The sequence below is a fragment of the Rhinoderma darwinii genome, chromosome 9, assembly GCF_050947455.1.
Source record: "Rhinoderma darwinii isolate aRhiDar2 chromosome 9, aRhiDar2.hap1, whole genome shotgun sequence".
Taxonomy (NCBI): Eukaryota; Metazoa; Chordata; class Amphibia; order Anura; family Rhinodermatidae; genus Rhinoderma; species Rhinoderma darwinii.
Window position 1 is genome coordinate 4,719,154 of NC_134695.1, and position 72,089 is coordinate 4,791,242.

At 42.8% G+C, this 72,089-nt stretch overlaps 1 protein-coding gene across 2 annotated transcripts; it reads left to right on the forward strand.

Moving 5' to 3' along the window:
* The first annotated feature begins 4,704 nt into the window (after positions 1–4,704).
* SYVN1 (synoviolin 1) lies at positions 4,705–49,835 on the forward strand. 2 transcript variants are annotated; one of them, XM_075837183.1, is made up of 16 exons: positions 4,705–4,873; positions 7,131–7,286; positions 9,033–9,125; positions 11,033–11,185; positions 13,116–13,164; positions 14,496–14,599; positions 17,107–17,233; positions 20,868–20,967; positions 23,231–23,296; positions 24,752–24,868; positions 38,109–38,281; positions 38,372–38,503; positions 38,939–39,061; positions 39,153–39,339; positions 47,555–47,709; positions 49,458–49,835. In XM_075837183.1, the coding sequence occupies exons 1-16, from the start codon at positions 4,865–4,867 to the stop codon at positions 49,589–49,591; spliced, it is 1,878 nt and encodes a 625-aa protein (XP_075693298.1). In that variant the 5' UTR covers positions 4,705–4,864; the 3' UTR covers positions 49,592–49,835. The 2 variants fall into 2 exon arrangements, with proteins under 2 accessions (XP_075693298.1, XP_075693300.1); XM_075837185.1 differs by lacking the exon at positions 4,705–4,873 and adding an exon at positions 5,150–5,231.
* The last annotated feature ends 22,254 nt before the right edge of the window (positions 49,836–72,089 follow it).

A 72,089-nucleotide genomic window follows, 5' to 3' on the forward strand; every position in this document is an offset into this window, starting at 1 on the left:
GCAGTTTGCTGCACTACGCTATTGATTCCATCAAAACGACGGAATCCTTGCACAACAGAGACAAACGGGAACCATTGAATCAATGGTGATGGAAACAGAAACCTATGGTTTCCGTTTGTGTATGTCAGGGCTCCGTTCCGACGGAAAGCTCAGACGGAACGTCGGAACGGAGCCTTAGAACAGATGTGAACGAAGCCTTACGTTGCTGTTTCTTGGCTGTTCCACCACTGATGGTTTTCTGGGTCCCATGATGCTCCTTTATTTATAATCTGGGGTCATGTCTGTCATCTATAACAATGTCGCATCACGCTGTGGTAATGTGGGATTGTTATGGACGATACTCAATGGCAGTAGGTTATAAGAAAAGAAGCATCAGGCAACGCAGAAACCATCACTGGTGGAACAGCCAAGAATCAGCAACGGAAGTGTATGACTGACAATGCGTCTTATGTTTTCATGTTCTGTTAATATGAGCTTTAACCCCTTCCCGTCGTAAACAACTTTCAGATTTAAATTTTCGTTTTATCCTCCCCACCTTCCAAAAGCCATAACTTTTTTTATTTTTCCATCTATATAGTCCTATGAGGGCTTAACTTTTGCTGGATGAGTTGTAGTTTTTCGTAGCACCGTAGTAAACATATGTCTTGGGGCTTGTGCCCCTGATCTTTTAAGACCCTAGCAATGCCCCTGGTATCACTTTATGTTAGTGGTAAAATTTGGTCGATACATTCAGTATTTAATTGTAAAGAACACCAAAATGTAACGAAAAATTGCAAAAATTTTTTATACATTTTAATGCATCTGCTTGTAAAAAAGATAGTAAGACCACACAAAATAGTTGCTAATTAACATTTCCCATAAGTCTATTTTAGATTGCCATCGTTTTTTTGAACATTCTTTTATTTTTCTAGGACGTTACAAGGTTAAGAACTTTAGCAGAAATGTCTTACATTTTCAACAAAGTTTTTTTTTAAAAAAGTGTATTTTTTCAGGGACCAGTTCAGTTCTACATGTGGCCCTAGTGTGCTACATGACTGAATTTTTGTTTTGCAGAAATTCATTTTTAATCCATTTTTTTTCTGTAACACAGAAGGTTTTACCAGAGAAATACAACTAAAAATTGTATTACACAGATTCTGCAGTTTTTAGAAGTATCCCACATGTCGCTCTAGTGCGCTAATGGACTGGAGCACCGGCCTCAGAAGCAAAGGAGTGGATTTTGGCGCCTTCTTTTTATTAGATTAGATTTTAGGCACCATATCAGGTTTGAAGAGCTCTTCTGGAACCAAAACAAAAGGAAACACACCAAAAAATACCCAATTTTGGAAACTACACACCACAAGGAATTTATATAGGTGTGCAGTGAGCATTTTGACCCCACGGGTGTTTCATAGATTTTATTAGAATTGGGCTGTGAAAATGAAAAATGTAATTTTTTCCAATAAAACATAGCATTTGTTCATTTCCACGAGGAGTAGAGGAGAAAAAGCACACCTACATTTGTAAAGCATACATGTCGATATAAACTGCTGTTTGGACACACTATAGGTTTCAGAAGGGATGGAGCGCTATTTGGAGCATGGATTTTGTTTGGTGGTAGTTTTGTTTGGGTTTTACTGGTATTCAGTTTATAATGTGGGGGCATATGTAATCTGTGCGGAGAACATCAGGGAATAATAAGAGGGTATAAATAAATGGTGGAGACATATTCCAACTCATCGGTTCTGTGTCCAAATCTGGACTACGCATGCATCCACGTGGCGGCACACGGTAGGGATCAAAGCAGAAAAGGAAGACTTGTTCTAGTGCTGACTTTTAAAAGGAAGTAGTATTCCAACTTTATTCGAATAGTATTAAAATCCAATACATGGAGGGGTGGTTGCATCAACAACGAACCTACGCGTTTCAGACAGATCACCTGTCCTTACTCATGGCGTGTTATATGTGCTACAAAAAACACCCTGCATTTATATCCGGTGAGTTCGTCACCGCATTATCAGTGCAATAACTTTTTATTTTTTCGGTTCATGGAGCAGTGTTGTTTTTTGTTAACTTTATTCTGCAGGTCGATATGATTACGGGGATACCAAATTTATATAGTTTTTCTCATGTATTGCAGCTTTTGCGCAATAAAATCACTTTAACAAAAATTATTTGTTTATGTGTCGTCATATTCTAAGACCCATAACTTTTTTTATTTTTGCGTGGACAAAGCTGAGTCGGGACAGTATGTCATTTTTATTGGTACTATTTTGGGGTAAATGTGACTTTTTGATCACTTTTATTCTATTTTTTGGGAGGAGATGGGATCTAAAAACAGAGATTCTGGCGTTGTTTTTCATAAGTTGTTTTTTTACGTGTTGATCGTGCAAGATAAATTACATAATGGTTTTATAGTTTGGGTCGTTACAGATGCGGCAATACCAATCATTTATAGTTTTTTTTCCAATAATAAAAGACTTATTATGGGAAAAAAGGGCAATTTTGGTTTTTTTAACGTGAAACGTTTATTTATTTTTATTTTTTTTTACTTTTTTTTGTCCCACTAGGAGACTTGAAGGCTTGTAACTCTGATCGCTATACTAATACACTGCACTACATATGTAGGAGGCGGGTCTTCACAGGCTTCCATAGAAGGCAGACACGGGGGCCATTGTTAGGCCTCCAGTTGCCATACCAACCATCTGCACCCCTGCGATTGTGTCGCTTGGGTGCCAGTGGTTAAAAACCCCTCAGATGCTGCGTTCTCTATTGAGCGCAGCACCTGACGGGTTAATCGTCCTGTACCTAGACTAGCTCCGGTCCTGATCATTACAGCAGTGTGCTGTAACATACAGCTGACACCCGGCGGTGATAGTGCGTGCTCAGCTTCTGAGCCCGTGCTATCACCGCAATGTAACTGTACTGAGCTTTGGGGGAACACCTTACCCACAGCGCCGTGTATATACGGCGAATGTCGGGAAGGGATTAAAGGATACGGACACTTTTGAAGTGAATGTTTTGTTTTGTTTTTTAAAAACATGACAGGTCCTTTTTTAAATACAGTTTTAATGCATTCTTCATATATAAAAGCTGTATCATTCCGTCAAAGCCAATTCCATCAAGTCAGCAGTACTGACAGGCTCCATTGAAAGCTGGTCCTGTGTCTCTGACACGCTGCATCCAGCAGATAACAATCACATCTAAGTCGATGAACGTAGATGTGATCGTTATTAGCTGGATCCTGCTTGTCAAAGACGTGCAAGACCGGCTTTCAGCTGAGCGTCAGTACTGCTGACCTCACGGAATCGCCTGTGATTGAGCGATACAACTACTGCACACGGCCGTAGCCGTAATCCCGGTCTGTGATTACAGCCGACCGCAGTCACCTGCACTTGCGGGTCGTGCTCTTATTATAAAGTATGGGAGCACGGTCCGTAAAATGTAAAAATAGGACATGTCCTATTTTTAGCGGCACCTTTCTATGGGAACGTGTCTGTGGGCAATATAAATTAATAGGTACGTACTTTGATCTGCCATTACGGCAGAAAAAAATAAAATTAAAAAATAAAAATAAAGACATTTTCTTCAAAAGTTTACATAGTCTTTAAAGGGTAACTAAACGTTCAAAAAACTTCTGACATGTCATAGTGACCTTTCAGAAGTTTTGATCGGTGGGGGTCCGAGCAAGGAGCTCAATAGCACGGAGCTCATTGTACGGGCTCAATAGAAAGTCTATGAGCCTGTACACCAATTGCTCGGCTTTCAGAGAAAAGATGATCAGAAACAAAGCAGCTAATGAAGGCCCCCAGGGCTGCCTTCACTCTGCCTCTGCTAAGCCTTGCATGTGGCAGGGCTTAACAGATGCCTGTAAAAATGACGATATAATGACGATATACTGCAATACGTTAGTATTGCAGTATATTGTACCAGCGATCTAACGATCACTGGTTCAAGTCCCCTAGGGGGGCTAATAAAAGTGTATTGAAAAAAAAGTAACAAAAAAGGTTTTAGTAGTGAAAAAAAAATAAAAATAAAATGTAAAAAATAAAAGAAGTTAACAAAATTGGTATCTCTGCGTCCGTAAAAGTCTGAACTATTACAATATAGCGTTATTTAACACGCACGGTGAACACCGTAAAAAATAAAAGCGCCAAAATCGCTGTTTTTTGGTCAACTTAGCTTTCAGAAAAAAAATCGTAAAAAGTGATCAAAAAGTTCTATGTACCAAAAAATGGTACCGATAAAAACGATAGCTCGTCCCGCAAAAAAAATAAGCCCTCACATCGCTCAATCGGTGAAAAAATTAAAAAGTTATGGCTCTTGGAATGCGGGGAGTGAAAAACGAAAATCAAAAAATGGCTTCGTCCTGAAGGGGTTAAGATTATTTTGGCTCATTTGTAAACCAAAACCAGGAGTGGTTTTGACTTATAAATACTGACCAAAATACTGTCACGTGAAAGTGGCCTAAATGGGCAGAGCGGACTGAGACTGTGCCAGATTTCTAAAGTAAAATATTGATAAAACTGTGAAGTGTCACAAATCACAATAACTGCTTATAACAGGCTTGTGTAAAATGACAAATTGTATGAACACCTAGTGCCTAATTTGCCTGTCCCACTTGGCAACCAGTGAAATCCTGACCTCTGCTATTGGACCGCGTCAGCTTCTCTAGCCTCTATCTTTTTTTCCATTGGCGTAAATATTCATATGCCAACCAATCACGTGCAGCCACGGTCAAGACTCCTAGGAAAGCTGGCAGGAAAGCAGAGCCAACAAAGTGTTTATCGAAAGCTCCAATCGAAATGACGGCAGCTTCATAACCAAAAGCGTAATTCTATCACAGACTGAACACACGCTCCGGCCTCTGCACTACCATCCGCTGATGTTTCAGGTAAACCCCCTTTACAAACGTTAAATTGGTATGCTCCTTTCAGGTAACTCACTGAATGGACGATACCATTGTAGAAAGAGGTGTAAATGTACTTAAACTATGACAGCATTTTATACTTGTGAAGTCGTATATTTTATGTGTATGTGATACATATTATTATACAAAATATACACCCGCCATGATAGCTAAATGTATTTATGAATTTCAGCATAATAATGTTTACGTTCACCCCTCACTGTCGTGCATATGGATTATTCCTAACGGAAGTGAGGTGTCTATTGACTTAACCTGTTCCTGTTTTGGGGTGTTAGTGACAGCAACAGCTGGGAACAGCGCGGATCATCTGTCACTGGCCGGGGTAATGCTCATTCTATGTGCTTGGTGTGGGGACATAGAGGGCTGTTGGTCACGGTGGATTAGATAGTGGGGGCGTGAGAGTTCACTTTGCAGCAGGCTGTGATACACATGGGATAGCCAATAAAGGAACATGGTGTAATGTTTGGTAATATAATAATCACTTTGGAGAAGATTTCTAGTCGTTATACTAATAAATATAAATAATATGTCAGAGCCCCTTCTACACACTGGCCCAAAAGGGGAGCTGGCACCATCAGAGGGCTATGCCAGGCTACTGGAAATGTGCACCATAGTCCACCCTATAGTGCATATGAATGCGCTGCCCAAAGAAATAATAGATCTGGCGTATGGTTTGAACACATTGGGGAAGATTTATCACAACTAGTTTAAGGGAAATATGGAGCCGTTGCTCGTGGCAACCAATCAGATTCCAGCTCTTATGTTTTAGATTCTCCGTAGCATAAAATCAGTGATCCCCATCCTTGCTATTAGCACTTATTTTGCACTGATCTATCTTGCCCATCGGACGAGGTATAATGTCCCTTTAAAAAGTGCATTGATGATGAGTAATTATTTTTTGCATTTAGATCCACGTTGATTATTGTCTGTTGACTTGCACGCTGTTTATTTTGCTAATCCGCTACACCAGTAATCTGTTTAAGGCTGGGGAGGATTCTTCTCTTTATTAAATAGATTTCACAGTGGATATTTGGATATAGTCGTTATTATATGAATTGTATTGGTTTTGTGATATTATTGCAAGTTTTGCTTTATATGTTTCCCTGTAGTGTAAGGTTTTATATTTCTGATGTTGTAGCTTCACTTGAAATGATTATTTTTTTTGGAACTTTATATATATATATATATATATATATATATATATATATATATATATATCTTCCCTCTCACACTGAGCAATGTGATGGCTTTGATATGAGAACGTTGTATAGAGCGGGGGAGGTTCTAAACATAGGATATCACGCATGATGTGGCGGCGGCAGATGTATCCTGCAGGTGTAAGAACCGCATGCGTTGGTGAAACTAGTGTTGTTAAAATGAACTACGGACTACGCAACCTTTATGGTGCTCTGCGGTCCCTGTACCATCATTGTGTTGATTCTGTGGGGTAGTTTCGATTTAGGATTTCTAACCGGCGGGTTATTTCTGCCTATTTCTTTGTATTTGAGTCGATCTTCCAAATGGACGGGCATTGTGCTGGCATTGGCCATATACAGTATAGAACCCAGTGCTCAATGTGGCTTATTTCATGTAGGGAAAGTTCTTAAAGGGAGTGTCTGGTTTAGAAAAGCCTTTTACAAATTCCCTATTAGGAAATTCAGAGAAGGGGTATTCCCATTTCCGGCATGATCACAAGATATTCCTGATAGGTGAGGGTCCCACTTCTAGGACCCTCACCTACTGGAAGTATGAGGTCTAGTGACCCCCAGTCGCTGCGTTCTCCAGAAACTTTTTTGCTCCGCTCTTTCCGTAGCTCCCTCCAGTCTTGGCAGTAGGGACATCCAGGACATTGTGTTATACAGCTCCTGTGCTGCCCCCTACACTTAACTGCAGTCCGTTCAAAGAATCAGGGCAGGGTGTATATTAGAAAGCTGCACTTTATTCCTGCCCCCTGACGGTACCATTATCACGACAAAGACGTCCTGGCTGGACACATCCTAAGATTCTAGTTACTTCTTACTAGAACTATATGTAAGGTCTATGATGTATGAGTATCACCTGCACTGTACAGAATATCAGCTGGTGACGTGACTTGTTCACATACGAATATCACTTCTATAAATGGTCCATATGGAACGTCTGGTTTGTTTGCCTTTAGGTAAACCTATTATTACTTGTTTCTGGTGAGTACATAAAGCATTACATTTCTCATTCTGTATAGGGTCCCGCCCCGCCCTTGACGGTCAAGATGAGGACAGCTGTGATGACGGGGGCCAGCCTAGCCCTTACAGCGGCAGTGGTGGCCCACGCTTATTACCTCAAGCACCAGTTCTACCCAACAGTTGTGTATCTGACCAAGTCAAGTCCCAGTATGGCTGTAAGTAAATGCAATGGAATAATCGGAGCTTATAGATAACAGTAGAAACCAAGAGAAAGTGAAGATTTATCACTTGTTCCTCTATCCATGGCCAAGACATCTAGTTATTTGTGTTTATTAGGGGTTTTTACAAACCTAGTCCAGCAGATATTTACAGGATTAGTATATAGGCGACACAGTGTAGATCACCAGTGGTCATAAGAGCAAGAATGGCATTAGGCAATTTAACAATATACTTGATCTATTATTTGGCTTGTAGTGTGTGGGACCCCCAGCAGTCAGCTCATCATTGGGGGGGGGGGGGGTACACCTGTTTTTTTTTTTGTCCTCCCAGTCCTCTTAGAGGGGTTGTCTGGGATGTATGTTTTTTTAATTTTATATAGCCCTCTAGTCTTGAAGAATAAGAGGACTTGGCAATAAGATGTACCGTATTTTTTGGACTATAAGACGCACCCAGGTTTTAGACAATCGAAAAGAAGAAAAATTTTCTATTTTACTACTTTTACAAAGAAAAAACTGTTAGAAAAAAATTGTCCTGTTTGACCACATTCTGAGAGCCATAACTTTTATATTTTTTTCATCGATTGAGTGGCGTGAGGGCTTATTTTTTGCAGGACGCGCTTCAGTTTTTATTCGCACCATTTTTTTTGGTACATATGATTTTTTTTTTTTGGTCACTTGTTTTAAAATGTAATTTATTTAGTTTTTAGCGCGAAGGTGACCAAAAAACAACAATTCTAGTGTTTAATTAAAAAATTTTTTTTTTACACCATTAACCATGCGAGTTAAATGGTATATTGTAATAGTTCGGGCTTTTACGGACGCAGCGATACCATTTTTTTTTTCTTTTTTACATTGTGCTCGGGGAAAAATGAGAAAACTGTTTTTTTTTTTTTTTTTACTTTTACACATTTTATTAGTTCCCCCTAGGACTTTATCTTGTAGATGGGGGATACATGTGTTTTGTGGGAAAACACTTTTAAGGATGCAGTGTGTTTTGGCCTGTAGGTACTGGCATTTGTTTTTCATTGTCACCTTCCAAAAACCATGCATTTTAAATTTCCCTGTGTTGTCTGGTATTGCAGCTCAGGTCCATTGAAGTAAATGGGGCTGATGAGCAATACCATATACAATCTGTGGGCAGATGTGGCATGGTTTTTGGAAGTAAGTAGCCCTGTGTTCTAATCCTGTACAACTCCTTTAAATCTGTACATGGGCTCCTGCTCGCTGTCTGTGCGATATACGTTATATTGCAAAGTTATTCTTCAAGAATAGAAACAACATACATCCCACACAACGCCCTTAATTTGATAAAGGACATTGTAAAACGAATCCTCTGGCAAAAACTGAGTGTACAGCTTTTGCTTAGAGATCAGACAATGTGTCAAAAACCTATTTTAGAGGGGTTGCACAATTTAGAGATCTTGGGGGTCTCCCTGACTGCTTCCTCTGGTTCATGGCACATGTATCAGTAGTGTCATGTACCACCTTTCCATCGGTATAAATAATTATCTTCTGTGCCAGACATTGCTGCGGTTTCTTAGAAATACTTCTTGGAAAGCTGAGTGCCAACCAATATGGTCACTTCTACATAATCCATAGCGGATGTCGCCAGCCTTCCTAGACCCCTAAATGTTACATCTACATGAATCGGCTGTGATACCTGCGCTCATGTTTTCATCTAGCTTTGCCATTCAGATAATGGATAGTATTTATATTAATTTTGGTTTTTCTCTGTTCCCTAAGGTTATTTATATTCAAGCGTTTGTCCTAGTCTTCCTTCTTGGAAAGTTCATGGGCAAAGTGTTTTTTGGTCAGCTGAGAGCAGCTGAGATGGAGGTAAGCATTGTGGCTGGCATTATGGGCTTTGTGAGCTCTGTGTAAGGTTGGGTTTGCATGCTAAGATTTTGTGTAGATCCAACTGGAGGTCATGCATTACTGAGGTGACGACTCAAAGCTCCTGTTTATACCCCATTGGGCTTGACTTTTAGCATGTCAGATTGGTTTCGTAGGTGACAATTTGGTGAGACTGCGGTTAGAGTCAAAGAGGCTTTGTCACCATATTATAAAATCCCTATCTCCTATTGAATGTGATCGGCGCTGCAATGTAGATAACAGCAGTTTTTAATTTTTTTTTTAAAAACGATCATTTTTGCCCAAGTTATGAGCAATTTTATTTTTATGCAAATGAGCTTTTCAATGGACAACTGGGCGTGTTTTCTCGTTTTACCAACTGGGCGTGTATTGTGTTTTTACCAACTGGGCGTTCTGAATAGAAGTGTATGACGCTGCCAAATCAGCGTCATACATTTCTCATCGTTCCCACCCAGCTTCTTTCACTGCAGACACACAGCGTGACGTCACCCACAGGTACTTCAACCTTGTCGTCGGACAAAGAAGATACATCGGCTCCAGGCGTCCAAAAGGTTAATATGCTCTTCTCTAGGGAGTTTATTATGCTTACCTGCACATGGTGATGCTGCTGCAGATTCAACTGTACCCTCTGTCGCCTGGAGCTGATGTGTCTTCCCTCGTCCGACGCCAAGGTTGAAGGACCTGTGGGTGACCTCATCGTTCCCACCCAGCTTCTTTCACTGCAGACACACAGCGTGACGTCACCTACAGGTACTTCAACCTTGTCGTCGGACAAAGAAGATACATCGGCTCCAGGCGTCCAAAAGGTTAATATGCTCTTCTCTAGGGAGTTTACTATGCTTACTTGCACATGGTGATGCTGCTGCAGATTCAACTGTACCCTCTGTCGCCTGGAGCTGATGTGTCTTCCCTCGTCCGACGCCAAGGTTGAAGGACCTGTGGGTGACCTCATCGTTCCCACCCAGCTTCTTTCACTGCAGACACACAGCGTGACGTCACCCACAGGTCCTTTATGCTCATTTGCATAAATATTAAATTGCTCATAACTTGGGCAAAAATGATCTTTGCTGTTATCTACATTGCAGCGCCGATCACATTCAATAGGAGATGGGGATTTGATAATCGCACACCCACCTAAGCCCGTTTTCAGAAGAAACTGATCATGTATCACTAAGATATATCCTCCCTTTCTGATCGATGAAGCTCCAACTGCCGGAATTCCTGACGATCCTGAGAATGAAGGGGTCCCAGATCTTTCTGTGATGGGGAAAACCCCTCTAAACAAGACTATTTGTACAATTGCTTAATTTTTTTTAATTTTTTTTTTAGATGAACTAAAGCATTACAAAATTAAAAGGAATTCAGTTCATATACAGGCCTTTGTGTCTCCATAGTTAGACTACAAACAACAAACCCTGTGTATAGTCTGATCTTGCAATTCTACGCCCTTCCATCTTACCCCTACTTCTTGCTGAACTATCACATGTATGTTAAGGAATATAGTATAGGTGGGCGTGAGACTGTCTGATGACATTACCCAGGGTTTGTTTGTGGTTTGTAACCATGGAGATGTGTAAGTCTGTATAAGAGCTGTAGACATAAACAATAGGATATTTTAAATTAAGGCTATTTGCAAAATTGCTTTATTTTATATGCATTGGAGTAATGAAATAGAATAATGGTTGCTAAATTGGGTATAAATAGCATTGGAATTTTCCCGATAAGACACGGTCTTGCAAATTATAATTTTAAGTGAAGAAGCCTTTTAAAGTATGAATTCCACATGGGTCGATGTACCAGCGTCAGGACTGTTAGTAATGCATCCACCTGTCCTGCTTGGTAATATTTTCCCTCTGTTGTCTTGTTCTCAGCACCTTCTGGAGCGCTCATGGTATGCAGTCACAGAGACGTGTCTGGCTTTCACTGTGTTCCGGGATGACTTCAGTCCACGATTTGTGGCCCTCTTCACGCTTTTACTGTTTCTCAAATGTTTCCACTGGTTGGCTGAGGATCGGGTTGATTTTGTAAGACGCACGTTATTTATTTTCCATACTGTGTAAAGTTTAAGGGAAGTTATAAGTTAGCAAAAATTATAATTAGACCCATTGGGCTAATACATTATGGTGACTTATTCAGTCTAACTTTTAAGGGTTGGTCTCCTCATCTTAACAACCTCTTACTCATTTTACGCTTGATAGACATTAATTTATTGTATACCCTATATAGCAAAAAATAACTGTACGATGTACTTCTTACACTATATCTGAAGACCATCAGTCACTTATCCTCTATTTTGTTTAAAAGGTTACTCCCATCGCTTGGATGGTGCATTACTTCCTGATCAGTGGGGGTCCTACCTCTGGGAGACCCACTGATGCTGAAAATGAGGAGGCCACGGCACTGGTTTAGTGCTGAAGCCCCTTCAGTGTTGTCCCGTACGTAGTGGCATTCCTTGCAGTGCGAGTGAGCGCCGCTGTTCAGGGAAAAATTTGGTGGGTACGCAGCACTATACAGAGGTCAGACCCCCCTCAATCAGAAAGTGAGGCCAATAACCCACTACAGGTAATAGGGGAAGCAGGACACATGAGTTTTCCAGACATTTCTCCTATGTCTATGACCTCCTTAAAGATTTATGTTGCCCTATCTGAGAGCAGCATATGATAAAAGGTTAGAAGCCGAGCTCCGTGATCTAAAGGTTTGTGATTTGAAAGGGGATTTCTGAGTGATAAGCCGAGTAACTTCTAACAGGAGTCCTAGGAGACAGTGAGAGTCCTGCTTACTCCGCCCACACAGCCTGATGGAGCTCATTCTCTGTACATGCACTGATACAGGTAGAGCTGTCAATCAGCCCGTGTGGGTGGAGTCAGCAGGACTCTCACTGTCTCTCCTAGGAGTCCTGTTAGGAGTTACTCAGCTTTCCACTAAGAAATCCTGTTTCAAATCACACAAACCTTTTATATCACGGAGCTGGGCTTATAACTTTTTATCATATGCTGCTCTTAGATAGTTTATGTTGCCTTATCTAACATGTTTGCTTTAAAGAGGCTCTGTCACCAGATTTTGCAACCCCTATCTGCTATTGCAGCAGATAGGCGCTGCAATGTAGATTACAGTAACGTTTTTATTTTAAAAAAACGAGCATTTTTGGCCAAGTTATGACCATTTTTGTAATTATGCAAATGAGGCTTGCAAAAGTCCAAGTGGGTGTGTTTAAAAGTAAGTCCAAGTGGGTGTGTATTAGGTGCGTACATCGGGGCGTTTTTAATACTTTCACTAGCTGGGCGCTCTGATGAGAAGTAACATCCTCTTCTCTTCAGAACGCCCAGCTTGTGACAGTGCAGATCTGTGACGTCACTCACAGGTCCTGCATCGTGACGGCCACATCGGCACCAGAGGCTACAGTTGATTCTGCAGCAGCATCAGCGTTTGCAGGTAAGTCGATCTTACCTGCAAACGCTGATGCTGCTGCAGAATCAACTGTAGCCTCTGCTGCCGATGTGGCCGTCACGATGCAGGACCTGTGAGTGACGTCACAGATCTGCACTGTCACAAGCTGGGCGTTCTGAAGAGAAGAGGATGTTACTTCTCTTCACAGCGCCCAGCTAGTAAAAGTATTAAAAACGCCCCGATGTACGCACCTAATACACGCCCACTTGGACTTTTACTTTTAAACACACCCACTTGGACTTTTGCAAGCCTCATTTGCATAATTACAAAAATGGTCATAACTTGGCCAAAAATGCTCGTATTTTTAAAATAAAAACGTTACTGTAATCTACATTGCAGCGCCTATCTGCTGCAATAGCAGATAGGGGTTGCAAAATCTGGTGACAGAGCCTCTTTAAGAGTGCTATAAGCAGTGTATAGCCGTGACTTTATGTAAACATCTGACATATAGCTGCATGAAGATTATTTGTAAGGAATCCATAATTGTTAATATTTGTTTTATCAAAGATGGAGCGCAGTCCAAACATTTCCTGGTTATTCCATTTCCGTATACTTGGTAAGTGTCACCTACACCTCCTAACTTGGCATTCTGCAAGTTTACCATTTGTTAAAGAGAACCTGTCCACTCTCCTTACATGTCTGTTTTAGTTTATACTTTTCTTCCACATAAAATGACCATTCTAGAGCATCTTTCATTAGAACTCTGTGTTGTGTGGTTCTTCTGTTATTCCTCTTGGAAATGTATGAATAGATAGACAACTGGGAATCACCACTCCCATTGTCAAACCCTGACACTATCCCTACACATGCAATGAAAAACTCAAGCACTCCTTCGGTTGAAATATGCAAAATAGGTTTATTTTAAATAAGGCAATAGAAGAGAAAAGGTGTAACGTAAAAAAAAAAAAAATACTTACCCCTGGGCATTGTCATGGCGATGTGTTCCTCTGTGCTGAGTGTCTGAGTGCAGCCTTTGCCTTCTGGCCACAACTTTCCATCCCATGTGATTCCTGCAGCCAATAACTGGCCACAGTGGTCACATGGGCTGCAGCGTCATCCCAGGAGGCCGGGCTGCATGGAGAACAGAGGGATGTTTCGCTATGAAGACGGCTGGGGGTAAGTATTAGTTGTGTTTTTTGTTTTTTTTTAACCACTGGTTTCCGCAGCGAAGATTCCACCTGAAAAGCTGCACCACAATTTGGTGCAGTTTTTCAGGCGGCAGAATTCCCTGCAGGTTCGAAGTCGGATACTCTGCGTAATTTTACGCAGCTCATCCGACCCGTGCAGGCCCAGCCTTACAGTATACAATCATTGCTGACAATGTAAGGGCTGTGTAGGGACACTCCCTATTGACAAGCAGAATGGTAACGCCCAGTTGTCAATTTATTCATACATTTCCAGGAGGAATAACAGAACTATAGCACAGTGCAGAGTTCTCAGCATTGTTGTTTTATGGGAAATGCCAAAATTTACCAATAAAGTGAGGAGAGCTGACAGGCAGTAGCCTTTTCTGTAGAATATTCAAGCTTTGTTTGCCTTCTAGCTGTTCTAGATATTGCATGGCTGAGTGCTGGTGTTCTTTAGCCGGACGTGTAACCTGCCAGTCGTTCAGTATCACTTCCTCTCTTGTATCGGCCGTTGTATCTTTTGCATACAGCTGCCTCTACTATAAACGTGTTTTACAGCTCCATGCCACTGTTGTGCTGTCAGGTGTTATCAATACATGGCTATAACCTCACACTGCCATCATTACATAGTTGTAATTGTTGTCCTGGCTACATCTGCCCTCTGATATCCTTCCCTAGAGTTTTGTATTTGTGGTTTATAGTTTTTTATTTTTTACTGTCTGTACTAAGATTGCTTACCATGTGTGTTAATCCCTCCTAGCTCTGATGCTCCTGCTTAGTGTGCTGGACGTTCTCTTTGTATCTCACGCTTATCACAGTTTGGTCACCCGAGGGGCCTCCGTGCAGCTGGTATTTGGATTTGAGGTAAGTAACTATTCCTTATTATCAGATATACACATGTACCAGCCTGGGATGGCACTTTACATACACTTCAACTCATGCTAGAAGGACTTCCTTTTAAAGGGGTTTTCCCATTTTAGCCATTTATGGCATATCCTGAGAATATGCCATAAATGTCTCATAGATGCGGGTCACCGCTCTGGAACCTTCACCTATCTAAGCTGTTTCCTTTGTAGCACGGCTGTTTCCATAATCCTGGCCACTTTGCCACTGAGTCTACACCTGGATGTGGCGGCGAGCAGCCGCTTCATGAGACAAGAACGGCTTTGGGGAACCCCTGTTCTCGAGAGAGATGTGAAGCCCAGCTCTAGGACATGCACCTGTCAGACATTTTTTGGCATATCCTGTGAATATGCCATAAATGTCTGAGATGGGGAAAACCCCTTTAATTTTAGATTCCAGTCGGAGGACATTTCTCCTGCTTTTATCCTACCTTTTTCTTATCTTTGTTCACCTCTTATTCTCCCTCTGGCTTTTTTTTTTCCTTTTATTTTTTTACTGTCTCCATTGCTGTGAACACCCCTTTATGCAGAGCTCTTGTGTTAAACTATGGTCATTGCACCTCTGTAAATCAAAAAAGTTAATCCTGATTCCATTTGGATCTTTTACACATGGACAATCAATCTATGAAAACCTCTTTAAAAAAAATCCATACAGATTTGGGAGACTGTTGTATGTTTTAAGGTCTACTCTGCTACAGATTTGGTTATGTATTTCATGAACTAAATCTGTTAATACATGCAGATTTACTGACCATCTAAAAAAAAAAAAGTTTATTTAATAGAACAAAAAATGCCTACAAAGGTGTACGGGGCCTTTAAGGGTTAATGAGGAAAAATCCCGATTTAACGGACGGATAGGACATTCTGCTGTTTAAAAAAAGCCATTGTTTGCCCCCACATGGTTTTCAGCCGAACTTTGACTGAAATGACGTAAAACCCATTCACTACAGCGTAACATCTGGTCACTGGGAATTATCACGTGTAATTACCATAATAGAATTATGTGGTCGGCTTTGCTCTAGATTTTATTTTTATTTTTTGACTGTTTGTAATTTTAGATTTTTATTCTGTGGGACAAAATAGTATTTTTAGTTATCAATATATTTAGAGTAACTCGCCTTTCAACCAACATTTCACAATTAATATCTGCAGAAAAAGTTCAATATCTTGGTAAGAATGTTACGTCTTTTACACTGCTTTTGACTGCATGATATTTTCTTCTCCATTTACACCCGAAGGGAAAATTCTCATGGAATCTGTATGCAATTTATCTGCAGAGATTTGTGACTTTACAGCTTTGCTCTAACTGCAATTGCCATCTGTGCTCCCACAATGCACTGCTCTCTAGTAACTGGACGGCAGCAGGATTTTAAATTCGGCGTGCTATTTGAACAGAGAATAACACAGAACACAGAAAAATATAGGCTAAGTAAAGCCAAATATTTGCCGGGCTGTTAAATATTTTATGTAGATTTAACTTGTGGAATGTTGTTCAAAAGTAGGAGTTTTCATTTAAATATTTTCTCTTGTACAGTAAAATTGCAATCTGCTATACTTGAGACTGATGAGATATAATATTATAAGGGTCTGTTCACACCTACGTCGGTGTTTCAGTTGTTCTGCTTCGTCAGAGGAGCAGAACAGCAAAAGTACTTGAAGCGTCGGTTCCGTTGTATTAAGGACATCGTCAGCGCCAGACAGAGCCTATTGACTTTAACGGTTTCCGTCAGGGTGTCTGTGGTTTTACCGGAAACAATAGCGCATGCTGTGCTATTGTTTCCGGGCTTTAGGCCTAATTCACACGAGCGTGTTCGGTCCATGATATACTGTCCGTGTGTCGGCCGCATTTCCCAGACTGAACACTCTGCAGGGAGCCAGGCTCCTAACATCATAGTTATCTATGACGGTAGGTGTCACTGCCTCGCTGCGGGACAACTGTCCCGCACTGAAAACCTAATTACAGCACGGGACAGTTTTCACGCATCGAGGCAGTGACACCTACCGTCATAGATAACTATGATGCTAGGAGCCCCGCTCCCTGCAGTGTGTTTGGTCCGGGAAATGTGGCCGACACACGGACACTATATCACGGACCGAACACTCTTATATGAATTAGGCCTTAGTGTTGCAAATTGTAGTTCTTCTCACAAGACGTCACCAATGTTAGTTAAAATTATCAGATAAAAGTACCTTTTAGATTAAAGTACGGCCAAACCTAAAAATTGTTAGGAATGAGTGTACTCCTTTACGTGTGATCTAATAGGGAATGATTGATAGACACATTATATATATATATATATATATATACCTAAATCCAGTGAAATGCTGCCTTGAGGCTACCAAACTATTGGGGTGTGTGTGTGTGTGTGTGTGTGTGTATATGTGTGTATATATATATATATAAACACTATTTTTGTATAAGGTTCATTTACAATGATAATGACTTTGTTCTGTTCCTTAATTTCCCAGTATGCCATACTCCTGACCATGATCCTCACCGTCTTTATAAAGTATGTCCTTCATTCTGTGGATCTTCAGAGCGAGAATCCATGGGACAATAAAGCTGTGTACATGTTATACACTGAACTTCTGACTGGTAAGCTCTAGTTCTGAGGTACGCTATTTGGCCAAAAGTATGTTGTCATCCCTACTAGTTATTAAGGTCAGGTGTTTTAGCCACACCCATTGCAAACCGGTCTTGATCTGCTAGATCTGTTCCGGTCAACTGTACGTGCTATTGTTGTGAAAGGGATTCTTCTAGGAGTAAGAGCTGAGTAACTGTTTAGTCACAACGTGCTGCCTCGTTTCAGATGTAAATGCTCCTCCTCGCATTTTGCGAGGCTTCTCTGACAGCCGTAAATTTTGAGCTGTGCTTCGAGTTCAATGAAAAGCGGCTCAAATTACGTCTGAAAGAAGTGTCCTGCATATAAGTGTCCTGCACTTCTTTTGACGAGGCTGTATTTTTACGCGTCGTCGTTTGACAGCTGTCAAACGACGACGCGTAAATGGCAGGTTGTCTGCACAGTACGTCGGCAAACCCATTCTAATGAATGGGCAGATGTTTGCCGACGTATTGTAGCCTTATTTTCAGACGTAAAACGAGGCATAATATGCCTCGTTTACGTCTGAAAATAGGTCGTGTGAACCCAGCCTTAAATCACCATGCACAATGCCAAGCGATCGTCTGGAGAGTTGTAAAGCACGCCGCTACTGGTGTCTACAGCAGTGGAAACGTTCTCCTGAATAATAAATGAGGGCTTACTATCTGGCAGTCTGATGAATGAATGTGAGTTTGGCAGATTCCAGGAGAACACTACCGCCTGAAATGCATCGTGTCTACTGTAAAATTTGCTGTACGAGCGATAATGGTCTGGGACTGTTTTTCAGAGTATGGCTCAGGCCCCTTATTTCTAGTGAAGTGTAATGTTAATGCTACAGCATACCAAGACATTTTAGACTGTTTTATGCTTTGAACTTTGTGGCTACAGTTTAAGGAAGGCTCTTTCCTGTTCAAGCAGGACTGTTTCCTTCCGCACACAGCAAGGTCCATAAAGACCAGATTTGATGTGGAGGAGCTCTAGTGGCTGCAGGCCCTGACCTGAACCCCCCCAAAGAAAACCTTGTGAGCCACACCTTCTCATCCAACATCTGTGCCCAACCTCATGAATACTCTTTTGGCTCAATGGGCAAATATTCCCACAGATGCTTAAAAATCTTGTGGGAAGCCTTCCTGGAAGAATGGAGGCTGGTATAGATGCAAAATGGTGCTCCATAATAACGCCCATGGTTTAGGAATGGAGTATCCAACAAGCTCACATAGGTGTGATGATCAGTTGTACACATACTTTTGGCCGTATAGTGTTTATAGCCTGCTCTTCCAATATAGCCAAAAAAGTGGTTTGGGCAGTATCCCTAACAACCAGACTTGCATAGCTCAACGTTCACTATTCTAGGTATTGAAATTGCACCACATCGTACAATTATGTGCCAGCGCCATCAGCATCCCACTTCTATGGCTGGGTTTGGAGTGAACTCCAATCCTGGCCGTTTTAACCCTTTAGATACTGCGGTCAATAGACAGATTAGGAGGGGGCTCTCTCTGTCATTCAATTGGTGCCCCCCAATGCATTTGCGGGTGTGCTTATGGACTGCCATAGCACCCCGGGCCCTAACAAAGACCCCCAGGCCTGCTATCCGCGAGTTACAGTTTCCGTAACTCATCCATGTATTGCATTTATTGTACCAGCGATCTAATGATTGCTGGTTCAAGTCCCGTAGGGGAACCAATAAAATGTGTCAAAAATAAATAAAAAAAATTTCAGGAGTGTAAACATTTTTTTTAAAAGTTAATAAAAACGAAAACCTTTTCCCTTTTTTTTTTTTTTGGGTGCATCTTTTATAGTCTACCTATTCGGTACGTGATAACCTAGTGCCTTCCGAACATAAGACTTAAACTTCTACTTTTATTTAAATATTTTTTTATTTTTAAAAAAGCATTCATATTTTTTCCCCAGAAGTTATTTAAAACGATAAATATGCACGCATATGTTATTGTCACAATAATAACGACCCATATAATAAAGTTGACGTGTTATTTGAAACGCACAGAGAACCACGTATAAAAAAACCTGCATAAAACAGCCGAATAGCTTTTTCTCCCTATTTCCCCTTCGCATGTTAATCAATAATGTATATGTACCCCACAACGGTTTTATATATAATATAATCGGTCCTGCATAAAACCAGCCCACGTTGGGCTACATCGACGGAAGAATAAAAAAATTATGGGTGTTGGAATGAGGCGACACACAACCTAATTAAAATAAGTGTTTTATTGTGCAAAAGTCAGAAAACATATAAAAAATACACATATTTGGTTTTGCCATAGTTGTACCGATCCATAGAATAAAGCTAACATGTTATTTTTGCCACACGGTGAACGCAAGAAAACCATGACTGAATCGCTATTCGGTTTGTTGGTTTTTTTTTTTTTTGTTTTTTTTTTCACTCTTCCCAACCAAAATAAAAGTTCATGAAAAGTTGCTCAATAAGTTATACATTATGTACCCTAAAATAGTGCCAGTGAACAATGCAACCTACAAAAACAAAGCGCAATGTCGACGGAAAAATAAAGTTATGTGTCTCGGATTGTGGGGACGCAAAAAAAATTATTTTGAATAAAAAGTGTGTTTATTGTACAAAAGTAGTAAAGCATGAAAAACAACCTGTGCATATTTGGTGAAGAAATTCATAAATTTGCTGCGTTTTTAAAGCTCAAAATAGGCCACTTCTTTAAAGGGTAACTAAACGTTCAAGAAACTTCTGACATGTCCGAGTGACATGTCAGAAGTTTTGATTGGTGGGGGTCCAAGCACTGAGACCCCCACCGATCGCTAGAACGAAGCAGCAGAAGCGCTCGTGTGAGTGGTGAGCCGCTTCGTTTCTGTTCGGCTTTTTCCGGAAAGCCGATGTAGCGGTGTACAGGTCCATAGACTTTCAATTGAGCCCGTACATCGCTACATCGATTACTGGAAAAAGCCGAACAGAAACTAAGCGGCTCAGCGCTCACACGAGTGCTTCTGCGGTTCAGTTTTAGCGATTGGTGGGAGTCTCTGAAGCCTGTTGAACGCTTAGTTACCCTTTAAGTGGCTAAAGCAACACTGCGGGCAATAACTGGGCTACTCAGTATAGCGTATAACATGCTTCGTATAGAGAGGGGACAGTGCATCACAAAGGGCATCTTCTGCGTTAACCCCTCAGACTCTACTGAGCATTTAACCCAGTGTATAATGCAGGTGTTTAAAAAGCTGTGAATCCCTGTGTCATGCACCCTCCCCTCAGACTCTGCAGTAGGCATAACGCAGTATCCGTTTTGGTACTCATAAAGACATCTAAGAATCGGTTATTTGCGGCAGTCTGGGTCCTGAGACCCTAACTGATTCCTGGGACAAAGGGGTAAAGGAACTCTGCTGAGAAGTGTGCTCCATTTCCCATCATTCTTTTTCTGGTGCATCCCTAATAACCAGTTTGCTTCAGATTACTCAGCTCAAGATGGTATAGTTACTATTCTCAGGTTAGAGATGAGTATTGGAGACTCATATGATGCTTTTTGTTATCTCTTACTGCTATATTATACAGATTTGTGTGAAAATCTATGTTGTCTTTACATTGTTAGTACTTTGTAATTTCTCTAGGAAACTATTTTTATTGACATTTTTTTCTTTTTTCAGGCTTTATAAAAGTTTTGCTGTACATGGCTTTCATGACAATCATGGTTAAAGTCCACACGTTTCCACTATTTGCAATTCGACCAATGTATCTTGCAATGAGGTAAGAGAACTGGAGTTAACATCTAAGAAAAAAACTTGTTTGCAGAGTTTTCGATCTTTAGCCTGCTTATAGTATAATGGAGTGTCAGTCTGAACCCAAAGACAACAATGTAAGGAAGTAAACATGAGACCATAGTCCTTTCTGTTCGATAGTACAATGAATATCCCGTTTGTCATTCATAATAGAACTGCAGTCCCTTCTAGCGACTGGTGGGGTTCTCCATGCCCGGATCCCTAAACAAAGCCATCATAGGGTCACGTGCACATGTATATTAAGTCAAATTTTAGCTTCTGTATTTTGGCCACATCCCCCCCTCCCAGTAGAAGTTTGCAGGTTCTAGGGGTTGCGATCATAATACAGCCGCTAAGATCAATCTATCATAATATGTGAAACTGGTCTTAACCCTAAAAATGCAGTTCTGTCATACAGGCTGCGAAAGTCATGGCAAGTGTTGTTTTTTTTATGTTAATTATACATCAGAATTTATTTTTTTTTTTATAGTAAAACTTCTAGACCAGTGTAGACTAATCCCTGCTTTACATTGGTTTTCTGTTGCATGGGTGTTCCTATAGTTGTAAACTATCGCTGAATAATCCCTGGACATGGACGAGTGGAGGGTAATCCAGCTAAAAGCACAAGTGCAAATGTTAGTTTATTAGCAAGAGGTAAAAAGACATTTGGGGCCAAAGAATCTTGATGCTCGCCTGCTACAACTAAAACGGGACCGTATTTTGAGTGTTCTCAGTATTTTGATCAGTACGTTGGTTCTTCAGAGTTGGGCATTTGCAGACATTTATTAGTTATGTGGAGCCCGGGTGCTGAAGTTGTGTTAAAGCGACCCTCCAGTCCCCACAAGTAATAAACTAGCGATAGTAGTAGAATGATTTTTAACTCGCTTAGTGTCTATCCCGTTGGTTCTTCTCTCTCCGTTGCCTCGTTCTTGGTCCGTGTAGTCTCTCATCCAACATGGCCGCCGCTGTCTCAGACTTGCACAGGGAGCGTAGTCTGCATGTTTGGGACACGCCTGCTTCTTCACTTCCCTCTATAGTGTCAATAACGATGGCGGACCAGCGCTGATGTCATCAGCGCTGGTCCATTAGAGGGCAGAGAAGGGGGCGTGTCCCAGATATGCAGACTACGCTCCCTATGCAAGTCTGAGACCGCGGCGGCCATGTTGGATAAAAGACTACGTGGACCAAGAATGAGGCAACGGAGAGCGAAGAATCAATGGGATGGACACTAGGTAAGTTAAAAATCCTTCTATCGCTATGATAGCAGACTGACTGTTTGCTTATTGGTAGTTGTGTTTTTTTTTTTTTTTTTGTTTTTTTTAAAATGATTAATGGCCAAAAATCCAGAAGAAAAACTGAGGTCGGCCTTTATGGCCAACATTTATTTCACTATGTCTATTGCCAGCTGAAGCAACTGGGAGAAAATATATGGCTGATTTAAGCTTGTTTATCATGTCTTAGAAGTTTCCCAGTTGTAGCATTCATGCCTCCCTGCCAAGACTGTAAATAAATCTATATGTGCAAGCTGGAATACTGTATTGAGGAAAAACATTAATTACAATAGACTTTCACCCAATGTGCAGTTAGTATGGGACTCCCACAATGCACTGTAGTAATGGCAGTCACTGAACATCTAAAAAACGGAATGTTTTCCTCATAAGGATTGTTATCAATTGCTTTAGGCTTTGTTCACATCTGGGTCAGGACTACGTTCGTGGGTTCAGTCGGACCTTTCCATCTGGGTAACCCATGAACCGAATCCAAACGGATACCATAGGTTTCCGTTTGCATAACCTTTTGATTTCAATGGTAACGGATTTGATGCAAATGGTTTCTGTTTGTCACGGTTGTGTAAGGGTTCCGTTGTGTTGATTGAATAAATACTGTAGTTGACTGCGCTATTCATTCCGTCAAAACGATGGAACCCTTAAACAACGGTGACAACCGGAAACCATTTGCATCGGATCCGTTACCATTGAAATCAATGGTGATGGAAACAGAAACTTATGGTTTCAGTTTGGGTTCCGTTTATGGGTTCCCCTGATGGAAAGGTCCGTCGGAGCCCTGATGCCTAATGTGAACGAAGCCTTAGTCATGGATAAATTGTTTCTGGAAATGAATCAGATTGTTTATTTTGTCCTTACTCCCTTCCAGTTATATATTCACATTTATACAGAATTAAATGTGTTCCTGGGAGAAGGGACAATTCCCCTTATGTTCTTTTTTTCCTTTTTATTTTTCTTGCCTTACAGGCAGTTTAAGAAGGCTGTCACTGATGCTATCATGTCAAGAAGAGCAATCCGCAACATGAACACCCTGTGAGTAAATATTTTGTTGCTTCAGAAATAAATGGTTATTGCTGCACAACTGTATGTGAAAATACCTTTTCAACGTTTTGAGTGACTTTGAGCATCATTAAGTTTTCAGTTGCAACTTTGTGTTGACTAGCAAAGTTGTATGATAAAATTCTGGCGGCTTGCAGCTCCAACTATGGAAAGCTTACTAAAAATGGATCAATTTATCTAATTTAAACGATTTCTTCTACACTTAGGATGGGCTATCAATGTATGATCGGTGAAAGGGCAATATCTGGGAGACCCACCAATCGGCACAATGTGCATAGTGTCCCCTTCATGATTTACAAACGAACTGCGGTGCGTCTGTACGAGAGGCTGTGCCTGGTATTGTAGCTTGTTCAATTGTCTTGTAGCAATACCAGGCATTGCCACTCGTGGGTAGTGCCATGTACATTTCAATGTGCTGATCGGCAGGGATCCTGGAAGTTGGACCCGCACTGGTCAACCATTGATCACCTTTCCTAGGGATGGGCCATTAAAACTCCTGGGAACCCCTTTAGAGGTATTATCAGGAGACCTACAATTATTTACCATTCATCTGATTATAAGAAAACAAGTCCCTTACTAAAATACTTTTTGAAATGTTTCCCAAATCGCCCAGCCAGAACCCGGTCACATGGTGCCGGGACTACTGTAGTTTTTTTCCTATTTATTGTCGCCTTGACACCGCACCACATGACGGAGGGTTGCCTTCTTATCCTGTTCATGTTGGCGTGTCCTCAAGCAAAGTGGCTGGCACTGTGACTGCGCCTTTTCCTAATCCAGCGCCCTTAGTTGCTCTCTCGGCAAGAGAACTTCATAGCGCATGCGGTGGCAGAATTGTGCTGAGGAGAGAAACGGAACCTAGGACTTGTAGATTTTCAGTGCGCAGTAAAACATGAATTCCCACTGCTCACTGGAAAACATGATTTAAGATGAGGGAACCTGTTTAAATGTGTTTTTTAGGATTTATTTTTATCTTTTTGAGCCACCGTACAAATGCAGCGTAATGGGTATATTCATTGCTAGCGGTTGCTTGATCCCTCTCAATGACAGATGTATTCTTCACTGAGATCTCATGGGTAGTGCCCAGTTTTAACTATGATCCCGGTCGGCAGTTTAACCCCTTAGATGCCACTGTTAATAGTGACCACACCATCTAAGGTGTTTGACAGGGGGGGCTCTCTCTGTCAACCCATCTATGTCCTGTGATGCAACTGCCAATTGGTTAACATGGCAGCCTGGGGCTTACCATTATAGGTTTCACATTGGATCCACAATAAAAATTAGGGAGTGACATAGCAACACCTTAAAATTATTCCGATGTCTTGCTTTTTATGGGAATGCATCTATAGGTAATAGAAATGTTTATATGATATTACATTAGGGAATCTCACAGCATATTGTGATGTAAACATATTTACTCTGTACCTACAGGTATCCAGATGCCACACCAGAGGAGCTGCAGGCAATGGATAATGTGTGTATCATCTGCAGGGAGGAGATGGTGACAGGAGCGAAGAGACTTCCCTGCAACCACATCTTCCACACCAGGTGAGTTCCATCACCATGTGAAGAATGCTCCGCATGTAATGTCTTCTATTTCATACATATTGTCATGGTGAAGAGAAGCATGTTTCTAACATCAAGAAAATATATCAAATACATAGATGACATTTCCATGCTTATGCGCCATGTCTACACCAGAAAATAGTATTCCTTTGAATACAATGTAATTTCCTTAATCCGGCATCCAATAGTTCAGGAGTTCCTATTGTCCAGTGCTTATTGCTCTGTGCTGAAAATATTTCTGTATTGATTACTAATAAAATGTGGTCTGATTGTTATCCAACTCTGTTATAGAGCAACACGATCTAAGTTGGACTGTTCATGTCTTTTATTGAGCACATTGAGTAAATATCCACGGTGGCGGAAGAAAAAGTAAGTTAGCACCTTTAGTAGCAATCCCCTCAACCAAACGTTTCCTCTAGCTGCTAAAGTTTTTACAACATTAATGAGGAATTTTGGACCCTTTCTCCCAATCTTTTATCATCCAATATTTCTGGGATGCCTTGTGTACACAGTCCTCTTCAGGTCATGCCACAGCATCTCCATAGGGTTAATGCCAGAAATCTGACTTGGCCATTCCAAAACACAAACTCAAATCTTCTTTTTCAACCATTCTTTAGTTGTTTACTTGTGTGCTTTGGGTCATTGTCTTGTTGCATTACCCAATGTCTCTCTTTAGCTTGAGGTCATGGACTACTGCCCTTACATTCTCCTGTAAAAAGTTTTGATACATTTTTTGAATTCCTTGTTCCCTCCGTGATCGCAATGCGTCCAGCCCCCGAGGCAGCAAAGCAGCCCTAAACCATGATGCTCCCTCCACCATGCTTCACAGTTGGGATAAGGTTTTGGTCTTCAAGTGCTGTGCTCCTTCTTTTTTTTTTTTTTTTTTCCGCTCTTCTCCTCCTAACAAAGTTGTGCTAACAGTCTTGAATTTTCTCTATTTGTAGACATTCTAGTCTAAACGTGGATTGATGTACACGCAATGCTTTTGTAGCCTTCTCCAATTACGTGCATCTCTATAACACGTCTTCTGAAAGTTGTTTGCCTCAAGGCATTGTTTCGCTTGCACCAATTTTATTGAGAAGAGCAGATTTGTCTGTAACCAGGCTTTGTGTGTCTTTATTTAACGGGCACAGCACTTGTGAAACCCACACTTCCAATCTCCTCTCCTTAACCTCTTCACGCGCTGCGCCGCAACTGTACGTCCTGCAGAGGGCTTGCTTCCCGCACCACGAAGTACAGTTGCGGAGCGGTTCCCGGCGCACACTGTCCTGACGGACAGTGTCCGGGAACCGGGAGGTGTCCCCGACAGCTGACACTCCAGTCTTGCCGGTCAGCGGACTATCGCCGCTGATTTCGGAAATTAACCCCATAAATGCGGTGACCGATTGCGGTCACTGCATTTAAGGGGTTTGAAGCACATCGGTAGCCCCCACGAAGTGATTGTGGGTGCTGCCGATGCTTGTCGTGGCAATCGGAGGCCAGAAAATGGCCTCTGGCTTGCCATGTACGGAATCCTCGGAGGAGCAGCCTCTGGCTGGTCCTCCTAGTCTTCCTGTCAGTGTGACTGTCACGTCACAATGACAGAATACATTTCACTACGTAGGTAGTGTAATGTACTTTAGCAGCGATCAAAGCTGCAAGTCTAAATGTCCCCTAGTGGGACAAGTAAAAAAAAAAAGTACTAAAAATGTTTTTAAAAAAAAAAAGTGTCAAAAAAAGTTATACGTTCTATAAACAAACACTGCTTTTTTTCCCTATAATAAGACTTTCACTATTTAAAAAAAATGAACACGTTAAAAAAAAAAAAAAAAAAAAAAAAAGTACACATATTTGGTATCGCCGTGTTCATAACGACCCAAACTATAATGTTATTTTTCCTGCACGATGAACACCCCAAAAAAAATCCATAAAAAACGACACCAGGATCACAATTTTTTTGGGTCACCACCCCTCCCAAAATAGAGAATAAAAAGTGATCAAAAAGTCGCATGTAACCGAAAATGGTACCAATAAAAACTACAACCCGTCCCGCAAAGAACAAGCCCTTACACAGCTTTTTTTTTTGAAAAAAACAAAACAAGTTATGGCTCTCAGACTATGGTGACAAAGAAAATAAATTCTTTTCTAAAAACGTGATTTTATTGCGCAAACGCTGCAAAACATAATAAAACCCATATACATATGGTATCGCCGTAATCGTACCGACCCGCAAAATAAATTAGAACTGACATTTATAGCACACGATGAACGCCGCAAAAAAATAAACTAAAAAACATTGTCAGAATTGCTTGTTTTTGGTCACCCAGCTTGCAAAAATATTGAATAAAAAGTGATCAAAAAAATCGCATGTACCCCAAAATGGTACCAATGAAAAGTAGATTGTCCCGCAACAAATAAGCTCTCACACCGCTCCGGTGGTGAAAAAATAAAAAAGTTCTGGCTCTCAGAATATGGCGATTCAAAATGTGCAGTGTCCAAAAATCTGATAAGTTCGGGCGCCATTTATCAGTGCGACACCGGCCACATATCTATGAATTATTATTTATTATTCTGCCCTGATGTTCTCCGCACAGATTACATATGCCCCCACATTATAAACTGAAATACCTGCAAAATCCCAAAAAGAACTACTACCAAGCAAAATCTGCGCTCCAAAAGCAAAATGGCGTCCCTCCCTTCTGAGCCCTGCAGCGTGCCCAAACACCAGTTTGCGCCCAAATATGGCATCGCCATACCCAAGAGAACCCGTTTAACGTTTTATGAGGTATTTGTCTTCAGTGGCACAAACTGGGCACATCATATTATGCACTAAAATGGCATATCAGTGGAAAATTGCAATATTCACACCATCCGCTGTGCATTAACCCCTTTGCACACTATGACTTAAAGAGGCTCTGTCACCAGATTTTGCAACCCCTATCTGCTATTGCAGCAGATAGGCGCTGCAATGTAGATTACAGTAACGTTTTTATTTTAAAAAAACAAGCATTTTTGGCCAAGTTATGACCATTTTTGTAGTTATGCAAATGAGGCTTGCAAAAGTCCAAGTGGGTGTGTTTAAAAGTACAAGTCCAAGTGGGTGTGTATTATGTGCGTACATCGGGGCGTTTTTAATACTTTCACTAGCTGGGCGCTCTGATGAGAAGTAACATCCTCTTCTCTTTAGAACGCCCAGCTTGTGACAGTGCAGATCTGTGACGTCACTCACAGGTCCTGCATCGTAACGGCCACATCGGCACCAGAGGCTACAGCTGATTCTGCAGCAGCATCAGCGTTTGCAGGTAAGTCGATCTTACCTGCAAACGCTGATGCTGCTGCAGAATCAACTGTAGCCTCTGCTGCCGATGTGGCCGTCACGATGCAGGACCTGTGAGTGACGTCACAGATCTGCACTGTCACAAGCTGGGCGTTCTGAAGAGAAGAGGATGTTACTTCTCTTCACAGCGCCCAGCTAGTAAAAGTATTAAAAACGCCCCGATGTACGCACCGAATACACGCCCACTTGGACTTTTACTTTTAAACACACCCACTTGGACTTTTGCAAGCCTCATTTGCATAATTACAAAAATGGTCATAACTTGGCCAAAAATGCTCGTTTTTTAAAAATAAAAACGTTACTGTAATCTACATTGCAGCGCCTATCTGCTGCAATAGCAGATAGGGGTTGCAAAATCTGGTGACAGAGCCTCTTTAATAGCAAGTCATGGTGCGGGGGTTGATGTATGGAGTCGGCTCGTGCTGTGCCCACTCCATACGCTGCGGGTGTCAGCTGTGTATTACAGCTGACACCCAGGACTAAGGGACAGGAATAGCGATCGTGCGGTTCCAGAAGCCTGTAAAAATAACAATATACTGCAATACATTAGTATTGCAGTATATTGGACCAGCGATCCAATGATCGCTGGTTCAAGTCCCCTAAGGGGACTAATAAAATGTGTAGAAGAATTAAAGTTATTAGTAGTGAGAGAGAGAGAAAAAAGTTTAAATTTGAAAAAAAAAAACTTTTCCCATTTTTCTTCTAAAGTAATGTAAAAACAATAAACAAAATCTGTATCGCTAAAGGGCAGAACTATTACAATATGCCATTATTTAACTCGCACGGTGAGCACCGTAAAAAACGTAAATAATTTAAACCCCCAAAATCAGTTTTTGTTACCTTAGCTCTCCAAAAAAAATGTAATACTTTTTGATCACTTTTTATGTACCAAAAAATGGTACCAATTTAAACTACAGCTCGTCCTGCAAAGTGGTGAAACAAAACAATTTTTTTATTTTAACAAATAGCTTTTTCCTTGTAAAAATAGTATAATATAAAGAAAAAAGTATAAAAATTTGGTATCACCATAATTGTATTGAGCCGCAGAATAAAGTAAAGTTTGTTTTTTACTGCACGGCGAAAGCTGTAAAGAAGAATATCCCCAAAAAAGGAATCCGATTTTTTTTTTTTTTTATTTTTTTTTTTTTTTTTTATGGTTAAGAACAATACTATATTAAGCTACGTATAGCAAGACAGACCACATAGAATTATATTAAAATTTTCACTGCCTGAGACCGGACATAGAGGTAGTTTTACCTGTGCAGGTACAGGCATACAGTAGGTACTAGTTAGGAGCGTGGATTCCTATCAATGGCAAGTTAGATTGACTAATTAGCAGTAAGTCCGGTCAGAGGTAGGTATTAAAATATGGAAAGCCCCCCCCCCCCCCCCGACATGTTTCGCTTCTGAGTAGCGTCCTTGGGGGTACACTCAGGCAGCCCCGTGTACCCCTGAGGACGCTACTCAGTAGCGAAACATGTAAAAAGGTAAACTACCTCCTATGTCCGGTCTCAGGCAGTGGAAATTTTAATATAATTCTATGTGGTCTGTCTTGCTATACGTAGCTTAATAAAGTATTGTTCTTAACCAGTTTTGTGGTAGTTTGGAAACAGGGCTTGTTTGCCTGCAGGCAATCCCCCCCCCCCCCTTTTTTGTAAATTGTATATTGCGCCCGCCAACTACCTGGGGTCTCCTTTATGCCTTGTTGTCTCTTTCCCCTGTTTTGGCACCACAAGACTTCTTCAAACCTGACAAGGTGCCTAAAATATATTCTAAAAAAAAGAGGCCCAAAATCCATTGGATGCTCTCTTGCTTCTGAGGCTGGTGCTTCAGTCCCTTTTTTTTTTAATTTTATTTATTTATTTATTTTTTAAATTCTTTATTTTCGTGGCCAACAGCCACATTTTCACAAAGTAAAAAATACAGCATGTACATATGGGAAAATGAGACGCCTATACAGAAGTGAAGATTCATGAACTGGAACAGCATACTGTAGACCTCACCCGAGGTAGGGCAACATATGTCACCTCCATATTCAACTGATTGACACTCCCCACTATGCAAGAGAAAGAAGAGACAAGGCAAGCGGTGAAGGAGAAATGAGTAGGGTTAGGGGAGGAGGAAAGACAACACCTCCCGCTGAGGAGGTCACTGCCACTCCAGAGAGAACCCAGTACAGGCTACTGACCGGTGTCCATCCCTCTAAGAATGTCTTTGTAGGAGTCAGTGTCCTGGAACACGATCCAGGGAGACCACGTGAGGCAAAACCTAGCGTGGGTGTCATGGATGCAAGAGGTCAAGTCCTCCATGTGCATGAGGTCGTTGATCTTTGAAATCCAGAGGGACAAAGTGGGAGGGGAGGAACTCTTCCATCGCAGTGGAATGCAGTGCCGAGCGGCCATCACTAAAAAGTGAAGCAGAGAGCGTTTGTAACTATTTGCTGGGATGTCACAGTGATGGAGGAGGAAGAAGGCCGTGTCCATGATAAGACTGGTGTCTGTTACCTCGCAGATCACCCTCTTAACCCCTTCCCAGAATTCTGCGAGTAGCGGACAGGACCAGAAAGTGTGGAGGAGGGTACCGTTGTCCAAACCGCATCTCCAACAGAGCGGGGAAACTGTCGGGAAAATACGGTGTAGGCGGACCGGGGTCCTATACCATCGTGAGAGCAATTTAAAACTGTCTTCCTGATAGCGCAAGCTAATTGAGGTTTTATGAGCTAAAATGAGGATGCGGGAACTTTGACTTGCGGTAAAGGTGATATCCAGGTCCAGCTCCCACTCCGAAATGTAGCACGGTGGGGAAAGATCCGGCGGGCTCTGAAGGAGATGGTAGATTGTGGACAATGTGTGGCGAGCTGGTTCAGAGCCAGCACACATATCTTCCAACGGAGATCTAGGGGCTTGGAATAGAGCCGGAGGCGATAATGAGGAGTAGAAGTGGCGGAGCTGAAATATGCGCCAATAACCCAAAGGTTGGAGTTAAGGCCAACTCCAAAAGAGAGAGCCACTTCGAATTCTTCAGGAAGTGCGCTGCCCTAAATACACCTGCCCGCAAACCAGGACCGAAAAACTGGATCTGTCAACCCGGAGGGGAAAGAAGGGTTCCCTAGGATTGGAGACATGGGGGAGCAAAGAGGCAGTAGGCTTGATTGTACCGTAGGGAGGGCACAACATCGCAGCGTGGGGCTGATAGTGGGGTGGTGATGGAGGGATTTGAGAAGTCCGTGTTCCAACCACGGAGCCACCTCGAGGGGGGCTGCGGAGAAGCTTTGCTCAAGGCCCACCCACGACTTGAAAGGGACGTGTCTACACCAGTCCACGACGCGCGACAGATGGGAAGCTATGTAATACAATCGGATGTCAGGAAGTGCCAATCCCCCCCCCCGCCGCCCGAGACCGACATAGGAGCGTTCGACTAAGCCGTGGAGGTTTACCATTCCAGACAAAGGAAATTTGTATGGAGTTGACTGCTTTGAAGAACGATGGTGGAATTGCTATGGGAAGAGCTTGTAATAAGTAGAGTAGGCGAGGAAGAATATTCATTTTAAAAATAGTTCAGCGACCCATCCACGTGAATGTGCCACCCGACCATCTGGCACAGTCCGCTTTAACTTCGGAAAGAAACGCTGGGAAGTTCAAGTTAAAGTTTACTTGAGGTCTGCCTGAATGCGTACTCCCAGGTACTTGAGTGCCACCGAGTTCCATTTAAAGGATTGTTCCAATGTGAGTAGGAGGGAGGCGGGGAGGGAGACATTCATGGCCTCTGATTTGGAAAAGTTTATTTTAAAATTGGATAAACTGGAAAAGTGATGAAGTTCGGGAGAGAGATGGTCGGGTTGGTCAGGAAAAACAACAGGTCCTCTGCGTACGCTGCAACCTTGTCGACCCAAGATCCCACCCCTAGGCCCTTAATGTCAGGATTCGCTCGAATATGCCATAGAAATGGTTCCAATGTCAGGATAAAAAAAAGGGGGACAGGGGGCAGCCATGGCGGGTCCCGTTATGGATGTTGAATTCTTCCGAGAGGATTCCATTCACATGGACCCTAGCGGAGGGGCAGGAGTATAAAGACATTATCCAACCCATCATTTGAGGACCCAGGCCAAGTCGGAGAAGGGTTTGCTCCATATATGTCCAATCTACTCTGTCAAAGGCTTTTTCAGCGTCTGTAGACAAGAGCATGAGTGGTACTCGGGACAGCTTAGCCTTATGGATGAGATTGATTGCCTTCGTGGTGTTGTCACGGGCCTCTCTACCCAACATGAACCCCGCCTGATCAAGATGTATGACACCACTGAGCAGTGGGGCCAAACGCACTGCCAAAATCTTTGCGACGAGTTTGATGTCCGTATTAAGAAGGGAAATTGGTCTATAACTCGGGCACTGGGAAGGGTCTTTCCCTGGTTTGGGGATCACAGCGATGTGGGCCCTGAGCGCATCAGGTGGAACTGGAGCTGAGGAGGAGAAAGAATTCAGAGACGATAAAAAATGCGGACTAAGGACGGCGAGGAATTTTTTATAATGGGGAAGCGTAAATCCATCCGGTCCAGGGGCCTTACCAAAGGCGGAGTTCTTGAGAGCATCGGTTAATTCTAGTGTAGTAATTGGGGCCTCCAGAGCAATGAGGACTTCTTCGGATAAGGGAGGAAGACTCGAGTCTGTAATGTAGGACTTGATATTTGAACGGAAATCGCTCTATAGTGTGGCCGGATTGGTGGAGTCTGTATCATCGAGAGAAGCATAGAAGTCGCGGAACTGTGATGCTATGTCTAAAGGCAGATAAACTCTAGTGGTAGGGGATGACGCAATTCAGGGTACATAAGTGCGTGCATGCTGGAGTAGCAGTGCTCTGGCAAGGGATTTGCTGCATTTGTTGCCGTATTCATAAAAATGGCGTTTGCATTTAGAGAGGGTGGCTTTGGCCTTGGATAGCAGTATGGTACGAAGCTCCTCCCGTTTCTGAATTAACTCAATTTTACATTCCAGCTCATGAGAACGTTTATGCGTGGACTCCAAAGCCTTAATCTCCGAGAGCAGCCGAACAATGGCCACGGCGCGCTCCTTTTTCAACTGGGCTCCATGCTTAATGAAAGTGCCACGTACGACACATTTGTGGGCCTCCCATAGTACCCTTGGATTCGTATCTGAGGAGATATTGGTGTTGAAGTAGTCGTCGAGTGTGCGTAGAACGTCAGAAGAAGCCAAGGAGTCATTGAGAAGCGAGGGATTGCGTTTCCATTGGGATTGATGCATTATCGGAGTTTGCAACGACAAAGACAGCGTGACCAGGGCATGGTCTGAGAGAGATTGAATCAATGTCGGCCACCTGTAAGATTGGAAGGGAGCGGTGCTTGACAAAGGACAGATCAAGTCTGGAGTAGATATCATGAACAGACGAATAAAAGGAGAAGTTTTTGTCTGTCGGATGCAATAAGCACCACGTATCCACAAAATTATGCTCATTAAGTGCGCGTTTAATATGGCGCAGCTGGGAGTGTGGGATTGACGATGATCCCGTTGAGACATCCATGGTAGGCTCCAATGCAACATTGAAGTCGCCCCCTAGAACAATGGTACCCTCACCAAACCCCTCCAGAACATCCAAAAAGCCAATCAGGGCAGAACCCTGTCCCATATTGGGCAGATAGAAGGAAGCAAAGGTATAGATCTGGGAGTCTATGCTGCCCTTGACTAAGAGCATTCGCCCCATCCCATCACTGCGAGAATCCAGAAACTCCCACGGAAGAGAACGGGAAAGGAGGATACTCGTCCCCCTGGATTTCGGGTCAGGAGAAAAACTATGATCAGCGTGAGGAAACCATAGGTTAGCCATCTTGAAGGGTTTCTGCTCACTCAGGTGCGTTTCCTGAATAAAAGCTACATGCAAGTGTCTACCCTTCAACATGTTGAACAGAATGGATAATTTCCCAGGTCCATGCAGACCCTTGACATTCAGCGAACCTATCCGCAGGTCTGTCTGGAATTGACGTGCCATGTCCCCGGTGGGAAGAGGGGAGGGGGAGGGGAGACAAAGAAGGAAGAAGCGAACGACCAGGGGGAGGGAGGAGAAGTAGACAGAAAAGGGGCCCAAAGGCCGACTCCTTAGTGGAACGAAAACCTGTGGAGAAAAAGTTAGTAACTGAACGGGGACAAGGAAAACCAAAGGGATGGGGGGGGGGGGGTAGCCCCATGCAGTGAGCAGTACAAAAACAGAAAACAGAAGAAACAAACTCGTCCGATACCCACCAGGAGGTGAGCAAGGGAGGCAGCAACACTTTATACAACCTGGTTCTGCGAGCAAGACCATATAAACAATAGAGACCCTCTTCCTGAGAACATTGCTAAATGAACACGGAAAAAAAAGAGCGAAGTTGTTGTAAGAGTGTGATATCCGACAGCTACCGTTGCCTAAAATGAGGCCAGTAGAGCTAATAGACCTTCTTTTTCTCTTTTTTTTTTTTTTTTTTTTTTTTAAAAAAAAAAAGGGGGGAGAGGAAGGTGGGAGAAAGGGGAGAGATAAAGAAAGAAACTAAACGGGGAAGGGGAGAAAGGGCGGGAGAAGGCTGGGAAAGATGGTAGAGGCAGACACAAATACTACACACATTAATGTACACGCGAATCAACCGTATATACTACCAGATCACAGGAAATGGGTGCAGTCCTATAAGGTACACTAAGTTAGTCTAGTATAATGTAGTGGGGGGCCGGGGCAGCAATACTGACAGGTTCCATGACAGTGAGCATCTCCCCGACAGGTCAAAAGTGGGCGAGCAGAGTGGTAGGGGTAGGGAGCGGAAGGGGGAAGGGGATCATCTACATACTAATAAAAAGACATGGTGGAAATGGGGGGAGGGGGCGACGACAAGGAACATAGGAAGGGTAATATATATAGGCCTGGGTATATCTACAGTTCTGAAGGTAGCTGTGGAATCGACCTTGGCCGCTTGTAACCCATGGGAGTCAACGATCCGGTGAAGAAATAACGAGACTGCTCACAAAGTTCCGCCGAGATGGACACTCTTCGGAGGGGCCGTTAAAGGAGCCTGTAACAAAAAGAACCACTAGGCACTATAAGGAGCATATCGACATTAGATGCAGTCACTGCGTTGCCACGTAGTCGAAGTATAATTCCAGAGGGTAGTCCGAATCAGGCCTCGGGAGGTAGCCGCAGCGGAAGGTCCGGGTGAGACCTTAATGACTCTCGGAGCGGAGGTCTGTTAAAATGCTGGCTAGGGTGCCGATTGTGCCCACGTTGAGGTGGTTCAGGCCGGTCCAGTGCCAACCAATCCGGTACAGGTAACGGTTCAATCTGTAAGAAACTAAATAAGGCATCCAAGTCCGAGAAATGGCGCAGAAGAAAGGAAGCTGCTTCTTTCCTGACGACCACGTGGAACGGGTGACCCCATCTATAAGTGGCTCCAGCCGCTTTGATCTTTTCTAATAATGGGTGTAGGAGACGTCTCATGTAGAGTGTTCGCGGGGAGACATCCGGGTAGACCGAGACCCTGCCGCCATCAACGGATACCGGTCCATGCGACCACGCTCCTCGGACAATTAGATCCTTGTCAGAATAGTAGTGCAGGCGGCACAGGACATCCCGGGGGTTGGATGGGTCGTTCGGGCCGGGTCGGGAGACTCCATGAACACGGTCCAGTAAGAATGTAGCTTCCAGAGGTCTATTGGTGACTGTATTAAAGATGGCGGTAATCCTGTTCGAGAGATCATCTCTGGGGCCCAGATTCAGGAGGCCTTTCAGGAGAATATTATTTCTACGGCCCCTGTTTTCCTGATCATCCAACTGGAGAGCAAGGGACTGCATGTGTGATCTGTTTAAAATGGCTGACTGTTCCAGAGCTAGCACTCTGTTATCAATAGAGGAAACCGTGTGGTCAGTAGTATTAATCCTAGTGTCCACCCTATCCACTTCTTGTCTTAATTCAGCAATATCTTGTTGGTGGGATTGCTCAATCCTAGTAACCAGGGAGTCTAAATCCTGTCTTGTGGGGAGAGCCTGAATCCGTTCCCTGAGTAGGTGTAAGTCCACATGCAGGGCAGGCTGCAGAGGCAGATAATCTGTGCTTCTTGGCGGGGGCAGAGTGGCTGACAGCAGGGCAGACGGGAAGAGGGCAGGGGACACAGGCGGTACCTCAATAGTGCTGACCCCGGTCTGCGGTGCGATCGTCTGTCGCTGCAAGTGTGAGCCTGCTGGCGTGCTCAGTAGGCCGTCTGGTCTCCACGTGGCTGATGGCTGTGCAGGGTCCGCCATGACACCTGGAGGCACCGGAGCAGCTGGCGGCGCTGAGAAGAACCGAACCATGCTGACGCTGCGCCTCTGAGAGAGAGGTAAGGAGTGGGAGGGTGTAGAGCCTTGTCCACAACGCTTTCCGGGCTTCTCCCGCCGGTTGTGCTTCAGTCCTTTACCACATTGGGGCCACATGTGGGATATTTCTAAAAACTGCAGAATCTGGGCAATAAAATATTGAGTTGCATTTCTCAGGTAAAACCTTCTGTTACAAAATTTTTTTTTATTCAAAATGAAGTTCGGCAAAAAAAATAAAACCTCTACTTTTCTTTAATTCCTGTGAAATGCCTAAAGGGTTAAAACACTTTCTGAATGCTGATTCGAATACCTTGAGGGGTGCAGTTTCCAAAATTGGGTGACTTCTGGGGATTTTCTAATATATAAGGACCACAAAGCCACTTCAGAACTGAACTGGTCGCTGAAAAAGTGGCCTTTTGAAATTTTCTTTAAAATATGAGAACGTCCTAGAAAAATAAAAGGACGTTCAAAAAAACGATGCAAATATAAAGTAGACATATGGGAAATGTTAACTAGTAACCATTTTGTGTGGTATTCCTATCGGATTTACAAGCAGATACGTTTTAAATTGAGAAAAATGCTAATTTTTGCAAAAAATGTTTTCTAAATTTTGGTGTTTTTCAGAAATAAATACCAAAATTATTGACCAAATTTTTTCGTTAACATAGAGTACAACATGTCACAAGAAAACATGGATAGGTAAAAGCATTCCGATGTTATTACCACATAAAGTAACAAATGTCCGATTTGAAAAAATATTGTGTGTCCTGAAGGCCAAAACAGGCTGTGTCCTGAAGGAGTTAAGTGAAATATCTATTACCAATTGGCTTTTGAACTATCTATTACCAATTGGCTTTTGAACAAGTCATTAATACAGAGGTTCACTTACTTTTTCTCCCTGCACTGTGGATGTTTACTCTATGTGCTTAATAAAAGACATGGACAGTACAACTGTTTGTGTGTTATTAGTTTAGTTAGATTGATTGTGTTTGTCTATAATTGTGACTTGGATAACTGACTACATTTTATTAGTATCAATGCAGACATCCAGGTAATTCTGACAATTCCAAAGGGTTCACTTGCTTTTTCTTTTAAAAAGAACCTTTCACCTCCCCATTCATGTGCCCCAGGGTTGGACAGGGTCACAGCCATAGTAACACGCCCCCCTTGGCAGTTCAGGGGGTTATTTAAATATCGGGCGCCAAATATAACGAGACAGATATCCAAATAACGGAGGGAGGTAGAATTTTTTTTTAAAGTGCCCCAGGGTTTGTGCAGCCCTGCCCATTACATGCTGCACATGTATGGGGAGGTGAAAGGTTCTCTTTAACTGTGGCTTGCTATGACTTCTCAATAATCCTGAATATTGATGAACCTATCACTTCCCATTAATGCTGGATTAAAAGAAACCTGTTGTATTTATCTTTGCTGTCATTAAGTAACAGTTACTGTCGTGTTCTAAGCGGATGAAAAAAAGATTTCAGTGGATAGAAAGTATGTATTTGATTACTAACACACTGAGCTTTAATGTAACTCTCAATCTACCAACATTTTAAATTAATTTATTATAACTTTCCATTCCAGCTGTCTGCGTTCTTGGTTCCAAAGACAGCAGACCTGTCCCACATGTCGGATGGATGTCCTCAGAGCCTCCCTCCCCACCCAGACTGCGGCACCTGCAGATCAGCCTGATCCTGCCCAGCAGCCTCATGCAGCTCCTGCACAACAGACTCCAGTCATCCCACCACCACCCAACTGTAAGTCAGACCATTTGGTTTCTAGAATTGGTTAACGGAACGAAACTGACCGGAATATCTGTTTACTCAATGTTTTCAATTCACTTTTAGTCCCCCCAGGGATTCTTCCCCCTTTCCCTCCTGGGATGTTTCCACTCTGGCCGCCAATGGGTCCTTTTCCACCTGTCCCTGGTGCCCCTGGAGCCAATGCCCCTGAAGAAGCCAATGCCGGACCTTCCACAGGTAAGATTATTTTTTTTTTTTTTGCTCCTGTTCCGTTCTGCATATGTCAATACAGTGATTTTTAAAGTACAGCTAAACCCAGAGATCGAAAATACACATTCTCATAAGACCGTAGTCTCTCAATATAACCATAAAGCATCAAGACAGGAGCAGCAAAAGTCCAAAAGGAAAGTCCATATTTTCTACAATCAAATCGTCCATCAAACAGGTGGTATATCATCTAAAGAGGATGTGGTTAATTGGAGGAAACGTCCTTCTTGCATAGCAACCGTTCAATGCACCTTCTCAAGCGATTTATTTCTAGAAGAAAATGGGAATTGTTTTTGTATGTCCATAATAACATAAATAATGCCTTTTTATTGTTTTATATTGTTTTACATTTTGTAATCTATTTATTACCAATTTATAATTATTGCTTCATTCTGTACCTCTTAGCATCTGCCCCTAGACCTGGTGATGGGTCAAACACTAGTGGTCCTGATTCTTCGGCTGGGATATCTATCCCAGGGTTTCCCTTCCCGCCTCCGTTCTTGGGAATGCCACTGTTTCCTCCATTTGGTAAGATAAAGACTTCATATGCCAATCTCCATGCAGTTTTTGCAACAAAGCCGTGATCCGTATCTATGAACATTATTTTTTTCTTCTTTAGGGTTACCTCCCATGCCAATGCCACCTGCTGGTTTTGCAGGTATGACAGATGAAGAGTTAAGGGCAATGGAGGGTCATGAGCGGCAGAATCTGGAAGCCAGGCTTCAATGTCTTCAGAATATCCATACTCTTCTAGATGCTGCCATGTTACAGATAAACCAATATCTTACAGTGTTGGCAACCATCGGGTAAGACCAATATAAAGCCTCTAAGTAGCCCAGCCCACATTGTAGCACCTCTGTACATCATTTATCAGTATATGCCCTTATTTTGATGGGCTTATGGTGAAGGTAGATAAAAACAGGTCCTGATCTTGGAATTTTGGCAATAAGGGACAGCTGATCTTTCTATTGCATGTCCCATATAATACGTGATACCATGCCATTCCCCTGTACTTATATTTATGTATAGTGGAATGGTACATAAATGTATGTTCATAGTGGGGGCGGGTGCCTTGGCTTGAGCGTAGAGAAGATTGATACTGTGTGTGCTTTGCCAGTTTATTCGGCAATCCAAGCCATCCCTATACAGCCTATACAATTCTAAGACAAATCCGTTTGGTGCGAATTATGACACCTTGTAGCTCTCTACTCCCCCCACTAGTACTCCTTCTGGAGTATACCCTAATCTTACACCATTTGGAAATTTTTAGGGTTGTAGCCTTTCTTTTTCTCCCTTCTCCTCTTTTATCTCTCCTCTCAACTTCTATTATTCTTTTCTTTTTCCTCTTTCTCCGTTTCTCGCCATTCTCTTTCTATTACTTTCCTCTCCCTCCATCCAGCCAACATGCAGATTTGATAATTGGTTCCTTTTTAAAGGGAATGTGCCGCAAATTAAACCTTTTTTTTTTCAAGTGTCGTTACTTATTTCTATTATATTTTTTACGTTTTTTGCTGTATTTTTTTTTTTTCCGTATGGTGGAAAGTATTCAAAATTAAATAATAATTTGACATGTTTTCCAATGTTGGCCACCAGGGGGAGCACTTCTCAGAATTACAGCAAGGTGAATAAGGCAAAGCAACCTGACTCACAGCTGCTGTAAATGTGGGAGGGAACCTCACCCCCCCTCTCACAAGCCAGGTAAAGGTGTCTTCAAATTGCTAAGCAGTGTCTGGCAGCCATATTGGGTGTGATTCTGCAGCTGGAAGAAGTTCTAGGACACACCAAAAGGCTAAGTGTATGTTCACACGCTTACTAAACAAAGGGAAAACCGATCCTGATTTTCAGCCATTTTTTAATCAAACTCACGTTTTTTAACGGCCGTTTTTGGAGCTGTTTTTCTATAAAGTCAATGAAAAACGGCTCCAAAAACGTCCCAAGAAGTGATGTGCACTTCATTTTGGTCGGGCGTCTTTTTACGTGCCGTTTTTGGAAAACTACCATGTAAAAAACGCCCTGTCGGAACAGAACGCCGTATTTCCCATTGAAACCAATGGGCAGATGCTTGTAGGCGTTCTGCTTCCGATTTTTCAGCTGAAAACATTGTATGTGAACATACCCCTAGGGTATGTGCACACGCTAACAGCATTTACGTCTGAAATGACGGAGCTGTTTTCAGGAGAAAACAGCTCCGTCATTTCAGACGTAATTGCTCGTACTCGCGTTTTGCGAGGCGTCAATTACGGCCGTAATTTGGAGCTGTTCTTCATTGAATTCAATGAAAAAGGGCTCAAATTACGTCCCAAGAAGTGTCCTGCATATAATGTATATAAGTGTCCTGCACTTCTTTGCCGAGGCTGTTATTTTACGTGCTGTCTTTTGACAGCGACGCGTAAAATTACAGGTCGTCAGCACAGTACGTCGGCAAACCCATTCAAATGAATGGGCAGATGTTTGCCGACGTATTGGAGCCGTCTTTTCAGGCGTAAATCGAGGCGTAAAACGCCTCGTTTACGCCTGAAAATAGGTCGTGTGAACCCAGCCTTAGAATGATGAAAGTGAAGTGAATGACTTTTCAGTTGACCGGTTCACACGCCGTGTATTTGACATGTTTTTTTTTTGCACATTTTACGTGCAAAAAAAACACATAAAAAACGCTTGATTACACTTTATTTTGTGTGTTTGGGGGATGTGTGTGTGTGTGTGTGTGTTCTCGCCGCTGATTCTTCAAAACAGCTGATAAGCGGCTATGAAGTATCAGCGGCGCCCGTGCACACTCCACTCTGCCACACACACACGGGAAAAGTCTTAAAGGGGTCGTCCAGGAAAACATGGCGCCGCACCTGTCCTCAGGTCGTTTGTGGTATTACAGCTCTGTCCTATTCACTTCAATGGAGGTGAACTGCAATACCAGACACAACCTGAGGACAGGTGCGGCGCTGTCTCTCCAATCCAGACACCCCTTCTGTCCTGAGATGACCCGACGGGGGAGGCGGGTATCAGAGCCACCCACCGCCATCACCGCAGACAGAACCACACAACTATGGCATGAGGGCAGGGCTTGTCCTGAGTGCACTGTCTCTTGTTATGGACAGAGTTATAGTCACATGAACCCCGTCTGATGAACCGGTAACCTAGGTCGATCACATGACAGAGGGGGTCACCAAAAACCCTGTGCACCCTCAGCCCGTCCATCCAGCCCTTTCCTGGTTATATCTGCGTCTGGGAAAGCTGGGTGACCACCATTACCCCTCATACTGGAATGTTTAGGGATGTGACTAATGAACCTCTCACACTCCAGTAGGAGGGGTAATGGTGGTCACCCAGCTTTCCCAGACCCCTGAACGTTAAATCTGTCTAATTGTGCTGAGACTGAGAGGTTCATTAGTCACATCCCCAAACAGTCTCAGCACATCTATAGCGATTTACCGTTCAGGGCTTTCCCAGTACAGTTTCATCATGTGTCCTTCACACAAGGGAGGGATGGGGGGGGGCCGTCGGGGGAGGGATGGGGGGGGGCCGTCGGGGGAGGGGGGGGCCGTCGGGGGAGGGGGGGGCGTCGGGTGTGGGGGCCCGTCGGGGGTCACGAGAGCGGGGTCTGTGAGGTAGAGAGTGGGACATGCAGAGACACACATCTTACCTGCAGTGCAGCTGGTCTTCAAGATGGCGCCTGCTCTCTCCCTGCAAACAGCTGCTCTGCTCTGTCTGACTCTGACCTGCGTCTGGGCAGGACAGAGCCATAGTGCAAAGTCAATGGGACGGGTCCCGTTCATTGACTCCTATGGACTGGAGCTGCCGTATTCCATGTCTGTATGTGTCGTTAATCGACACATACAGAAATGGAAAAAAAAATGGCAGCCCCCATAGGGAAGAAAAAGTGTAAAAATAAAAAAAAAGTAACACACAAATTAATACAAACGTTTTTAATAAAACACTAACATCAAACTGATATGAAATTTTTTTTTGGGGTGACACTGTTCCTTTAAGGGGCTTCATTTTGGAAGAAGAAATGTGGCCTCCTGCAGCAGACTCCCCTCCAATGCTGGTCCAGTTTTTACTTTGATCTTTTTCTTGGAGGATTTTATGGAGGGCACCCTGGTCTTGGGGGGCGATCTCAACGTAGCTTTGGATTTTGGCTTGGACACCTCTAAGGGTTTCTCCCCACTTTCTTCTGCAGCACTTCGGCGTCAATGATGGACCCTTCATCAACATCAACTGTTGGACACCTGGCGCACCCTTTGCCCCACGATCAGAGATTTCTCCTCCTGTTCCCTAGTCTGACATCTACCTGCACTTGGACTATTTTTTCCTTGAAACATAACCTGTCCTTTCCGCTTGTATTGATTGTTTCTTAATTGGAACAGACCTTTATTACCCTTACCCGCTCTTCTGCCTCTCCTTTTTTCTCATGGTAGCTCTTGTACGACTCCCTATTACACCCGCAAACAAACAAAAAAAAGACGAGGCAGCACTTCCAAAATGCATGGGGATTTATTCACCCACCAGTGCACTGGTGGGTGAATAAATACCTGTGTGTTTTGGAAGTGCTGCCTCGTCTCCTTCTTGTTTGTGGATATCTGCTGTGGGACTTTGGGTTGGGTCCCTCTGAGGCTTGCACCCAGCATTTTACATCTTTCTCCAGTGCTGTGGCAACCACATTTTTGTTCCCTATTACCCCCAGTCATTCTCCAAAATGTGAAGCAGACCTTAGCCATGTGTATTGAAACGAATGCCTCCACTGACTTTGACCTCTTTATTCAATGGGAGGCACACAAATGTGTGATTAGAGGAGCCTTGATCAAAAATGCTCAAAGTTGAAGGAGTGAACATCTGACATATCTTCTCTTCGATCACAAATAGCTGTTCTTGAATCCTGTTACAAACACTCCCATGATCCTGATATAGGGGCAACCCGAAGGCCTGATTCACAACATTGTTTAGCCCTAGGACTCCATAGCCTGATGGAGTCCAAAAGAGTGTCCTTCAGGGGTTTCTCCAGGAGTGGAATCATTCCGGACGCTCTGGCCGAGGATTCGAGCATCTCAAATATCTTGTATATGGACGGTGATGTCAGGGGATTTCAACTACTGAGTCCCCGTGCAAAGCATTGGAAGCGATTTGACCAGGGCCAAAGACATCTGGAAGTTCCTAACGTCACTGTCCATATATTGAAAGTGATGTCAAGGACTTTCCCAAGACAGTAGTCCCCGTCTAGAGTGCTTGTAATGTTCTGGTTAGGGACTCTGTAGTTTAACACCAGGGACTTCCCTGGGCACAACGCTTCAAGTAGCGCTCTGCCCGGGGAGTTCAGGCAACATATCCCACTGTAGGCCTATACATTGGGGATATGTCTGAGCTGCGCTGTTTCTGTAAGTCCCATAGAACTGAATGGTAGTTACAGAAACCGCGTATCTCGCGTGTTACGTTGCTTCTGTAACTGCCGTTCTCTACCATGGGACTTACGCAAACCGCGTAGCTCCGCAAACGACGCTGTCTCTGTAATTCATGGTCGGAAATCACACGATTCAGCCACAACACAGAGCGGTAGAACAGGGTTTAAGAGGCCACGTTCTCGAGATGCGTGCGGGTTCCAGAAGTGGGACCTGCATCTATTTGACATTTATGACCTAAATGTCTCTGATGGGAAAACCCCTTTAATATAAAGATGTAACTGGTGACAGATCTCCTCCTTTTTGTATAATTCATTTCAAATTCATATATTTAGTATTTTAGGTATTATTTATGGGAAAGTTCCCTCCATTTTCTTTCCTGCTTGCTCTTGAATTTTTGGAGCCTTCTGAACTAGAAAACCCACATTGGTAAATAAAAGCTTAATCACTATGGGGAAAAGTTATGCAGCTCTTCTATAATTTTAGTTTTCAATTCCTAACCATTTTCAAATTCTATTTGCGGTTAGGGGCCGTTCACATATGTCCGTTGCTCCTGTCCGTTTCCCTCTGGCATGTTGCAGAATAGTCGGAGGGAAGCAGATGCTAGAACGGATCCAACAGCTTTCTATGGGATCTGTCCTGGCACAGGGGACATTAGTTGTGGCTCCGTATGACACTGGACCTGTACAGGAGCCGAATCCAAAAACTTTACCTGCAGCGTTTTTGGGTCCGTCTGCCATGGAGGTCCGGCGCCGTATCTTATCTATTTTAACTGTGGCCGGATGAATGCCGGGCGCTACCGCATCCACCTTCTGGCGGCCGGGGGTATGTCCCGCTGAGTTGAACCCAATTCTGAAGCAGGGAACGATAAGCTCCCTGCTTCAGAATTTGTTCAAAGCGGAGTAGCAGAGGGAGCTCCTCTGCTTGCCAAGGACTCCCCGGCACAGCGCTATTTTAAGCACTGTGCTCGGGGAAGCCCTTGACGTCACTGTCCATATATGGACCGTAACGTCCATGGCTACTGATAGAGCGGAATCCTCGTTGACGATCTGTCCAGGGATTCCGCTCCTAGAGGAAACCTCTGAGGTTACTGTCCATATATGGACATTGACGTCAGGGGCTCCTTCTGGAGCGGTATCCCTGGCCAGAGTCTGCAACGGGGATTCCGCTCAAGGAGTAGCCACTGATGTCACTGTCCATATATGTACAGTGGTGTCAGGGGGTCCTCCTTGAGGGAATCCCCGGCCACACAGTCATCAATGCTGTGGCTGGGGATTCCGTTCAGGGAGTAACTCCTGACGTCACTGTCCATATATGGACAGTGACGTCAGGGGCTCCTTCTGGAGGGAATCCCCGGCCACAGCATTGGCAATGTGTGGCCGAGGATTCCTCTGCTAGGAAGGGAGTTTCAGTGGCGCTATCTACAGGGGAAAGTGGGTTCTACAAACAGTGGGGTGGCACAATCCACAGGGGACGCTGTGTGGCGCTATCCACAGGGGGGGTTTTGTGACAAATTTATAGTGGGTACTGTGGCATTTTATACAGAGGGCACTGTGGCATTATCTACAGGGGGCTGTGTGGCACTATCTACAGGGGAAGGGGGTAGCACTACATACAGTGGTGGTGCCATCTACAGGGGGCGCTGTGTAGTGCCCTCTACAGTGGGGGCTGTGTGACTTACACATGAAATGTATCTATTTTTAAAAATGTGTCAAACACGGAACGGATACAAAACTGATGCAAAATGACCATCAAAATCTGACCTAGATGCCTGTTTTTAACGGCCGACCTCAGAACCCTGTTGTGTGAATAGAAACCACAGCAATCCCTGCGTAGTGTGGGGTGGGTAGGAGATGCGGGGTGGGATTGGGTAGCTGTCGAGGCGCTAAAAACTAGTTACTCCCTGAAGTTAGGGCTAGTGTTTGGCGTCTTTGCAGGCGCACAAGGCTGCGTCAAAGATCTGATCTAAGTGGACAGCAGCTGCATTCTGGGCTCTTTTTCAGCGCTGGCCTTGACGCTGCACTGAATATGACACACGTGGCGTTCCAATGTGTGTGCTACTTCAGTGTAGTGCTGAGGCAGTAGCAGATAAGGGGAGCCTTGACATGATAGACTTCATGTCTCTAATCTATAATGTATCCAATCGATCACAAGCTATTCACCACTTTGATAAAATTGGCACGTTTTCAGACCCTAGATTAGGGGTCTCAAACTCGGCCGGTTAATTGGGCCGCACATAGAAAAAATATGTTGACAGGCCGCATTACTTTCAAATTTGATAAAATACAAAATTATTGTTAATCAATTAGTTATTTGAACTACTATAACAATACTACATTACTATAATACTGCTACATTACTATAACAATAATACATCACAATAATACTACATTACTATAATAGCATTAGGTTTAAACGTAACAAATTTGCGAGTTTACTCCACGTGCTTATTTAAACAATCCAGTTTAAGTGTCGCTAAATGCAGTCTTTGCTGCTCAGTTGGCAGTGTTTGGCAGACACAAGAATCTGAAATTTTGGCAGCCCCTTTTTAGTGCCACAGTGCCCTCTGTAGATAGTGAAACACACACCCCCTATAGATAGCTCTATTGGGGTTTCTGTCTAGGAGTGTAACCCCCAGCCAGAGCATTGCCAACGCTTAGGCCGGGATTCCTCTGCTGGAGGAGCCCCTGACGTCACTGTCCATAGACAGTGACGTCAGGGGATTCTCCTGGTCCGGAATGTGATGTCAGTGTCAACCCCAGAGCAGAGCACTAGTATGGGCTCTGCTCCGGAACGCTGTTGAAGCCCCTGACATCACTGTCCATATATGGACAGTGATGTCAACGGCAACCACAGAGCCAGTGTCCTGGGTACTGCGCTATTAGCGCTCTGCCTGGGACTCCAGCTCTGCTCCTGACATCAATGTACAAATATGCACAGTGATGTCGGGGCAGCTTCCTCAAATCAGGAGTCCCAGTGCAGAGAGCTAGTATAAGCTCTACTCTGGGACTCCGGCTCTGGGGAAGCCCCTGACATCACTGTCAATATATGGGCAGTGATGTCAGGGGCTTTGTCATTCGCCGGCGCACTCCTCCTTTGGCCTGCTCTCTCCTCTCCTCTCCCGAGGGAGCTACGGTGCCCCGTGGGCTGCAGACAGCCTCGAGAGCCGCTTGCTTGAGACCCCTGCCCTAGACTACCTTTTTGGTGGACCATTGTGGTAAAAACTGATGTTAAAAATTGATGACAACTGATGGTTTTGTAGTAAAAAATGTGAAAAAGCCGATGGCAACTGATACATTTTTGCATCGGTTGTAATCACTTGAGAGACGAAAAAAATTATGCTGATGCAACTGATATATGTGAACGCACTCTCAGTAGACCCGAACACCCATTGAGCTCTAATACTGTTTCGCAACTTTTTGTCATAAATGTAGCCGATCTTATTTAAGCTAACTAGTCTGGATGATACGTTTCAATGATGTTTTGTGGCACTTCAGCAGTACAAATATTTCCCCTGTCCTGATAATGTATTTAGCTACCAAACTCCTCCACTATTGTTTTCTGTGGAATTTCAATAGAAATGTTTGAAGGCTAGATGTTCATTACTTTTTTTTTTTTTTACCCCCATCAACAGACCCCCTCGTCCTCCAATACCCTCTACACAGGCTACATTAGTCACCGAAGAGCCGGTTTCATCCAGTCAGCCTGAAGAAACTTCCACTTCTGATGCACCCTCAGCAATCCCCGATGCTGGGGCATCCTCCCAGTCAGATACATCCTTCCCATCAGGTATAACCTGTCAACTTTCTTTTGACATCTTATTCTGGCTTACACTTAACATGAAAAAAATCTGTGGTGGTTGGGGATGATGATGAGCATAGAGAGCGGGTGGATAGGTTCAGTTCCTGGTCCAAGGATAACTGTTTAGTATTCAACATCAGAAAAACAAGTGAGATGGTGGTTGACTACAGTAAGAAAAGGAGGATGGTATTTGATCCGGTGACTATTGGTGGGGAGGAAGTGTTCGTTGTTGATGATTATAAATACCTGGGAGTACCTTGATAGACTGAATTGTGATAAGCTGTATAAAAAGAGTTTGAGTCGTCTGTATATTTTGCGTCCATTAAAGAGGCTCTGCCACCAGATTTTCAAACCCCTATCTCCTATTGCAGCAGATCGGCGCTGCAATGTAGATAACTAAAGTTTTTTTTTATTTTCAAAATGAGCATTTTTGGCCAAGTTATGACCATTTTTATATTTATGCAAATTAGCCTTTCTTAAGTACAACTGGGCGTGTTTAAAGTTATGTCCAAGTGGGCGTGTATTGTGTGTGTACATCTGGGCGTTTTTACTTGTTATACTAGCTGGGCGTTGTGAATGGAAGTGTATGATGCTGACGAATCAGCATCATCCACTTCTATTCACAACGCCCAGCTTCTGGCAGTGCACAGACACACAGCGTGTCCTCGCGAGATCACGCTGTGACGTCACTCACTTCCTCCCACAGGAACTTCATCGTGTCGGATGAGCGAGGACACGCTGTGTGTCTGAACTGCCAGAAGCTGGGTGGTAATGTAGAGAAGTGGATGATGCTGATTCGTCAGCATTATACACTTCTATTCACAACGCCCAGCTAGTAAAACAAGTAAAAACGCCCAGATGTAACGAACACAATACAACACAATGCGTTTAGTAGGCGTTTTTATCCAGGTTAAGTGTAGTAAAGAGGGGATTTGGAGTTCTTTTGTGCCTAGTGCTATCTCGCTGTTCAACACGGTCAAAAATATATGGTTTTGTAATGACCGGGGGGTAGGGAAACTGACAAGTGAGCCCTAATCTACCCGCCACTCTGTCCCTGCCTACTTGCAACGACCCGCCCTAGGCGACGGGGTACAACTGGGCGGCGGTCCCTGCACTCAGTAAGTGCACGACAAACATACAAGGGAATACAAGCAAGGGAAAGGGGCAGTTGCCCACGGCAACACCGTGAGCAACCAGAGTGGTGAACGAGCCGAGTCAAGCCAGGAGTGTGCGAGGTACCAAACGAAGAGCAGAAGAGTAGTCAGTAAGCCAGGGTCTGTATGGAGCAGGAACAAAATAGAAGGAGCTGTAGCTGGGCCAGGAAACCACACGAAAAAGAATCACAAGCAAGGAGGAACAGGAAATGCAGGTATAAATAGACCGAGGGCGGGAGCTAGCTGAGTCTGGCCAGGTTGCGATAGGCTCTCCCACTCCTAAGCCTGCCAGCCTGAGTAGTGGAAGCTGGAGTCAGTCTCAGGGATGTAGATTCAGGTGCTGACTGATTAATTAAGGGAGTTAACCCCGAAGCTGTGCCTGGCAGATCCTTTACAGGTTTACTGAATTTAGTTTTTAATTGTATTTATGGATTATATGTAATGTCTATGTATCTTAAGTTTTATGTTTTTGCCTTGTTGAGTTTTTCTATGGAGCATACTCTTACTATTATTAATTTCCCTATGGGATCAATAAAGTCTCTGTTATCTTATCTTCTCTCTTATAATAACTTTCTGTAACAGTTCAAGAGGAATCCATCAGTGAAGAGATTATCGATGATTCTGAAGCTGGCACTTCAACAGAGGAACCGGATGCTGCAGAGCTACGAAGACGTAGACTTCAGAAACTGGAAACTGGCATATCTGAATCCCACTGAGGCTTTGTTTCTGACCTCATCTGAACAAATGAACTGTGTGTACGGAACCGAAGATGAGCTTCTTTTGGACTTTGAATGAAAGCCTGACGAGACTTAAGCTGGACTTCTATTAATATATATATATTTTTTAAGGACACAATCCAGGCTCTTCATGAAAATGCTTGTTAAATGGGGTAAACTTATGACCTCATTAAATGTGTTGGACTTGTTTCAGTAAAATTAAATATTGGACTGGTCTGTTTTACTTCATGAACTGTAATTTAATCATAAACACATTATTTAATCCATTAACCTACAGAAACCGAGACCTAAATGTACACTACCTTAGATAATGAGGACTAAATGTATATTGACTATCACATTGATGGTTCTATCAAATATGCACCAAAAATGTGTTTTTTTTTTCTCCTCTCCTGACATTTTTCATAGAGATTGATCAGTAATGGATGAGACAACAATGAAAGAATAAACTGCTCAAACACCACATTGCTAGAAGTGGAGGAATCAAATTTAAGGGCACATCCAAAATGCTGTAATCGGAAACAGGTAGACCTTAATAAATTACAATAATCGTGGGCACTATCCTACCCAGTTAAGGCTATGTTCACTCAAAGTTCTTTTTGCCTATGTTTTGATGTGTATGTCTGGGGAAAAAGCTCTTGGCGAATACTGTGATGGATGCCTATCAGTGGCATACGTCATCATAGGCTTCAAAGGAGCACTCCGGCAAATTATTATTTTTTTTTGCACAACTCACTTGCTAACTCATCAGCAATATTACATAGTTAGTATGGTTGAAAAAGGGACATATATGTCCATCAAGTGCAACCAGGGGATTGGAAACATGTAAGGGATGAAACAAAAATTCTACACATTGACATAGGAGCTGAAATATTTTTTTTTTGTTCTAGGAAATTATCCAAAGCCTTTTTCAAATCCGTCGACTGTAGCTGCTGTGACCAGCTCCTTCTGTAGACTGAAACCTAGATTCACATTTAAAACAGATAAAAACAAGGGGACATATACAAAAACACAGAAAAAGGCCATACTTACAAGTGTCCATTTGTAAGTATGGCCTTTTTCGGTGTTTTTCTAGATTCACGTTTCTCACAGTAAAGAAGGCTTGTCGCCTCTGCAGAGTGAACCTTTTTTTTTTTCTTCTCCAGATGGAGTGAGTGCCTACTCGTCTTTTGAGGGGGATTACACGGAATAGGCTTTCACTATATTTCTTGTATGGGCCATGCATATATTTTTTTATATAAGTTAATCATATCCCCCCGTAGTCGTCTCTTTTCAAGACTAAATAGGTTTCATTATTTTAACTTATTCTTTTAACTTGGATTCTCCATGCCCCTTATTAGTTTAGTTGCTCTTCTTTGTATTTTTCCAACTCCAGGGCATCCTTTCTATGAACTGGCGCCTAGAACTGAACTGCATATTCTAGATGAGGCCTCACTAATGCTTTGTAAAGTGGTAATATTACATCCCTGTCCCGCGAGTCCATGCCTCTTTTTTTAATACACGACGATATCTTGCTTGCCTTTGAAGCAGCTGATTGACACTGCATGCTGTTGTTTAATTTATGATTTACAAGTACACCCAGATCCTTCTCATCAAGTGACTCCCCAAGTGTAGCTCCCCTAGGACATATGATGCAAGCAGGTTGTTGGTACCCAGATGAATAACTTTACATTTATCTACATTTCCAGTACATCCCTCATGACAGCACTACAGGAGGTTGCCCTATTGACCTCTGTAGGGACAGGAAGACAGAGAGGTTAAAAGGCCCCTCCCACCACCCACTTGCCAGTGTTCTTCCTGTCCCCACAGGGTCAGGAGCAGTGAGCGTCGCTCCTGTGTTAGTGCAGGAAAGAAACTCGGGCAGGGGGCAAGATCGGGGGGTCCGTGCACTCCCCCTTCCCTTCCCCCTAAAGTCCCTTAGCTCCCACCTTAAGACACCTACCGGAGGAATCCTAGGCAGGGTTCTGGTAGTGTGTGGGGGCTGGGGTTTCCCAAGCAGGCTTCGGCCTGGCCGCGGACCAGGCGGGGACCGGCAGCTCCATAAACGTGGACGCATCGGCAGGGATCCTCGCTGCACCGCATAGCAAGCCTCAGTCGCCGGCTATGGCGGCTGCACTCCAAAGGAAACACGCTGGAGACGAATAGCCGACCGGAAATGACGTCGGGCTACTTCCGGTCCGCGGCCATCTTGGAAGGCGGGAAATTCAAAACGCCCGCACTTAAAGAGACACGCACAGGTATGTAGTTAGAGCTGATAACTCTAACTTGGATTATTTTTGTGGATTGCATATTGCATTGCCTGTTACCTGTCGCGGTATGGAACTTCCTCGTCCTGATGGAACTCCAGATATGTCCCAGGGTCACGTGAGTCTCACCCTTGGGGACGGGTATGACCCCGTATGTATACCATACTTTACCTACCTTCTGTTTTCTCTAGGAAAAAGATTCCTCTCCGAGACAAACTGAAAAAAGAAGGTCAAAAAATGTGCGACTTGTGCAAAAAAATTGCCAGAGTCCCATAGGAAACAATTGTGTCAGGATTGTATTGCAAAAATACTAAAGGAGGAACAACCAACGTTCATGTCTGAACTTAGGGCCATGATTCGTGAAGAAGTGTGTCAGTCAGTAGCCTCCCTCGCCCCTCCGCAAGAAACTCCCTCACACTCCCGGGCAAAAAGACCACGGATTGAAGTGGATCAAAAATATTGTCCTCCTTCTCAGGGGTCTGACTCTGAGCAGGAGTATTATTACCTATCGGAGGGTGAGTTAGAAGAAGGAGAGGAACTCTTGCCTTCAACTTCTTCCACTCAAGAGAAAAAATTCTTCTTCTCTTCCGAGATGTCGGATACCTTAATTCAAGCAATACGGGAAACCATGGATATTCCCGAAGAAGACCAACCACATACCATCCAAAAAGAAAACAAGGGTTTTTCCGGTAAACGAAAATCTCAAAAGAATGGTGACAACTGAATGGGAAGATTCAGAAAAAAGGCTCTTCATTTCAAGAGATTTTAAAAACAGACTTCTCTTTGATCCAGAAGACACTAAACCTTGGGATGAGATCCCAAAAGTAGATGTCCCAGTAGCCAGGGTTGCTAAAAAAAACTGCAATCCCATTTGAAGATTCATCGCAGTTGAGGGACGCCATGGACCGAAAGGCAGACGGACTACTGAAAAGAGCGTGGGAATCTTCCTCTGCCTTGATCTCAACTAATATCGCGGCCACATCAGTAGCAAGAGCAATGTTTATATGGCTAAACCAGCCAGAGACCCATTTGATGATGAAGACATCACGACAAGATCTATAAGAATCTCTACCTTTACTAAAAATGGCAACCGGATTCTTGGTAGACGCTTCAGCGGAATCTATTAGATTTGCTGGCAGGAATGGGGCTCTCTCAAATGCTGCTAGAAGAGCATTATGGCTCAAAATGTGGTCAGGAGATACGAAGTCCAAGAACAAATTGTGTTCTATCCCATTTACAGGGTCTCTGATGTTCGGTCCTCTCCTCGATAACATGCTGGAGAGTGCAACAGATGGTTTTTTTGGTTTCTCTTCAGGAAACCCCTTTTACCTCTCTCAGTTTGGAAGATTTCGCCAACAGAGGGATCCTACCTTACAGAACTACAGCGGGAAAGGGAAGTCCGATCGCTGGAGTTACCCCAAAGGGAAAAGGGGTCGAGGATATCTCCTTAATAATTCATTCCAGCCCTCAAAGCAATGACGCCAAGAGCATAGGAGGAAGACTCCTACAATTTTATCCCAAATGGTCGAGAATAACCCAGAACCCCTGGGTTCTAAAGATCATAGAAGAAGGGTACAAAATAGAATTTTCCTCCATTCCTCCGGAGAAATTTCTAATAACCCAGTACCAAGCAAAAGACCTTCATCAGATCCTTATCCAGGACGTCCAGAAACTACTCAAATTGAGAGCCATTTCTCCAGTTCCCCACAACGAAATATGCAAAGGCCGCTATTCAAAAATCTTCTTAGTCAAAAAACCAAACGGTTCCTACAGGACAATAATCAACCTGAAGGTCCTAAACAAATGGGTGAAATATCGAAAATTCAAGATGGAGTCTATCAGATCAACGATTCCTCTAACAAGGGAAGAGGCATCAATGTGTACGATCGATTTAAAGGATGCGTATTATCACGTTCCTATCCACCTTGCGTACCAGAGATTCCTCAGATTTGCAATTCAGGACGGTCCTTCCATTCTCCACTTCCAGTTTGTCTGCCTCCCCTTCGGCATTTCCTCCGCCCCCAGAATTTTTACAAAAATTATGGCAGAGATCATGGCATTCATAAGAAGTCAAGGTATAGTAATTATCCCATATCTAGACGACTTCTTGTTGACAGCAGATACTCCGGCTATCTTAGTCATCGGTCACAGGTTCTTTCCCTACTACAGGAATTGGGATGGATAATCAACTTTCAGAAGTCGAGTCTTCCTCCCCAGAAACAGAAGGTCTTCTTAGGAGTACTTCTGGACTCCTCCCTTCAACATTCCTTCCTCCCAAGAGAGAAACAAATACTCCTACTGGCAGAAGTAAGGAAATTTTGGGGGAAAGACGCCTGTTCCATAAGGGAATGTATGCGGATGTTGGGAATGATGACGTCTTGCATCCAATCTATTCCATGGAGCCAATTTCACTCCAGACCCTTACAGAATCTGATCTTGTCCCAGTGGGATCGAAGACAAAACTCCCTGAATTCAAAAATTCAAATTTCCGAGACTGTGAAATCATCCCTCCTGTGGTGGCTCTGCACAAACAACATAGACAAGGGAGTCCCCTGGAGAACTTCTCCTTATGTAGTGATTACCACAGATGCCAGCAAACACGGCTGGGGGTCGGTAATCCAAGACCAGCACTTTCAGGGCACATGGCCTGTTCAAATGAAGATGATGTCCTCAAACTTCAAAGAACTAAGAGCCGTATGGGAGACTTATAAGAGCTTCACCCACCATAAAAGGGAAGCATATAAGAATTTTATCGGACAACACGACAGCGGTGTCCTTTCTTCGCCATCAAGGGGGAACAAGACACACTCTTCAGGCCCTCTCTACACAAATTTTCAGTTGGGCAGAAGAAAATGTCCTATCAGTCTCTGCAGTCCACCTAAAAGGCTCAGAGAACCTATCAGCAGATTTCCTGAGTCGGGGAAAAAGTAGACCCTGGAGAATGGTCCCTAAACAGGGAAGTCTTTCTGTCCCTAACCCGAAATTGGGGTTATCCACAAATAGACCTGTTTTCCACGAGGAAAAACTCTCAAGTAGAGACATTCTTCTCCCTAAATCTCAAAGACAACCCATTGGGAGTAGATGCATTGTCCCAACCCTGGGACATGGATCTGGCCTATGCCTTTCCTCCGTTTCCTCTAATACCAATGGTATTAAGAAAAATCCAGGAAGATTTGACAAAGCTCATCATTATTCTTCCCTATTGGCCAAAAAGAAGTTTGTTTCCAATCGTAAAATACCTAGCGTTGGAAGACCCTATCATGCTCCCAGTCAAGGAGAATCTTCTCTCCCAGAGTCCCTTATTCTTTCAGGGAATAGAAACTCTGAAATTGTCAGCCTGGATCCTGAAAGGCAGATCTTGAGGAACCACGGTCTGTCAAATGAGGTAATTTCAACTATCTTATCAAGTCATAAAGAAGTTACCTCTAAAATCTATCAAAAAATTTGGAAGAAATTCTGTTCCTGGCATGGAAACCCAGGACCAGACCCCTTTTCTCCCAACATTGCGAAAATCCTAGATTTTTTACAATCGGGATTCAAGAAAGGGCTTAGCCCTAGTACCTTAAAAGTACAGATTTCAGCCTTAGGTAATTTTTTTAACACTCCTCTGGCTGAACATCGGTGGATCAGAAGATTCACCCAAGCGGTCTCTAAACTGAAACCTTCCCTAAAGAAATCAGTTCCTACCTGGGATTTGAATGTGGTGTTAACGACTCTTTGTGAGCCCCCCTTTGAGCCACTCGACACAATTAGTATGCATTTTTTAACTCTAAAAGCTGCATTCTTAGTCGCTATTACTTCAGCAAGAAGGATTGGAGAAATCCAATCTCTGTCAGTCATAGAACCGTACCTAAAAGTACAAGAGGATAAGATCATCCTAAAGCTGGATCCCTCCTTTATTCCAAAGGTATTTACTGCTTTCCATAGAGAACAAGAAATAATTCTACCTTCATTTTTATCCAGATCCAAAAAACCAACAAGAAGAAAAATTCCATTGCCTGGATGTCAGGTGAACAATTCTTCAGTATCTGGATAGAACCTCCTCCTGGAGACAAGATAAAAATCTATTTGTCCTGTTTAGGGGAAAGAATAGAGGAAAGAAAGCCTCAAAAGGCTCTCTAGCGAGATGGGTAAAAACCACCATACAAGAAGCCTACAAGTCCCAAGGACTATGTGCCCCACAAGGCATCAGAGCCCATTCAACGAGGGCAGTTTCGGCATCCTGGGCAGAAAGAAGAGAAGCCTCTACGGACCAAATCTGCAGAGCTGCCACTTGGTCAAGCCATCATACGTTTTGCAAACATTATAGGCTCGATGTTCTGTCCGATACGGATTTAAGTTTTGGACGGAAAGTCCTTCAATCCATAGTCCCGCCCTGAGCATTATAATCTGGTATTGCTCCTGTAGTGCTGTCATGAGGGATGTACTGGAAAATAGCAATTAGACCTACCGGTAATTGTATTTCCAGGAATCCATCATGACAGCACCATTACATCCCTCCCTTATTGTATTCTGATTTGTGCATTTAACATGTCAGTTATTATCCCTAGAAATAAAATAGGGTTGCATCCATCCTGGTGTAGTAATTGAAAAACACTGGCAAGTGGGTGGTGGGGTTGGCCTTTTAACCTCTCTGTCTTCCTGTCCCTACAGAGGTCAATAGGGCAACCTCCTGTAGTGCTGTCATGATGGATTCCTGGAAATAGCAATTAGACCTACCGGTAATTGTATTTTAAACCTCATTTGCCAAGTGGATTCCCAGACACTGTGTGTCCAAATCCGCTTGCAATTTATGAACATCTTCCATAGACTGAACTATATTACATAGCTTGGTGTCCTCTGCAAAAATAGAAACCGTGCTATTAATCCCATCCTCTATATCATTAATAAATAAGTTGAATAATAGTGGTCCCAGCACTGAACCCTGGGGTACACCACTTATAACCGGGGACCACAACTCTCTGGATATAGTCCTTGAGCCAATTTTCAGTCCAATTACAAACTATACTTTCTAAACCCATAGACCTTAATTCACCCATTAGATGTCTGAGGGACAGTGTCAAATGCCTTTACAAAGTCCAAAAATATTAGATCCACAGCGGCCCCTCTGTCTAGGCTTCTGCTCACCTCTTCATAAAAACAAATCCACTTAGTTTGACAACTTCTGTCCTTTTAGTAAAACCGTGCTGACTGTCACTTTTTATAATACTATTTTTTGACACACAATCCTGTATATAGTCCCTCAATAGCCCCTCAAACATTTTTCCCATGATGGATGTTAAGCTTACTGGTCTATAATTACCCGGGGAAGACCTAGAGCCCTTTTTGAAAATAGGCACCGCGTTTGCCTTGCGCCAGTCCATTGGCACTATACCAGTCATTAGAGAATCTCTGAATATTAACCCTTTCAAGACCGAGCTCATTTTGACCTTCATGACCAGCCCCATTTTCTCAAATCTGACGTGTCAATTTATGTGTTAATAACTCTGGAATGCTTTTGCCTATCCAAGCGATTCTGAGATTGTTTTCTCGTGACATATTGTACTTTATGTTAGTGGAAAAATTTGGTCAATAAATGCATTGCTTATTTGTGAAAAACACCAAAATTTAGAGAAAATGTGCAAAAATTATGATTTTTCTCATTCTAAATGTATCTGCTTGTAAAACAGATAGTAATACCACACAAAATAGTTACTATTTTATATATTCCATATGTCTACTCAATATTTGCATAGTTTTTTTGAACATTATTTTATTTTTCTAGGACGTTACAACGTTTAGAACTTTAGCAGCAATTTCTCACATTTTCAAGAAAATTTCAAAAGCCTATTTTTACAGGGATCAGTTCAGTTCTGAAGTGGCTTTGAGGGCCTTATGTACTAGATAGACCCCATAAATCACCCCATATTAAAAACTGCACCCCTCAAAGTATTAAAAATAGCATTCAGAAAGTTTCTTAACCCATTAGGCGCTTCACAGGAATTAAAGCAAAGTAGAGGTGAAATTTACAAATTTTATTTTTTTTGCTGAAATTCATTTGTAATAAAAAAAATTCTGTAACACAGAAGGTTTTACCCGAGAAATGCAACTCAATATTTATTGCCCAGATTCTGCAGTTTTTAGAAATATCCCACACGTGGCTCTAGTGTGATAATGGACTGAAACACAGGCCTCAGAAGCAAAGGAGCACCTAGTGGATTTTGGGGCCTCCTTTTTTAGAATATATTTTAGGCACCATGTCAGGTTTGAAGAGGTCTTGTGGTACCAAAACAGTGGAAATACCCCAAAAGTGAGACGGTTTTGGAAACTACACACCTCAAGGAATTTATCTAGGGGTATAGTTCGCATCTTGACCCCACAGGTCTTCTGCTATATTTATTGGAGTTTGTCTGTAAAAGTGAAAATCTACTTTTTTCTGAAAAAACATAGAGATGTTTAATTTTTACAATGAATAAAGGAGAAAAATTACCCCAAAATTTGTAAAGCAATTTGTCCTGATTACAGCAATACGCCATATGTGGTAATAAACTGCTGTTTGGACCCACGGCAGGACTCAGGAGGGAAGGAACAATATTTGGCTTTTGGAGCTCAAATTTAGCTGGACTGGTTTTCGGGTGTCATGTCGCATATGCAAAGCCCCTGAGGTACCAAAACAGTGGAAACCTCCCAAAAGTCCCTTTAGGGGACTGGAACGAGCGATCATTAGGTCGCTGGTACAATACACTGCAGTACTAATGTATTGCAGTATAATATCATTTTACAGGCTCCTGTAACAGCGCAATCGCTGTTCCTGTCCGTTAGTCCCGGGTGTCAGCTGTAATACACAGCTGACAGCTGCAGAATATCGAGCGGGCGCAGCGCATGAGCCTGCTCCATATATAACCCCTCGCACCACGACATTCTATTAAGTCGTGGTGCGCCAAGGCGTTAATGCGCAGCGGATGGTGCAAAGTGAAAATTAAAATTTTCCACTGATATACCATTTTAATGCACAATATATTGTGCCCAGTTTGTGCCACTGAAGACAAATACCTCATACAATGTTGAGCGGGTTCTCCCGGATATAAAATGTCATATATGTGGACGTAAGCTGGTGTTTGGGCACGCTGTGGGGCTCAGAAGGGAGGGAACACCATTTGGCTTTTGGAGCGCAGATTTTGCTTGGTAACTGTTCTGTTTGGGGTTTTGCTGGTATTTCAGTTTATGATGTGGAGGTATATGTAAGCTGTGCGGGGTACATCAGGGCATAATAAGAGAGTATAATAATGGGGTACATAAATAATTCGCAGATATGTGGCCGGTGTCACACTGATAAATGGCGCCTGATCCTATCCGCTTTTGGAACACTGCACATTTTGCATCGCTATATTCTGAGAGCCAGAACTTTTTTATTTTTTCTCCAACGGAGCCGTATGAGGGCTTATTTGTTGCGGGACAATCTGTACTTTTCATTAGTATCATTTTAGGGTACATGTGATTTTTTTTTAATCACTTTTTATTAGATTTTTTTGGAAGCAAAGTGACAAAGAAACATTAATTCTGACAATGTTTTTTGTATTTTTTTTTTTTTTTTACAGTATTCACCGTGCGGTATAAATTACATTTTACTTTATTCTGCGGGTCGGTACGATTACGGCAATACCATATGTATATAGTATTTTATGTTTTGTGGCGATTGCGCAATAAAATCACTTTGATAAAATAATTTATTTTCTGTGTCACCATATTCTGAGAGCCATAATTTTATATTTTTCCGTCAAAAAAGCAGTGTAAGGGCTTGTTTTTTGCGGGACGGGTTGTAGTTTTTATTGGTACTATTTTGCAGTACATGCGACTTTTTGATCATTTTTTATTCTATATTTTGGGAGGGTTGATGACCAAAAAATAGTGATTCTGACATTGTTTTTTAATTATTTTTTTTGCGGTGTTCACCGTGCAGGAAAAATAATATTATAGTTTTATAGTTTGGGTCGTTACGAACGCGGTAATACCAAATCTGTGTACTTTTTTTAACATTTTCATTTTTTTCCTATAATAAAAGACTTATTATAGGAAAAAAAGCATTATTTTTTTTTGTAACTTTTATAACTTGTTTTTACACTTTTATAAAACTTTTTTATGACTTTATTTTTTACTTGTTTTACTTGAAGCCTGGCAGCACTGATCGCTGCTATAATACATTACACTACCTACTAGGTAGTGTAACGTATTATAAACTGTCAGTGTGACGCTGAGAGTCACACTGACAGGAAGCTTATGAGAACCAGCATCCGGCTGGTTCTCATAGGCTGCTGTGCATGGCAGACCCGGGGGCTGTTATATGGCCCCCGGTTCTGCCTTGTAACCGACTGCAGCACCAGCAATCGGTCCCGGGGAAAGTTTGTTGTAGCAACAAACTTTCCAGTTTGTTATAGCAACAAACTTTCCAGTTCGTTGCTACAACACACTTTCCCTGCGATCACATGACCGGGACCTGAACTAATCAGGTCCCGATCATATCTCCGGGAACAGAGGTTGGTGATAACAGCGCGATCCGGGTGTCAGCGCTACTCTGAGACACCCGGATCGCGCTTTTAACACCCACCGTGAATTCACGTCGGCAAGTGCCGACGTGAATATACAGTGGGCGGTCGGGAAGCGGTTAAGAAGTGGAATGAAATACCTGAACTAAGTTCTTTAAGAACTCTATGGTGTAACCCATCTGGTCCTGAGCCTTGTGCACATTTATTTTATTTTATTTAGCTTGAACCATATCTACATTCAGCCAATTAACTATATGAATTGATATATTAACAGCACTGGCACCGGCTATATCAGCCGCTCTTTCTTCTGTTGTATATACAGAGATAAAGAACCCATTTAGTAACTCTGCCTTCTCTTGATCCCCTGTTACCCAACTCCCTATTACCAATATTTAGGGGTCCTACATGTTTAGACCTTGGCTTTTTTGCATTTATATACTTGAAGAATTTTTTGGGATTTGTTTTACTATCCTTGGCCACCTGCATTTCATTTTGTATTTTTGCAGATTTTATTACGCTCTTTATAATTTAGAAAGGCTACAGATGTACCCTCAGATTTGTATTTTTCAAATCCCTTATATATTTTTTGTAATATAATGCCCTTTTTTCAGAATGTGTAAACCATGTGGAGTAAATTTTAGTGATTTATACATTTTGCACTATAATTATGAAAAGTGGATTTTAAGATCTCCCATTTATCATTTGTACCATTATTTGACATTAGTTCTTCCCAGTCTATATCCTGAATTGCAGCCCTCATCCTGGGGAAATTGGTCTTCTTAAAATTAAAGGTTTTTGCCCTCCCAGCCTGTGTTTGTTTTTTTTTACAGTATAGGTAAAATGTAACTATATTGTGATCACTGTTACCGAGGTTTTCACAAACATTGACGTTCCAAACAAGCTCTGCATTTTTAGAAATAACCAGATCCAGCAGAGCTTCACCTCTAGTCGGGTCTTCCACAAACTGACCCATAAAATTTTCCTACAACATGTGCACGAAATGTCTCCCCTTGGCAGGTTTTTTAGCCAAACCATGACACTAATTAATATCTGGGTGCTTAAAATCTCCCATTATCACTACAGTACCCGCCTGTGCAGCCTGCTCCATCTGTTTATATAGATGACATTCCATCTCCTCAGTTATATTGGGGGGGGGGTCCTATAGATTACACCAAAAGTAATTTTTTCAGTGTTTACCTCCCTTTTGTAATTCCACCCACAAGGTTTCCACCTCCTCACAATCTTCACCCACTATTTTCTCATTCACATTCGCCTTCATATCACTTCTCACATATAGACATACCACCACCACCTTTCCTATTTGTCCTGTCTTTCTGAAACCGTGTAAAACCCTGTAGATTTACAGCCCAGTCATGTGAAGAGCCTAGCCATGTTTCAGGAACACCAACTATATCTATATTTTCTTCCAGTACCAAGGCCTCCAGCTCCCCCATTTTTCTTGCTCGACCTCTGGCATTTGTGAACATACACTTTAACTTGCATTTCAAATTGCCACATTTGGTATCAGAAATGTGATTATTTGACGTTATTTGGGCATTTTTATTTTCAATGTTTTGTAAGAGGAGAATCTCCTTATCCTGTTGTCTACTCCCCCCACTAATATAGTCTGACCCCTCTCTGACTTAACTACCCCTTTATTTTCTACATTGACCTCAGTCCTAGTATAAATACTCTGCTACCCCAGCTAAAATTCTCTCCCCCACCACAGCGGACCACCTTTTATTTAGGTGCAAATAATCTGAAGAATACAGTTTTGTACTCCAATGAAAAGTCAGCCCAGTGCTCTAGCAACCCAAGGCCTTCTCCTCTACACCAAGACTTAAGCCATGCATTTAACTCCCTGAGCTCCTGCGGTCTTTCCTGTGATGCGCATGTCAAAGGCAGTACTCCAGAGAATACTACCTTGGAGGTCCTACCCTAGAAGTGCCATTTGTTTATTCCCAGCTCGGTTACATCCATGTATTTTGAACCCTTTCATTATGGGCAGCTGTGTCTTGTGATCTGAGTCTGACCACCAAAATAGACCATGCTCTCATGTGTAGACAGGAGGTCAGTCTCCCCTGTGTAGATGACTTTGTGTGAACTACAGAATTACATAATTACCTATCAAATCCTTCCTCTTACCACCCAGCTTCACCCTGCTTGTTTCTCTGTACCCCCCCCCCCCCCCACCCTACATTGTGTGCTGCGGAATAGATTATTTCTGCCCTATCTAAGGTAGTAGGAGTACAAAGATATAATACGTGGGTCCATACAATGATTAGCTGCAGAGTTATAAAACTTCCCTGACTCACCCTGACTGTCTATACTATCTGTGAGTGCTGTGTATAGAGTCCAGTGTATTTCTTTGAGATGCTGCTCCTCACTGCCTCCTATGTAAAAATGGACCTGGAGAAATCTCTCACAAGCTTTAAAGAGGCTCTGTCACCACATTTAGAAGTGCCCTATCCCTTAGATAATGTGATCGGAGCTGTAATGTAGATTGCATCAGTGTTTTTTTATTTAGAAAAACGATCATTTTTGATGGAGTTATGACCTATTTTAGCTTTATTCTAATGACTTTCTTAATAGACAACTGGGCGTGTTTTACTTTTTGACCAAGTGGGCCTTGTGGAGAGAAGTGCATGACGCTGACTAATCAACGTCATACACTTCTCTCCATTAATTTAGTCAGCACATAGTGATCTTACTAGATCACTATGTACACAGCCAAAATACATCCCCCCTAACGTTACTGAAGCATCTTGAGAGTTAATAGACATCGCGTCCAACCAGGACGCGATGTCTATTCACAATCCTGATACTTCGGTAACGTTTGTGTGGGATTTACAGCACAGCAAGCGTAATCTCGCGACATTTTGCTGTAAATGACAGCCCAGCGTGATCTTGATGTGCTGTGCAGTAAATCACACACAAACGTTACCGAAGTGTGGGGATTGTGAATAGACCTCCCGTCCTGGTTGGATGGGATGTCTTTTAACTCTCAGGACACTTCAGTAACGTTCATGTGTGTGTATGTGGCTGTACATAGTTATCTAGTAAGATCACTATGTGCTGACTAAATGAATGGAGAGAAGTGTATGACGCTGATTGGTTGGCGTCATACCCTTCTCTCCACAACGCCCACTCGGTCAAAAATTAAACCACGCCCAGTTGTCTATTAAAAGTCATTAACTTAAAGCTAAAATAGGTCATAACTGTCAAAAATGATCGCTTTCCTAAATAAACAACACTGCTTTAATAGACATTACAGCGCCTATCACATTATGTAGAAGATAGGCCACTTATAATGTGGTGACAGAGCCTCTTTAAACCGGTACATAACTTAGATAAGTAACAGTGTATCCTATCAGTTGCTGCACGTAGATATCACTCAGAATGATGAAAATCAGCCACCTCTGCAAAGCCAGAGGTGGCATGGGAAATCTGAGCTGCATTAGGGGAACCACACCGAGGGGAAAAACGAACCAAGATAGCAGACTGGTATAGACCACTACATTGTTCTTTAACCCCTTAACGCTCCATGACCTACTATTAGGTCATGCTAACTGTAGCGTTCGCGCTCAGTGACCTAATAGTAGGTCATGGAGTAAACACGGCGCCGTTCGCGCGGAGCGCGTTCATGAGCTGTGATAGCTGCTGTTTCCGACAGCAGACTATCACTGCTCAATGTGCCGGGACCGATCGCGGAGCTCCCCCGCCGATTAACCCCTCAGAAGCCGCGTTCAATAGCGATCGCGGCTTCTTAGGGGTTAATCCGCCATCGCCGGACTGCTACACGATAGCGGCCGGCGATGGTGACTATGGCAACCGGACACCAAACAATGGCGTCCGGCTATGCCATAGACGGAAGCCTAGTGGGTCCTGACAACGTCAGGACCCACTATGCTTGCTGTGAGTGAGTCGCTGACAGTTCTAATACACTGCACTACGCATGTAGTGCAGTGTATTAGAATAGCGATCAGGGCCTCCTGCCCTCAAGTCCCCTAGTGGGACAAAGTAATAAAGTTAAAAAAAAGTTAAAAAAAGATGTGTAAAAATAAGAAAATAAAAGTTTTAAAAGTAAAAGTCCCACTTTTTACCTTATCACTCATTTATTATTAATAAAAATATATAAACAAATAAACTATACATAATTGGTATCGCCGCGTCCGTAACGGCCTGAACTACAAAATTATTTTGTTATTTATCCCGCACGGTGAACGCCGTAAAAAAATATATTAATAAACCGTACCACAATCACAATTGTTTGGTCACTTCACCTCCCAAAAAATTGAATAAAAAGAGATCAAAAAGTTGCATGTACCGAAAAATGATACTGATGGAAAATACAGTTCGTTACGCAAAAAATAAGTCCTCACACGGCTTTATTGATTGAAAAATAAAAACGTTCTGGCTCTTAGAATAAGGTAACACAAAAAGTGAATGATTGTTTACAAAACGTATTTTATTGTGCCAACGCCATAAGACATAAAAAAAAAACTATAAACATCTGGTATCGCCGTGATCGTATCGCCCCGCAGAATAAAGTTAATATATCATTTATAGCGCACGGTGAACGCTGTAAAAAAAAAAGTATACAAAAACAATAGTAGAATTGCTGTTTATTAGTCACCACGCCACCTAAAAATAGAATAAAAACTGATCAAAAAGCCGCATGCACCCCAAGAAAACTACAATGAATTCCTCAAGGGGTCTAGTTTCCAAATTGGGGTCACTTTGGGGGGGGGGGGGGGGGGGTTTCCAATGTTTTGGCACCACAAGACCTCTTCAAACCGGACATGGTGCCTAATAAAAAGGAGGCCTCAAAATCCACTAGGTGCTCCTTTGCTTCGGAGGCCGGTGCTTCAGTCCATTACCGCACTAGGGCCACATGTGGGATATTTCTCTAAACTGCAGAATCTGGGTAATGCGTATTAAGTTGCGTTTCTCTGATAAATCCTTTTGTGTTATAAAAAAAATGGTATAAAGAGGATTTTCTGACAAAAAAAAAAAGTAAATTTCACCTCTACTTTGCTCTAAATTTCTGTGAAACACCTAAAGGGTTCATAAACTTTCTAAATCCTGTTGTGAATACTTTGAGGGGTCTAGTTTCTAAAATGGGGTGTTTGATAGGGGTTTCTAATATATAGGCCCCTCAAAGCAACTTCAGAACTGAACTGGAACCTAAAAAAATAAATAAATGAGGCAATACTTCGCTTCTTACATTATACTGATAATGAGCAGCGCCCACCCCGAGATGACCCCAGTTTTGACCATTTGTATAAACGGAGACCCCTATTAGACCGTTTCAGTGCCTGGTTTTCCCAAGCATACACCCCCGAGAAGTGTTTTTCTATTGAGGAGTCCCTGGTACATTTTAAAGGCAGGGTTCAATTCCGCCAGTACCTGCCGGGTAAGAGGGCAAGGTATGGCGTGAAGATGTATAAGCTGTGCGAGAGTGCATCAGGGTATACCTACAGATTTAGGATATATGAAGGAAAGGCCACCCCCAAACCAGACTGCATCCTGGACTACAATAGGTACATGGGAGGGATGGACTTGTCAAATCAAGACCTGAAGCCCTACAGCGCCATGCGGTGTGGTATAAGAAGCTGGCCAGGCACATCATACAGATGGCTTTGTACAATGCGTACGTGCTACGTCGATGTGCAGGCCAGAGGGGAACTTTTCTGGAATTTCAAGATCTAATCTTTAGGGACCAGGAAGGTGGGGCACCCAGTACTTCTGGAAGCGAGGCCACACGCATCGTACTAGGGCAACACTTTCCAGGAGAAGTTCCCCAAACCGGTGGAAAGGGAAAGAGTCAAAAGAGGTGCAGAGTCTGCTATAAGAGGGGGATAAGGAAGAACACAATATACCAATGTGACACGTGTCCCGAAAAACCAGGGCTCTGTATAAAAGATTGTTTTAACATGTATCATGCATCCCTTGATTTTTTATTTACCCTGATGCCCTCCGCACAGCTTACCCCCCTCATCTTTCCCTTCTGAGCCCTGCCGTATGCCCAGGCAGCTGATAACAGCCACATGTAGGGTATTGCCGTACCCAGGAGAACCCACATTACAATTTAAGGGGTGTATATCTCCGGTGGCGCATGCTGGGCACAATATATTGGACACTGAAATGGCGCATATATATATATATATATATATATATATATATAAAATTGCAAATCTCACACTGCACCATCTGCTGCGCATTATCTTTTACACAGTACCTGTGGGGTCAAAATGCTCACTACACCTCTAGATGAATGTCTTAAGGGGTGTAGTTTTTAAAATGGGGTCACTTCTCGGGGGTTTCAACTCTACTGGTACCTCAGGGGCTTCTGCATACATGACTTAGCACCAGAAAAACTCCAGTAGGCCAAATGGTGGTCCTTCCCTTCTAAGCCCTGCCGTGTGCCCAGGCAGCTGATAACAGCCACATGTAGGGTATTGCCGTACCCAGGAGAACCCACATTACAATTTAAGGGGTGTATATCTCCGGTGGCGCATGCTGGGCACACTATATCGGACACTGACATGCCATATATATATATAAAATTGCAAATCTCACTCTGCACCATCTGCTGCGCATTATCTTTTACACAGTACCTGTGGGGTCAAAATGCTCACTACACCTCTAGATGAATGTCTTAAGGGGTGTAGTTTTTAAAATGGGGTCACTTCTCGGGGGTTTCAACTCTACTGGTACCTCAGGGGCTTCTGCATACATGACTTAGCACCAGAAAAGCTCCAGTAGGCCAAATGGTGGTCCTTTCCTTCTGAGCCCTCCCATGGGCCCAAACGGCAGTTTATCACCACAAATGGGGTACTGCCGCACTAAGGACAAATTGGGCAACAAAATGGGGCATGTTGTTCTTTGTGAAAATAAGAAATTTTGATCAAAAATGACATCTTATTGGAAAAAATATAATTTTTTTCATTTCACAGCCCAATTCAAATAGGTGCTGTGAAAAAACTGTGCGGTCAAAATGATAACGAAAACCATAAATGAATTCCTTGAGGGGTGTAATTTCCAAAATGGGGTCACTTCTGGTGGGTTTCCATTGTTTTGATACCTCAACACCTCTTCAAACCTGGCATGCTGCCTAAAATATATTCTAATAAAAAAGAGGCCTCAAAATGCACTAGGTGCTTCTTTGCTTCTAGGGCTTGTGTTTTAGTCCACGAGCGCACTAGAGGCACATGTGGGACATTTCTAAAAACTGCAGAATCTGGACAATACATATTTAGTAGTATTTCTCTGGTAAAACCTTCTCTGTTACAGAAAAAAATTGAATAAAATTGAAATTCAGCAGAAAAAATGAAATTTGCAAATTTCATTTCCACTTTCCTTTAATTCCTTTGAAATGCCTGAAGGGTTAAAAAACTTTCTATATGCTGTTTTGAATACTTTGAGGGGTCTAGTTTTTAAAATGGGGTGTTTTATGGGGGTTTCTAATACATAGGCCCCTCAAATCCACTTCAGAACTGAACTGGTAGCTTCAAAAAAAGGCTTTTGAAATTTTCTTAAGAATATGAGAAATTGCTGTTTATGTTCTAAGCCTTGTAACGTCCAAGAAAAATAAAATAATGTTCAAAAAACAATGCCAATCTAAAGTAGACATATGGGAAATGTGAACTAGTAACTATTTTGGGTGGTATAACCGTCTGTTTTTCAAGCAGATGCATTTAAATTCTGAAAAATGCTATTTTTTGTAAATTTTCTCTAAATTTTGCAATTTTTCACAAATAAAGACTGAATATATCGACCAAATTTTACCACGAACATGAAGCCCAAAGTGTCACGAGAAAATAGTCTCAGAATCGCTTGGATAGGTTTAAGCATTCCGACGTTATTACCACATAAAGTGAAATATGTCAGATTTGAAAAATGGGCTCTGAGCCTTAAGGCCCAAACTAGGCTGCGTCCTTAACTCCTTAACGCCGAAGGACGGATATATCCGTCCTCAGCAGCTGCTAGTTCGCGCAGGAGGACGGATATATCCGTCCTGTGATGGCGCGGGTACTGAGACTGTACCCACGCGATCAGTGGCAGGAGCACGGCTGTTCTACACAGCCTGGCTCCTGCTGCAACTGCCGGAATCGAAGCGCGCGCCGATTCCGGCAGTTTAACCCATTAAATGCCGCTGTCAATAGTGACAGCGGCATCTAATGTGTTTGACAGAGGGGAGCTCCCTCTGTCACCCGATCGGCGCCCCCGCAAACAAATCGCGGGTCGCCGTCGGGTTTCCATGACAACCGGGGGTCTAACAAAGACCCCCAGGTCTGCCTTCAGCATCTGCCTGTTAGGCGATGTCGGAGGCCTGACCTAATAGATCGCCTGTCAGTTTTACACTGACAGGCAATAATGCTTTGGTATACGAAGTATACCAAAGCATTATATATGCGATCGGCACATCGCATAGTGAAGTCCTCTGGTGGGACTAAAAAAAAAATGACAATCAGTTAAATAAAGTTTGTGAAAAAAAAAATAATTAATTACAGTCAAAGTCAAATAAAACTACTTTTTTTGCCCAAAAAGTGGTTTTATTTAGTAAAACGGTCAAAACAAATCACACATACACATATATGGTATCCCCGCGATCGTAACAACTTGACCAATAAAATGAACACATTAATTAAACCGCCGAATGAACGGCGTCCAAAGAAAACGCAAAAAACAACGTCAAAATTCGGTCTTTTCTCCCATTCCCCCCATAAAAAAATAAAATAAAAGTTAATCTATAAGTCCTATGTACCCCAAAATAGTACTAATGAAAACTACACATTGTCCCGCAAAAATCAAGCCCACGTACGGCCACATAGACGGAAAAATAAAAACGTTACGCCTCTTGGAACGCGGCGATGCAAAAACAAGTAATTTTTTTCTAAAAGGGTTTTTATTGTGCAAACGTAGAAAAAACATATAAAACCTTTACATATTTGGTATCCCCGTAATCGTGCCGACCCATAGAATAAAGTTAACATGTTATTTACGCTGCATAGTAAACGGCGTAAATTTATAACGTGAAAATGTATGCCGGAATAGCTGCTTATTTTCAATTCTCTCCTAAAATAAAGTTAATAAAAGTTAATCAATATATTGTAAGCATCTAAAAATGGTACAATTACAAAATACATCTCGTCCCGCAAAAAAGTAGCGCTTATACGGCTATATAGACGGAATACAAAAACAGTTACGACTCTTGGAATGCGACCGTGAAAAAAAAAAAAAATAATAATCCTTGGTCATTAATGTGCAAAATGGCCCGGTCATTAAGGGGTTAAAGGGAATGTGTTGCCAGCAAAACATGTTTGTTTTTTTTTTAGTTAAACAGTTAGTGTATAGGTGATTAAACATTGTTCTAATTTATTTTATTTTTTTCACGAGTCAGGAAATATTATAAATTGGTTTCAATTTATAATATTTCCCAGCACTGGTCACTAGATGGAGCCATTCCCAAAATTGCAGCATTACATGTGGTAAAGCAACCACATTGCTTTATGCTGCAAAATTGGGTAAAAATCCCTCGCTCTAGTGAGCTCTCAGAATCCCCCCCTCCTTTATCCTGGCTAGTGCCGGGAGAAACGAGGGGTTTGAACGGTCTAACCTCCTACACTGTGTGTAGCCATTTTTTGAGCTAACACACAGTGTAGTAGGTTTACATACAGTAGTAAACACACACTGAAACACGAACATACATAGAAATAACTGACCTGCTCCAGTCGCCGCCGCTCCCTCCGGTCCATCCGCTCCGTCTGCTGCCGCTGCTCCATGTGCACAAGTCCGGAAGCCGCGACCGGAAGTAGTAATTTTACTGTCCGGCCGCGACTTCCGGTCCACAGGAAAATGGCGCCGGACGGCGCGCATTTCAAATTGAACTGTGTGGGAGCGGCGCATGCGCCGTTCCCACACAGCGGCGTACACGATAGTGGATGGAACGGGCCCCGTTCGCAGTCCCTATGGGACTGGAGCTGCCGTATTCCATGTCTGTATGTGTCATTAATCGACACATACAGAAATGGGAAAAAAAATGGCAGCCCCCATAGGGAAGAAAAAGTGTAAAAATAAAAAAAAGTAACACACAAACACACAAATTAGTCCAAACGTTTTTAATAAAGCACTAACATCTTTAACATATTAAAAAAAAAATTTGGGTGACACTGTTCCTTTAAGGGGTTAACTATAGCCTATGTTCCACTATATAAACTAAAAAATTAATTGCTGGAGTGCTTCTTTAATGTTATCCGTTAAACAGACATAGATTGTCTATGATATCATTTGTTACCTAATTCATACCTCATGAAAGGCTATTAAAAAGCCTGTGATGTATACGTTAAACATATACCTGTTACGTGTGCCATACAGTAGCATATGTCAACTATGGGCTCCCATGTAAAAAAAAAACAAAACATACCGCGTGGTATTTTTGGTGTTTTTGGTATTTGTGGTGGTTTTTTTTTCCCCCATGAAAAAAGAAAAGGTATACCAGACTGACGGAGGCAACAAGGACCCTCTCTTGGCCTCTGTCTGACTAATGGAGCCCTATTGACATATTGAGTATGTGAAAAGGGCCTGATGGGCGCAGTTAGAGCATCTAGCATTGTTTATAATTCTGCACAAGGCACATATAGCAAAGGGTTATTAACACCTTAAGGACCAGCATATTTTGAGGATTAAGGACTAAGTGTGCGTTCACATATATCAGTTGCATCAGCATTGTTTTTTTTTTTTTCTCTCAAGTGATTACAACTGATGCAAAAATGTATCAGTTGCCATGAGGCTTTTTCACAATTTTTACTTTAAAACCATTAGTTGTCTGTTTTTACCACAATGGTCCACCAAAAAGGAAGTCTAGGGTCGGAAAATGTGCCAATTTTTCAGAGTCATGCACAGTTTGTCATACATTGGATACATGATAGATTAGATACATGCTGTGTACCATGTCAGAACTCTCCTCTGCTACGGCCTTAGCGCTACACTGAAGTCTGACACACACTCTCTCCCACACTCTCTCCCACACTCTCTCCCACACTCTCTCCCACACTCTCTCACACTCACTCACTCACTCACACACACACACACACACACACACTCTCACACACACACTCTCACACTCTCTCACACACACACACACACACACTCTCACACACACACACACACACACACACACACTCTCACACTCTCTCTCACACACACACACACACACACACACACACACACACACACACACTCGTACACACACACACACACACTCTCACACACTCTCTCACACACACACACACACACACACACACACACACACACACACACACACTCTCTCACACTCTCTCTCACACACACACACACACTCTGTAATGGCACGTGTGTCATATTCAGTGCAGCACCAAGGCCGGAGCCGAGAGCGAGCCCAGAAGGCAGCTGCGGTCTAGTGACCTCGACACAGATCAGATCTTTGAAGCAGCCATGAGAGCCTGCAAAGACTCCAAACACTAGCCCTAACTTCAGGGAGTAGCTAGTTTTTGGTGCCTTTACAGCTATCCAATCCCATCCTGCATCTCCTACCCACACTACGCAGGGATTGCAGTTGTATCTATTCACACAACAGGGTCCATGTGTCAGCCGTTAAAAACGACCATATCGGTCCGTTTTTGACGGCCGTTTTGCATCCGTTCGGTATCCGTTCCACATCCGTGT

Excerpts from the sequence above, each read along its gene's own strand:
- SYVN1 (XM_075837183.1), top strand. Across the intron at positions 24,869-38,108 it reads AACCACATCTTCCACACCAG|CTGTCTGCGTTCTTGGTTCC; the intron begins GTGAGTTCCATC and ends TTTCCATTCCAG. Across the intron at positions 39,062-39,152 it reads GCCACTGTTTCCTCCATTTG|GGTTACCTCCCATGCCAATG; the intron begins GTAAGATAAAGA and ends TTTCTTCTTTAG.